The sequence below is a fragment of the Maylandia zebra genome, linkage group LG7, assembly GCF_041146795.1.
Source record: "Maylandia zebra isolate NMK-2024a linkage group LG7, Mzebra_GT3a, whole genome shotgun sequence".
NCBI lineage: Eukaryota > Metazoa > Chordata > Actinopteri > Cichliformes > Cichlidae > Maylandia > Maylandia zebra.
In genome coordinates this window covers 33,605,055-33,662,290 of record NC_135173.1, presented here as the reverse complement: position 1 = coordinate 33,662,290, position 57,236 = coordinate 33,605,055, and the positions used below count along the sequence as shown (strand labels likewise).

General features: G+C 40.0%; 1 protein-coding gene and 1 long non-coding RNA gene across 6 annotated transcripts in view; one reads left to right on the top strand and one right to left on the bottom strand.

Annotated features, from left to right (window-relative positions):
* Positions 1–7,175: 7,175 nt before the first annotated feature.
* st8sia3 (ST8 alpha-N-acetyl-neuraminide alpha-2,8-sialyltransferase 3) lies at positions 7,176–30,176 on the bottom strand. 2 transcript variants are annotated; one of them, XM_004538530.5, is made up of 5 exons: positions 29,230–30,176; positions 19,728–19,757; positions 15,717–15,836; positions 13,862–14,419; positions 7,176–11,629 (listed from the first exon to the last, which is right to left on the bottom strand). In XM_004538530.5, exons 1-5 carry the CDS (start codon positions 29,481–29,483, stop codon positions 11,347–11,349), a joined length of 1,245 nt encoding a protein of 414 aa, XP_004538587.1. In that variant the 5' UTR covers positions 29,484–30,176; the 3' UTR covers positions 7,176–11,346. The 2 variants fall into 2 exon arrangements, with proteins under 2 accessions (XP_004538587.1, XP_004538588.1); XM_004538531.5 differs by lacking the exon at positions 19,728–19,757.
* A 22,917-nt stretch (positions 30,177–53,093) lies between these two features.
* The window catches only part of LOC143419473 (uncharacterized), a 4,739-nt gene continuing 596 nt past the window's right edge, over positions 53,094–57,236 (top strand). The window contains exons 1-7 of one of the 4 annotated variants that reach the window (XR_013099457.1): positions 53,094–53,886; positions 53,975–54,104; positions 55,595–55,726; positions 55,844–55,943; positions 56,062–56,121; positions 56,212–56,302; positions 56,469–56,626. This is a non-coding gene — a long non-coding RNA (uncharacterized LOC143419473). Of the gene's footprint in view, positions 53,887–53,917; positions 54,105–55,594; positions 55,727–55,843; positions 55,944–56,061; positions 56,122–56,211; positions 56,303–56,468; positions 56,627–57,236 lie in introns of those variants that run through there. The other 3 variants (XR_013099459.1, XR_013099458.1, XR_013099456.1) reach the window with 3 other exon arrangements.

Sequence of the window (57,236 nt, the reverse complement as noted above, 5' to 3'; positions counted from 1 at the left end):
TTTTAACCTGCACATGGAAAAGGAAGAAATATAGTATTTTTCATAATTATTAATGCACTTATCATTTCTACTCATTAACTAGGTTTTATACACACACACACACACACACACACACACACATATTTGTGTGTGTTTAGGCAAACATCAGAGGGAACATGGCCACAGGCCGCGACAGCTCATGCTAATTCAGATCAATATTGGTGATGAACTTCCATGTGAGCTCAGTTTCCTCTCGGTGATCTGAGGGCAGCTTTACTTCTCAACTCTGCACTTTGGTTCACACTGCATGACCTGGTGTGTGTGTGTGTGTGTGTGTGTGTGTGTGTGTGTGTGTGTGTGTGTGTGTGTGTGTGTGTGTGTGTGTGTGTGTAGTATAATGCAGTACACAATGTATAAACAGTCTTGCAATCAAGGTTGTTTTTGTTGAGTAAAGTGTTGTTTACATTTTATAATTTACACGTTTCTTTTTTCACTCTGAAGAGAAGATGAACTTGATTTTAACCTAAAGTTAAACAAAATGTTTTGCAGTGCGTTTCATCTGTGCTTTCTCTGGTTTTGCTGACAGTGCACAGTTTGACAAACAACACGTTACTGTGTTGGCCTAATGGGGGGAAAATTATTTGTTTTATTAGTTCAATTATTTGAAATAATAAAATTAAAAAAGATTTTGGCAGGCACAGTAAGTATTTTCTGTTTGAGATTTGCTTTTGTTTAAAAGGTTTTAAACAAATTTCTGTGATAAAGACTGTGATGTTTTGATTACCAGCTTTAATAAATCTTTAGTTTAAAAACAGAAAATGTGACCTTTTTTTATGTGCAGTGTTTTAGAAGACCCTGTTTTTGAATACCCCCACATGTGTATTAATTTCAAAGCCAGACCAAGTTTTTAAAGTTTGGTATTTGGAGCCTTGTGCCATTGCGATGCAGCGTCTGAATGTTCCTGCAGCAGGGCTCGTTTCACAGAAATGTTGTCATTTTTGATTCTGGACTGATATGTTCTTTTTGTCCATATTGTACTTACTGTAGAAGTCAAAACCAAGAAATATATTCTGAAAAAATTGGAACCTTAATTTTTCAATTTCTTCCATTTACGTCTTTTTCCTTTTATCTTTATCCAGCATTTTATTTCATTTTATTTTATTTTATTTTATCGTTATTTGTGTCTGTGTCATTACAGTTACATCAAAAACAATAAATCAGAACTGGACACCAGATTAGATCCTAGGACTAAAAGCTTAATTGTTCCTGGATTCTGGGTTTATGTTGTGTTTGATTCTTCTTTCATATTATTGAGTTTTGGTTTCAGAGGTCTGCACTATGAGGCAGGAATTGGGCTTATCCTGGTAAAGGGTAAGGGATTCACTGGGTACATCGCTACGTTAAATTATGCTGCAAACCTAACCTGCTTCAGCAGAGACCGACGCTGTCACTGCCTACTGACAAATCAGTTCTCTGGAAAACAGCATCACCATTCCAGGAAAATCCTTCAGACCTCTGTGTGTGGACAGTAGGAGGGTCTAAAGTCTTTGTGTTTCCTTCATAAGCATCGATCATGAATAGAAATTCTTAGATAAAACTTGATTCCTTAGTATTTTTTTTCTGAAAACTGCAATTTTATAACAGTTTCATTGTGCTATATGCACTAGCACCATTGTTGCTAGTGTCAGTATTGTCTGTTGTCTATTCTGTTAAACTGAGAGCAAAGAAATAGCCCAATTCCTTGTATGTGACATATACCTGGTCAATAAAGCTGATTCTGATTCTGATGTCTGTCTAAATCTATTTGTACTTGTTGACCTTATAGCAAATTTGCATATAGACTAAGCCTAAGACTAAAGTCTGATATAGACTTGTGCCGATGATGTATCCTATGTAAGTGTCCCCATGTTTCTAATGCATTGCCAGCCGAGATTAAAATTAAAATCCATCCATTCATAAAATCCTGGGATTTTTTCCTCCTGCTCTTTATAATGGTTAGTTTTTTGATGTCGTTGTTTTTCATACATTCTCATCCATTTCGCCAGTTTCTGAAATCTCCCTCCAGAAATCTGCTGACATTTTTTAGGCCTTCTATTTACACTACAATCATCGTACTTTATACTGAGGTGATGATTGTTATTCTCTCACTGATTACTGCAAAAACTACAGTGAAAAGGTAGCCGGAAATGCAGGAGGAATCGACGATGCTGAACTGGCCATTGTGGGAGGGTCACGTGTATTTACATGACACACAGGACACCAAAATAAATAGACATAAACACATAATTTTACACAAAATACATGCTAACTAAGAAGTGCAACATTACAAAAGTAAGTAAAAAATTGGACTTCCAAGCAATAACCTGCCTTATAAACCAGCTGTAACACCATTATAAAGACAGAGGGCACACACACACATTTTAAATGCCAAAAATAATTTTAAATAATTCACAAAGATTTTCCCCCTTCTTATCTTTTTTGTCAATAAAATGGCTCATTTTCCAAAATCTGAGCATCTGAAGCTGATTTCTGCAGAGTATCAGGTTTAGTTAGAGACTCGCCCATTAACTACAGGACTGAAATAGGGGGAGGGCTCTTCCTCCTCCTCCTCCTCTCCTTCCTGCATGATTATTTAATGTCCTCTGGCATGTTGCTCTTTTAATCATAGCATTTGATTTATTGATTTCCACTCGTCAAGAAGACGGTTGAGCATCTCTGAGTATTCACAACACTGATCAAAGAGAGGAGAAATAAGGGAAAGAAGAGTCGAGTTTAATATTTCACGAATCGACACGTTTGAATTGGAGACGACAGCTGAAAAAAAAAATCATCTGAGGATTTCAAGACTAATATTTACAATATATATATATATATATATATATATATATATATATATATATATATATATATATATATATATATATATATCTTTGGCTTTTTATTCTTATTTTTCTCATCTGCGCAATATTGACTTTCGTTCTTCTACACATGATGTCATTTTTTATCTGTCACTTTGAATTTTATGGGTTTATTTTGGTTGGGCAAATAAAAAGATCTATATATCTCACTTTACTTCAATGAGACAGACCTGGTTAATCATTTTAGCCACTTTTACTTCTTTAGGAAGGAAGGTGATTGGTGCCAAATTTATCCTGATGAAGACGTCCTGAATCGGACTCAGTGAGAGATTAAAAGAATAGAGGGAGGACATTAAAACAGCCCTACTCTGTGGTAATAGAACATTAAAATACACCAGCATGAAAATCCAACTTATAATATACACAAAGTGCTTTAATTACTGAAACTGAGATCAACTTTTTATTTTACAGTATGTAAAAATATGAGTTCATGTTTCTCAGTTGCTTCTTCGTTTTATTATGAAAATTTAAATTTGGGCCTCTGAAGCCATCAAACGTCAGCAACTAGTGTTTATTAAATATGCCTTCAAATTTTCTTTTATTCTTTTTCCAAACTGCATGAAAATGCAGACATTCAAATAAAGCAAATTCCAATAAATTTCAGTTTATTAAAAAAAAAGTTTTGATTCTAAAATAATTTTATTTCCTTCAAATCTTTCAGGAGTTTTAAAGACAAAAACTAGCGCCATCTGAAAGTAGGTCAGTTTGTATGTAAATGAGACGGGTCAGATGGCGTGCGCCGGTGGTGGCTGACCTCTGACCTCTGACACTTTCAGTCCTCCCTGCCCCGTGTGAGCAAAGCTTAACAAAAGAAATTCTGCAGAAGTCAACAGCTGGATTTAACACACCATTGTGTAGATCGTTAATCAGTGTGAAAAAGGGATTATTAATTTAGTCATAAAATAATCAAATGGTGCTTTAAATAAAATTTAAAAAAACAACTGTTTGTGTGATTAATGTTTAATTTGGTATGAAATCTTATCTTTTTTTTTCACATCTACTCTCGAGCTTTAAAAGTCATCTGGGAGCACAGATATTTTAGATGATCCAACTTTACTGACCTGCTTCTGAAGATGCGTCAACAGTCAAAGACAACTTAAAAAGAAAAAGGTCTTAGGGGAAAAACCTTTATTGATTCCTGCAGAGAGTTTATATAAATAGATACTCAACAAACAAATACAAAATTAGATAAACCAAAAATCAATAGATATGCAAATAGCTAACTGAGTTAATGAATGAATACCGACATAACAAAATGAATAAAATAACTTAATGTTTTTTAAAACATTACAAAAATAAAGAAAACAATAAGTGGGTTAGTGTTATAAATAAAGACCAAACATTGATCAACCACAACATTAAATACATTCACTTCCACCTAATTCTGATTTAGTTACAATATAATAACAACAATTAATAACTGCTAAAGTAGTGGTTAATTAAGTATTACTTAACATCTATTTTCTGCCTTATTTTGTGGAATCAAAATGTATTTATTTTTTTGTCTATTTGAGTGAGTGGACTGTTTTTGTTTCATACAGAAATACATTTTCTTATTGGACCTGTTATTGTTCATCATACCTAAACTTTGTCTATGGCAGATATTCGAAAAAGCTCTAGTGCAATTAATCACAGTTTTATTAGTTTCCTGAATCCTGATTCATCTCAGATGAAAATGTGTCCTAAACATCTTCACAAGTATTTGTGGCATATCTGTAAATGTGCAGAAATCTTTCCTGAAGCAGAGCTTTTAAAATCCAGCTGTTTTCTGAGCGTCCTCTCAGCAGCTTTGCAGTCGTTCTGAAGACCCTCGACAACCTTTGACCTCTGCTGTTCACAGAGTATCGGCCTGCAGGGCGTCGCAGCCTCGTATCACTTCTGTTTGCATTGTGTGTTTGCCTTTGAACTGCTGTGTGCATTTTAGACAAATAAAATGACACCACTTTGAAAACATCAGATCCTGCAAATGTGATGATATTTTAAGTGACTTTCATCAAATGTATATCTTTATAAATGAGGACACTCGTGAAGTACAGGATATGTTGGAAGAAGACATTTCACTTGGACTTTCTAGGGACAGAGGGATACGCTGTACTGCAGTTCTCTGCTCCTACTGTGGACTCTTGCTTTTGGAGACTGATTCATTCACACAGCACTTTATTTTTCAATGTCTTTAAACACTTTTAAACACACCAATCAATGATCAAGCCAATTTAGGGTTTAGGATGTTGCTCAAGGACACTTCAAAATGGGGATTGCAGGAATTAAACTACTTCCCTTCTGTTTAGTAGATGAAAGAGGCCTGTTTAGCCTTCACAAGAAACTGTGCGCCTGACTTCAGGTTGGGCTTTGTAACTCACATGTTACACACAAATAAAGGAATTATGTGATGATGGTTGAAAGAGAGTAGGGTCCCAAACATCTGGATCTGAAACAATTTTTTAAGAATTCAGTTGGAAATTTTATGCTGAAGGAAGAGAGAACGAGGCTTCAGTTTAGAAAACTCTGGACTCAGAAGTGTGCTGCAAATCACTGATGTCATGACTTTACTTGGTCCGAACAGGTTGAATCATTGTCACTTTTACATTATCCTTATGGTCCATGCCAGACTGAATTCAGTGATTAAGCAGTTGTGCTGAAAGTTGAGTTTCTTTGTGGGGCCTGCACTTACTTTTCTCAGGCTTCTTCGAGAGGAAACCCCAGAGCCGAAAATCCAGTGATCAAAAAGTGAGTGAATCTCCACACACCTCCAGATTAAAATGTCCAAATTTACATCATCTAAAAGCGTATTTACAGCCTAGTACCAAACGGTTTGGCCTAAATAGTTTCATAGTTTTCCATAGTTTTAACAAGGTTGTTGTTGTTTTGGGTTTTTTTACTATTTTTTATAAACATGCCATTATAACCCGCAGTAATTGTAATTGTGTTTATGTTTATGTTTGTCATGTTTTATGGTAATCCCTATGTTATAATTTGATCCATCCTTTAAGTACACCTAACCTCATTTTGAGTATGAATCTCATGTCTTTTGCCTGAGTGAAATGATTGCACAGCATACATCTTCAATGATTTTAAAAAACAAGATTTGGATGCACAATTTGGAATTTATTTGGGTTTTTCTGTAATCCACACAGGGTCACAAGTAAACATACAGCCTCAAATATATACATACATTCACTTAAATATGAGGCTTTTGCATCTTTTGTTTTCTTGTACTGTTTATGCATTTTGTGGGACAGACTGTCAAAGGAGGCTTTTTAGTTATTCCAGACCTGGGCTGATGTATGAGATACCGGCAGGCTTCAAAACTATTCAGGTACCCATGAACAAGGCGAGGATTTGTGCACAGTTCAGTCACCATCGCAGTGCACTTTGAAAACAGTCCAGAAACAAAGAGTATTGTCTAATTAAGCTTTAATCAGTGATTTGATTGCACTTTGACAGGTAGTGCACTCACAGTGGCCGAGTGAAGTGGACTTTCTCAATGTCTCAATGAGTGACTGAATACGCTTTTTTATCATTAATATTCAAATATTCAAATATTCATTATATCAGATATTTCTATTTGGCTTCTATGTTAAACATAAAGCATGTGACACATAAACTCTGTGTAGATACACAGCGACAACAACAAAAAAAAACAATTTCAAAAACAAAATGATAAAATTGTAAAAACTCTGGATCAGAGACACGGGCTGCTGGAATGAGTTGCAGTTTTGCTGTTTAAGCAGAGGTAAGTTGGTGCAGGGTTTTGTATCCATCCACTCATTCACTTTCTTCCACTCATCTGATTCAAAGTAGTAGTGAGACTGAAGCCTATCAAAGCTGTCATAAGGCAAACGATGGACCCTGGACACGTCGCCGGTCTGGCGAATGAAGAACTTCCAAAGTCCCAGGCCCAGGATATTCCTGCTGGGAGGCAACAAAGCTATCCACTGCATCGCCATTTGTTGCCCTGTTTTGCATAACAGTTATAAAAATTTCACTGGAAGGCAATGATGTGCAGTCACATCAGCGTTAGACGTGTCGACGTGTGATGGCACACGGACCTCCGTGTCCTCCCTCGTGTAGATTAAAGGTCACTGAGCGGGTTTTACTCTGTGCGACGTGGACAAATCAGTGTTTACTGCTGATAACGTTGAGCATTTTCTGAACCGAGATTATTTTTCCCACCACAGTCAGCAGCTTCCAGCTTTAGAATTATTTCAGTTTGTGCTGACTAAGGAAGGAAAAAGATGTTTTCATCTTTTTAACAAACAAAGGAGAAGAAGACACCACTCACATTGTCAAACTGATCATTTAATTCATTTAATGACTAAATAATGAAATAAATACAGAGTAGATATAGTTTCTTTCAAGTACTGGATGACTTAAACTTATTATTAAATCTACAGCATATTGTTTATGATATCTAAAAGTGGTTCTAGTTTATGTTATTCCTGCACGAATCTTCCTCCATTGGTCTCTGAAGACATGGACGTGAATGGAGCCGGCATCAGTTTCATTCACAATGCGAAAAAATACATTCTGTAAAAGCTGTTACCTGATATTTTACTATTATTTTACACTACAAAAATAAAAGATGACAAAAGAAAGAAGAAAAAAGACAAAAATAAAACATGAGAACATCTTGTAAAACTCAGCTCAAGTCAGAAAATAGCATAACCTTCACAACGACAATCTCTATGTCTTTAATTCCCTAAAACATCATATTTAATCTTTCTGGAATAAAATTTTAGGACACTAAAAGGAAAAATAAGTGAAATCCAGCAAAAATTAAGCTGCAGATTACAAAATTAGTCCCAGTTTCCCTCATTTTTGCAAAACTCAAAAAATGTTAAAAATTAAAAATCCACAAAGACACAACTCTCCCTTGGAGATAAAAAGCATGTAAAAAAAATTATAATTCATATTTGATGTGCCTAAAAACAAAACATGCTTATGATGGAATTTCTCTCATGTAGCATGTGGTGTCTTAAATCATCTCTAATTAACTACAAATGAAAAAGTATTTGATGGATTTGTAAACACACATACACAGAAGCAACAGCAAAAAAAGAGAAAAAGATTAACATACCACAAAACACTCAAGGAAGTAATGATAAAAGAAGTTTGTCCAACTGTACCTGTTCACAAAAACCTGAGTATGTGGATGCAAATATGTATGGAAAGCCAAGAGTGCCAAAACTTTTACATCGATGGTGGATTTTTCCCATGAAATGAAAAGTGCCTCCTGGGATATATTGTGAAAAATGTGCACATTTCTGTAACAACTACAAACAGGGATTAATGACAGTAAGAAAATTTATATTTTAATTGTCTTATCTTTGTGCTTGTTATACTTTATAAAACCAATGAACAAGCCGACAAACAAAGACTTTGTTGTGTAAGCACAAAAAACCCCTTTATAATAACTTTATCTTATTTCAATGTTAAAGTCTCAACTCTCCACAATTACATCAACAGATAAGCAACAGAGTCTCGTGCCAGTGACGACCTTTAATCTACCGATTCTTGATCATAAGTTGAGGTTAAAACCACTTCAGGCTCTCTCCATTGTCTTACTAGTATTTTCTAACAGTAAAGGTTCAAAATAACAGCGTCTCAATGGACCCACCAGTGGTCAGTCAAATATCTGGACTTGCATCATCGTCATTCTTTAAAAAAAAAAAACAGTATGGAAGAGGGAACACATGTCTTCCTGCTAAAATGAACAACCTGTACATTTACCAGTGTTGTCCCTTTACACAAAATAAAATTTAGACATGATTTAAAAAAACTAATAAATAAACACAAATATAAACACATCTTATTCTTATACTATATTTTTAAACTCTTTCCATTCACTTGTGGCAGGTTCACTGTTTTACTGAGTAACAAGGTAAATCTAAACACCACACAGCCCATTTTACAAAACAGCAAACAAGAATTTTAACATTGTGTCGATGGCGCTGACAATGCTAATTCCCTCTTGAATGTCTTCGTGGCTCAATCTGATTGTCTGTAAAAAGTCTCGTTGTTGCTGGCATAAAGTGGTGAATTGTACGCGGCCCAAAACACGATGCTAAAGACAAGCAGCTAAAAGGTTTAAGTGATGTAAATTTCATCATCAAAGGGAGAAGGCGAGGCCCCGTGTGGTCATCCAGGAGGCACTACACTACAATGCCACAACTTCTATCAAAGAGGACTTGAATAAAATATAATAGGAACTATTTTCCATGTAAAAGCAGAAGAAGAAGCTTTGCTGATGCATCTTAAATTAACTTTTTATTAGTCACCTTAAATTAATGTCTTTTTATTTCTTTCTAGCTGGGCTGGACTCTTAAACTGCATTTAAAAAAGCTGGATGTAGCTTCTGGGTCCATACAGAAGTACCTTAAATCTACATTATTTCTAAAAGCCAGTCGGGGGCAACTTCAGCAGTTCGGCTTTCTTGCCATGTGAAGTGAACACTTTTCTTATGACTTGGCTCAGTTGGTAGTTTCAGGTTATACTGAATTTATGTTGTTTTTTTTAAAAAATAAGTTAATATGGTAAATTAGCTTCCTTGCCGCACTAATCAACTGTGACGTCACAATTTCCATCATTTAAATACAGTCTGTGATTGAACTTTACAGATCAGCTGGGATTTGGGATTGTTTGTAATTGTGATTATTTAATGTGATTATTGATTCAAGAATCATGCATTTATTTAATTTAATAAATAAATAAATAATTTTAAATATTTTAAATAGTTGTAGAGAATTGAATTGCTTTTGACTGCAAAGCAAACTCTGCTTTGTACCAACCTGCCTTTCAGAGCTTCTAGCCTTTCCTAAACCTTGTCATAATTTACTTCTACAGAAATTGTATTGACCAAAGTAGCTCTTTTCATCGTCTTGGCTCCATCTCCAACACTTAATCCAATTATCTTGTTTTTCCTAAATGATATTCAAAAGAATCACTCAGCCCTACTATCCCTATGAAACGTATAGTTATTTGTTTTAAAAGTAGATCTTTTAAAGTGACGTTAACTCCACGGTTTACTCTGTTTATAGCTCTAACATTAGCAGTAGGTTCACTTTAGAAATCAAAGGTTATCAAACCACTCATACGCAACAAACAAATAAAAACAGCAGGGTAGAAACGGGAATAAGGAATGAGCTAATGAGACTAAAAGGAGAAAGAAAAATTGATTTGTATTCATCAGATGGACACAAACTCAGATAGAGTTAAGTGAATATATGTAAAATACTACTTCGTTTTTGGAGAGTGAAGTGCAAATGCAATAAGTTTTTTCATACTTTAGTGCTTGTAGCACAGGGCGTTTATACTATATCATGCCTGCTGCTTAAATAAACAAAAAAGAGACTTCTCCAGGCACCGATTGCACTACTGTAGGATCTACTATATCCTTTCACTGTGCTAAATATAGAGACTGAGCGTTCTTATATATATATATATAGCACAACAGCAGACATGGCAAAAGGAAAGACTGATAATGATGTTGGAGCTGTCAGGTGGAGCAAAGAAAGCCAAACCTGGTCCCTCCTTTTGTTCTCCTTTGTATGTGGCACTGTAGAAGTTTTGAAAACAGAAAGATATGTAGACTGATAATGTATCTTGGTCAAAGGCAAAATACTGTGTATTCTGATCTCATCATCATCTTCATCAAGCTTCATCTTCTTTTCTTAATATGACTCTAATGTGCAAAAATAAAATCTAGGATATTGTCAGGACCCTGCATACATCCAACCTCCAGACTTTGTCAGTGTGGTCCCTGACATGCGGATGATCCCAGCATTGTTGTTTTCAGACCAAAAACAGCAAAGAAACCAAAGAAAAAAAAAACCCAAAATGTCAGAGCTCTGAGTTTGAGGGTTTACCAAACCCCAGCGCCACACGGCTGTTTATTATAATATATAACGAACGTAAGACAGCACTTTGCAATTTTTGAAAACAGCCACAAAATCATGTTTTTTGCCATGCCTGGATCTATGTGCTTGAATCTGATTGGCCTACATGCTGTCATTTCTGGATGGAGCAGTTTTATGTTGCATGTGTCTGCATTAGCTCTGTGAAAGACCACGACTGCAATTAAAAAGCTATTAAATGATTCAGCACTGTGACACTCGTCTGAAGACCAGCTTTTGTATGACAGTCCACCTTTTTGTGGTAAAATGAAACTAAACGCAGTGCTGTTCAGCTGTAGATTTATGAGCAGTAGAAAATTAACACACTGCTTGTTTATTGAGCTGTCACAGTTCATCTTGAGCACACGATTACGAGCCTTTGCTCTGATATCTCAGACTGATCTCCACTGCACCAACTCAGCCTTACAGTCAAGCTGTTGCCTTTGACTAAACGGCAGGAGTCCCAACTTTGCTTGTCTCACCCTTTCTGTAATTCCGGCCAGTGGAAGTGCTGGATCGGAGCCTGAAGGAGCACAGTACCTGCCACAGTTTTATCCCTAAGCACAGTGGGAGAGGGAGAGCTTCAGCAGTCCTTCTGTGTGCATCTTGTAGAGGAGTTTAAACTCGGCTGGCAGCTGGTGGGACTCCTGCCACTTGGTGGTGAATTTGGTGCCCTTCTTGTCGTAGTAGTGGTAGGGGAGCTCTTTGCCTGTGTTCGGGTCCCAGCCAAAGGGCCAGAAACCGTACAGGTGGATCTGGTCACACATGGAAGAAGCCAGCGTGTACATCAGAATGCCTGTGCTCAGGCGCTTCGGCGACAGCTGCTTGGTTTTCCAGTAGCTGTGGAGTATGAATGACAAGAGACTGGTCACAGATTAAATTAATAATTCAGGCACTCACAACTTTATTTATTCACTCTTAAAGTGAATTATATCACTTTTACTATTAAACACTTGAAAAATGCTATGACCTAATAACTAAGTGGCAAATAAATGCAAAGCGATTATTAGAATTAAAGAATATTAGAATCAAGGATTTGCAACAAACCACTGAGTTTATCTGTGACATGTTCCTTGTACTTTTTTTGCAATGTTTTTGCTGTGTTTTGATCCTTTTTAGCATCGACTTCCTGCTTTTGTTCCTAGTTATTTCCCCCTTGTTTTGAACAGTTTAGGCAAAAACCTGAATTTTGGTAAACGGAGATAAAGGAATATCATCCTGTCCACTTTTGTCTGCTTTTTTCTAGAAATCATTCCCAAAAATTCTGAAAATAGGACTCTATTGATAGGACATAATCTGCTGAAGCTTTAATGTGGCAGTTTTGCTCTGAAGAATCACAAAGGGGGAAACTCTCCAAACTGGCCTAAACAAAAGCGGCTTCAAGAGTCCTTACAGCGCTGAAAGCCGTCTGAGCTGCTTAAAAGTGGTAATTCTTCCAGAGCAGGTAGACTTAATGGGATTGGTAAAGATTAGACTACTGTACGGGCAGCCCTATTCTGCCACTACAACACTAAGAACCCAACTTAAATCCCCCTCTCTCCACACACACTGTTACAGCTGTGTGCCATACCTTTCACTAAATAGCTGTTTCCTTATAATCCGGCTTTGGAGCCTAAATCTCCTCTTTTGACATATAGAATACAGCTCAATACAAAACAGCCACGTGTCAGCCAGTTTCTACTAGTTTCTTTAAACAGGATTGAGGTGGATGAGGGACATTTAAAAACACAGACAGAGAGAAAGCACAAATAGCTACAGCCTTTAAATGCTAAGAGACAGGGACGACCAAGCTAACCGGGCGGAAATGAAATCCAGTTGTGAGCATGTCCATTTTTAACAAGCAGAAAGCACCGAATTTGATCAGCTGTTAATCTTAATGAGCTATGCAATAAACTCAGAGATTAATTCAAGTAGTGGGTTGGACCCCATTTTACCTTCAGAACTGCCTTAATCCTTCATGGCATAGATTCAAAAACATACTGGAACCATTCCTTTAGATTTTAGTCTATATTGATCTACTAACATTATCGATAATGTGAAACCCTAGAGATGGTTGTTTGGAAAAAAAAAATCACAAATCAGCAGTTTCCAAAATCTCAGAGCCCGTCTGGTACCAACAGCCATGCCACGTTCAGCATCAGATAAATCACCTTTCTTCCACATTCTGGTGCTCAGTTTGAACTTCAACAGGTCACTTTGACAACCTTATGAAATGTGAGTATCATCATAGGTAAAAGGTAAATAATTACCAATGACAATGACAAGACATATTTAGAAAAAAGTTATCTAGTAAACCTAATGTTCACGTTGATGATGGAGATTTCCTTGTCAAACAAATCAATTAAAGACCAAAATCCAGAAATTAATCTATCAGCCAACAACCCTACTGTTGTCCAAAAACTATTAAAGTCATCAATAAATTGCGTTGTTGGACTGAAGAACATGTTTCCTCATTACTGTGAACACAAATATGTACCCTAGAACAAAATTTGTAAAAACTCAGCTACAACCTCAGAAAATAAAAGGCCAAAACTGCAGTTCATCTAACGGCCACTGGGGGGTTATATTCAAAAACAAATCTGTCCACACAGACTCCTGACTTAAAACCATCCCCCTATCTTCTTAACCATTTATTCCCTTCAGGATACTCCACACAGAAATGATGGCCAGTCCTAATTTGGCCAGTCTTGGCCATCAGGGTTGCCTCCTTATGCAGCTCTGTTCCTCTTCCGGCTTGGCTTTTTGAAGTCTTCATTAATGTGAAACTAAAGTTGTAGAGTTTTTGTTTGTATATAACACAATGAAGACAATACAGTGTACGTCACAGACATACAAATATAAGTGCAAATTCCTCATCTGGAAGAGGTCCAGAGGTGCACATGGAGAAGACACTGAAGAGGAGATCAGCCAAATTTATATTAAGTATACATCTTTATTTTTAATGAGTAGAGTTATAAAATGTTTTACTGCTACTAATGACATAGTGATCACATGTGGAGATGTGGACTGATGACGTACTAGATATTAATGATTTAACACCTGAATGTACTTTAATAGTCTGCTTTTTCTTACTTGTTGACATATTTCATGATGTTTCCAGGCCAGGCGAGCTGGACCTTGAGCTGACCTTTATGCTCCACAAAAAAGTCCACCAACGTTCTCGTCACTGTGGCCGACGTGTGGAAGAAAAACGCCGGGATCCACAGAATGGCGCCATCTAGCTTCTTCAGGCTAAGGAAGAAGTTATTTCTGTCCTGCACAGTTAGTAAGTTGTTATAGTATTTCTCCAGGATACTGGGGTTAAAGGTCGTCATGTTGGTGCGACGCCCAACATCTTTTTTAAAGATCTCAGTCGGCGCAAAATTGCAGCGGAAGACAAAGTCGTATTTCTCAATCTGGGGACCACAGCGTGAGCCAGTGAGGATGCCGCTGTTGCCAATCACAGCACATACGTTATAGTGCTTGTTGAGGATTGGTGAGACCTCCGGGAGGAGAGAGCGAAAGTTGTCGCTGATGGAGAAGACGTATTTGTGGCTGGAGTAGTCATAATGCATCAGCTGACCGATTCGGACTGAGTCTCGAGTCAGCGTGAAGTTGTGGGGTATGTCGATGTACTGAGAGATCTCCTTCCTGCAAGATGGAAATATATTGCCTTGTTGAGATTTTTTTTAGCTACAACAGACAACACAGAGAAAGTCAGTCAGGTAGAACACTACAAAAGCATGTGCAGCGAAAGTGTGCTGGGAGTTGTTCCAGGTGGACAAAAATAAATAAACAAGACAAGGTGATGGCAGTAGGACTGGAAGCTGATATGTAGTCGATCTTCAGGAAGAAAGGCTCTCCTCCCTCCACTTTGCTGGCACCAGAGTTCTTACCCTGTATCTTGTATTTGTGTGGGCACATTGAACTCTATTTTGACACAAATAGATTTGGGTCTGATAATTGGTGGTAACCATAGATAGTATAAAAAATGGATGTAGCTACATGATGTCAACCACAGTTCCAAAGTCCTGCTTTGATGGCTCTGAGTGTTTTCATAATGACCATCTTTGTCTTTTGAAGCCAAATGTGAGAAGCAAGAGGCAGATATGATTGTAGGATTGCCTTGAGTAACCTAAATCTGAGACTATTATTTGACTAAGCCCATAAACTCATCAAGAAACTATTTACTGAGGTCAGGTCAGAAGGCCAATTTCCCGGAGACTTCTTATCAAAAATCTTTCTTGCAACCACAGGTATTGCCCCCTGGTGGCCATTAAAAAGAATCTTAAGAGGTTTAAGGTATCTTCATTGGCTGATAGCGAACTCTACTAAACAGTTAGGAGTCTGTTGAGAAAAGTGCCTTCAGTTTTAGAGCAGGAGGATGTATTTTAAAATGTGACTAAACACTTAACTGACTTAAGTGATGCTCTAACTTCAGACTTGAAACTTCTTTAGATTAGCATCAAACTTCTGGACTTTAATGTGACTCGCTATGACTACACATAGCTTGGACTTGTATGTTTTTGTATTGTAGAATATAGGTCAGTAGCAGCCCTATCCACAAAGAAAAATCTACTAGATGAATTTTAAGTTCATGCTTTCATTTAGCAAAAAATATCTTGCACTAATCCAGAAGAGTTTCAAAATGGTCCACAATCAGTAAACAGAAGTGTTACTGGGCTCGGATTCAGTGAAGTGTTTCTGAACAGCTACCCAAAGCTTTCACTAACACAAAAAATGTGGCAAACTTTTTCACAACTAACACTTGCTGTTGGGAGTGCTAAAAGCATGTTAAGCTTTCAAGACCATCAGAAACCAATGCAGGAGACAGTTTGTGTGTGTGTGTGTGTGTGTGTGTGTGTGTGTGTGTGTGTGCGTGCGTGCGCGCGTGCGTGCGTGCGTGCGTGCGTGTGTGTGTGTGTGCGTGTGTGTGTGTGTGTTCTACCTCTGCTGGTTAAAAGCAGTGCTGTTGTGCCTCCATTTAGATGAGTTCTGCAGGTCCTCGCTGAGAGCGTTGGTCAGAGAAGTAAAAGCTGGATCCAAATACTTCATCGCCAACTGGGAGCTGCACAGAGGAGGCAGAGACATGTCAATTAACTTGGTCCTCTTTTTAATAAAAGTAAATCATGCAGTTGCACTTAGAAATATTTTATGAAGCATTTTAGCTTTTTGGTAAACCATTAAGCAGCTTTGAATATCATCAAATGGACATAATAACAAAAAGTCAGGCAATCAGGCAGGTTTTGACCAAGCCAGGATATAAACACATTTTTATTTGGTAGTAAAAACTGTGGCTTAGTGGCTTCTGAATAAAACTAGAAACTGTACAATAGTACAGCAACAGTCTGAGAATAAATATACTAAATACACTTTTAGTGTGTCAGAAATATTCATCCTGTGCATATCTTTACATGAAGTCAACAGGCGTGTTTTTTAAGAATAAGCTAATTATTAAAGAAATCTTTTTTTTTTTTTCAAACATGCATATTATACTGGTATGAGTGCCCAAGTGTTTTGAGTTTTGTTTTTTTTTCATATAGCATTTAACACTTGCATGCTGGTCAGCTTTGTGCTCTGGTGGGTCCTCAGCACCATTCAGACACCGACAAGTGCCTTGAACTGCAGCTGGCGACTGTAAATGTTGTTCTGTTCTGGAGAGAGAGTGTCCAATACCACCAACTACAGAGTGTTGCCCAGTGATCCATAAAAGGTAAGGAGCTGATGCCACTACACTGAGCTCACCAAAGCTGCAGAGCAGAACATGGATTACAGTCACTAGCAGCAGTCCAAAGCGGTGGAGTTGGAGCCCATCCAGAGAAGCAGCTTCTTGCACTGTTATGTCGTTATGTCTTCTTGCACAAAGTATGTGAGGTGTGATCAGAAAGTTCTAAGGTAGTCAATAAAAATCAAATTTGAACAATCTTTCCATCAAGGTCAGCATGACTCCTTCTACAATAAGCACTTGATTTCTTCCACTGTGTCAAAACTTTAGTCATTCCACTTTTATTTGCATTTTTAAGAAAGTTTAAGAAAGATGAAGTTGCAGGGATGCAAATCTGGCCAGTAGTCCAGTTAATGAGTAGGGACTGCACTGATATGGCCAAGCATCTTTTGATCGCACCTCGTGCATGCAGCATGCATGCCAGCCTTTCTTGCTACAGCCACAAATACTCAATGATATTTAGTTGGGCAAATACCTGGAACCAAAAATGCTGAATTGTTTAAAAACCTGTCTGATTGTCAGCTGGTGTTTTTTCACAACTTCTTTACAGTGATGTTTTAATAAAAGTAACAAAAACAATATGGCTAAAACTATTACATGAAAATATAAATAAGACAGGAACTGTAGATGGGAACTCTCCATTCATAAATCAGATTTTGTCTTTTTCTCCACAAAGCTAAAATGCTTCCAAAAGAAACTTACTGAAATGTGCAAGACTTTAAAGAGCCATTTTGCAAATATCTATCATTCTGTTCATTTGGAAATCAGCTGCAGTGAAAAACAGCTCATTCATTTACACTCAGCTCAATGTAAATGCAGACTTTCAGTCTCTTTCCTGCATGCGAATCTGGTTTAGTCAAAGAATAGACTCTTCGGGATTCTGTGGAAAAATGAGCAATAAGGCCAAACAGTTGCATCAACTCTGTCCATCTTAACAAGTTATTCATAGTGACATTGAGGAAATATTGACTGTTCAGCCTAATACAGTTTCATTCACTGTGTCTGTGTTTGGGATGCTTTTAAAACACTGATTCACATCAATGACAAAACAAACGTGTTAAGATGAACATTTTTATTTGCAGTGCAAGAAGGCCCAACTTTAATTTCTCGGTAATGATAATCGTCCTGAACATTTGTAATAAAACCTAGACTCAACAAAGAGATTCATCAGGTAAGTATTTTAAAAGAATTTCTATACACCGGGTTTTTGCAATGAAAACTCGACATTTTGTATATAGTGAATTAAGCCTAGACTAAAACAAAAATTCAATGAAGGTCTCCACTGGAAAGTTTTATTCCAAGGCTTAATCCCTGTCTGGGAAAACTGAGTCATTAAGACTAGTTTCCTGCCACAGACTAAACTTCAAAATGTCAAGATTTTAGGTCTCTAGTATGACATAGGCAAATAATAGTTGATCAAATACTGTTTGAAGTCCTTGATGTTTATCCTCCATGAAGAACCAGGTTCGTGCAGGTGACTTCATTAGGACAGTCCAGAAAGCAACAGAGGTAACTTGGACTGTCCTACCAGGCAAGCCAGTAATGACTGGTTGCTAGGGAAAAATATGCACTCCCTGACCAGTTGGCATGGAGTTTGCTTGAGATTTTTGAAAGTCTATAGCTGTGTCACAAAACGTAGGCCGCATCCTTCGGAGGACCCAGCCTGGGCCGGGTCCTTCGAAGACCGAGAAGGCCGGAAGTGCGAGGCTGTGAAATGGGACGGTCTAGCCTTCAAAAAAAATTACATTTTTAAGTTATCCGAGTGACTTATATATCATGTTTAACCTGAGTAGTGAAAGACAGCAGGGTCTGAAAACGATGAAGCTGGGAGTCCGCTGCTCTTGCCGGCTCGAGTGACCATTGAACCCCCCGGCTAGCTATCAAGCGGGTGGGTAAAAGACGTCTCCGAAAATGTCGGAGCACTTTTGCAAATATGCGATGTCTTGATAAACCAAGCAGATATTTGAAGTTTACATGGCTACTTTGTCGTCTGAAAATATGTTAAAAGTTTATTTTGTGACCCAGAAAGAGCAATAAGAGTAATATTAAAACTTAGTAGCGGCCGCCATTGTTGGAAACTGAAATTGGCTGAGCCGTGCTATTTATTCTGGGATATGGTGGGCCACGAAGGACACACCCGACCCATCCTTCAAATTTGGGGAAATGAAGGACGCATTTGTGAGCCGTATTTGAAGCAGTCGACGAATTGGGACAGCCTTCGTCGCCTGGCTGTCACGTAATTGGCCTTCAAATGTGCCCTCCGAAGGATGCAGCCTACGTTTTGGGACACAGCTTATGACTGCTTTCTTCACTAGCAGATGGTTGCCTGTAGTTTGAATGGAAGACACCAACCTGTCTGCAAACACTTGCCAACTACTCTCTGAGCAGCAGTGAAGCTAGACAGTGCAACACAAGATTAGCACAAGGTAGCTCTGCATATTTGTTTTGTTAGACTTTAAAACCAGATACCCTTTCTGACATAACCCCAAAGGTTATAAAAGTTATAAAAGTTGGCATCTTTCATGCAAACTACAGGCAACAATCTGCTAGCAACTAAAGCAATCATAACGAAGTTCTTTGCCGCCACCTAGTCACTTGCCACCAATTAGAGAATGCACATTTTCCCCTAATGAACTGGTGGCTCGGCCTCTATTATGTCTGTGCAACTCAGGCGTTGCTGTAGCATCTGACATTTTTGCAGACATTTTTTGCAGTTTAGGAGTTGAATCTGAATCAGCATGAAATACAATTTTTACCATTAAAGCTCTACAAACTGGAGGTTGGAAAGGATCTAAGCTTGTATGTAAGACTTCTTATTTTTGAATGTATTTAGCTGTGTATGCTCAAATTATAATGCTCACAGATTACAATGAAATGCTGAATCATTTTGCAACCTCTGCTTAAACTGAGTAAGGTTACAATATACAAATATACATCTAATTTATATATATATATATATATATATATATATATACATATATATATATGGTACATTTCTTCATGCCATGTCAAATTCAGCACCACAACATTAACAGGGCTCAAGTGAGCATTCGTGATCTTAATTTTGATTTGACTTGAAAGATGGTAAGTAGGCTGGCAGGTCAAGCTTTAACAGCAGTCGACTGACATACATATACCCATTTGATACATATGTGATTGACATAAACCCGGATATAAAAAAAGAAAGGCTTGCACTGCATCCTTCCGTTTTTAGCATCAGCACTCTTTATTCACCTCAGGTCGGGTTTGCGAGGTGGCCTCTCACTGCAGGAGGGGCGTGAAACAAAAAGAAAAGATAAATAACTCACTCGTTCTTCATTGACATTTCAAATGACACCCACCACTTTGGAGCTGGAGACCAGGCATGCAGAGGCTATAGTGCGTTTCAAATACTCACCGCAAATCATCTAAATGGCTCAACAGCACATTTATAACTGTGACAGCAGTATCAAAAATAAGAAGACCTCCAATCATCACACACAACAAAGCACAGATTTAAACAAAATACTTTCACTGTAATGGGAAAGTGAAAACAGGCATTTTCAATCAAGAACAGCGGTACATTTTTTTTTCTAAGAAACTTCCACATTGGCAAAATGGATCGGTTACAAGAGTCTGAAAGATGTTTTTAACCCTCTGATGTTTCAGCGAGTACAACTAAGAGGCTGGTGGTACATGTGGTTTTGAGTGAGATAGCTCTTGGTTGAGATTACATCACATGTAGAGACTATGCAAAAAAAGAAAAGCTCCATAACTATAGCTCCCTGCATCTAGCTATGTTTGTTACTGTATACAAAGCAGGTGATTTGAGAGATAGCTTGAAACCTTGAGATTATTTATATCTTAACAAAACAGCTCATCGGCATGATTTACTTTCAGAAGCTGTGGCATTGCTTTCATTCCTCTTCAGAAAGAAAGCAATGAGAAACTAGTGACATTTTCTTCCTGATTAAGATATAACAGCAAAGATAACTAATATCATTTGAATTGTAATATTGATTGGCAGGCAGAAAGTCCATGACATGGACTAAAACCTTCTCCATCCAATATGGCTGCACAGTGATCAGAGCAATCACCAAGTTCCTGATGATAAATTAGGGCTCACGCTGCAACAACATGACAAGAAACTTGTCCACTAACAAACTGCTTTCTTTTAAAAATGCTGCTCTGCTCCACATCTAACTCACTCTGAGCGTAACCTTGGCCTGCGATGGTAGCAAGCGAGGGGGAAAATTATTACAGGCGGGAGGAAAATGAATGCGGCACTCGTGTTGTAAATCAAATCAGCCAAGGACGGCCGGCCGGCCTACAGAGCCCTCATCAGACCTGCGCTGTTTGAACATCGCACATGACCCAACATGTCGGACAGCAAAGATTTACAGATTTCTGTGGAGCTCAGCTGCACTGTCCCTACTAAAACCTGCTTCTTCTTCCTTTTTTTTTTTTTTTTTTAGCACAGGTGATTTCTGCCATCAGTCTTTGTGAAAAGCAGCTCCTGATGTTTTCTGTTCATATTCTAAGATAAATGACTGTCTGCTGCGTGACTGGACAGAAAAATGTCAACACCTTTTTAAGTGCATTAGACTGTGGTTCATTGTTTCACACACACTTGTATATTTGGTGACTTTTTTATCATTCTTTCTTAGTTATATTTTTATCCATCAGGTCTGTCAATCAGTAGCTGCTGACCAGCCATCCCCGGTCCACACCAACTGCTGGCCAGGCCACTGTTGTGGTAGTCCTCGATATCATCCAGGTTTTTGTTTGCTACTTGTATGGGCTCTAGTTCTCCAGCATTGGTGTGAAATCTCACAAGGGGGATGCACACAAATGCCAATTAAACTATTTCAAATTTAGGAAACAAGGAAAGAACTTGAACTGGTGTGTGTAATCAATGCAATCAGTGGTATAAATGATTGCTTGAGTAAAGAAATGGTGTATGGTGTAGTGTAGAAAATCAAATAAAAGACCAAACAACATCCAAAAGGTGGCTGAGGGAGGAGAACCACACTGAGGGCTTATAGCACTGTTAGACTGGGCCCAGGTGGTGCCAGTGTGACTGATTGGAAGCAAACCACACCACATTCCCTTGCTGGGAATCCAGTTTAGAAAACTGAGCACACCTGGCCACCTCCAAGGTCTGGGCTGTGTGGACCACTTTGTGTTCATGGGGTCGGAGGTAGAGTTTTAGCTCTAATCATCAAATCTAAGACGAGTGAATGGTGAAAAATGGAAAGGAGCTATGCAGGAAGCTGTGCAAAGCTGCACAAAGAGATGACCTGGAAGGGGACATCCCCCAAGTTAATCTCAGGTTTTTTCACTTCACTTTTTTATGAGCAAAGTTTCTGTACTTTTGCATCACAACTAATGCTAAAAGGAAATTGTGCTTTCAAATGCAGTTTTCAAACAGAACACTATAAATATTTGGACAAAGCGTGTGTGTGTGTGTGTGTGTGTGTGTGTGTGTGTGTGTGTGTGTGTGTGTGTGTGTGTGTGTGTGTGTGTGTGTGTGTGATATTTCAAAAACTTGTTTAAAACTAAAAAAAATTATTTGAATTTTTTTTTTTATGGCCGATCTCTCTGAAAAATTCCAAATTAATCACAAATAACATTCAACCACTAAAACATTTTTTTCTTTTCAGGAAGTAAGTAATCAAGTAAAACTGTAATCTTGATAAAATAATAATAATGTGCTTTACTATTTTTAGGTGTACATTTGAAATTTCAGGGATAGCAATAATAATATTTTAGAATTAAAAATATAATTTTGATTAACAGCTTGTGCACACAGGTGTATTGATGGTATCAGAAATATAAAAATGATTTTTGGTAATTACCACTACTGACAATTTAGGGCAGCTGTGGTATAAACTTTACATTTGTTGGTGGTTTAATGAATGTGTTAAGCACTGTATACAGGAGACCCTACGGTGGCCCCTAGAGACAAAGCATGTACAAACTCCAAAACACTTACAAACTCCAAAACACATGCAAGCTCCAAAACACTTACAAAATACAAAAAACATGCAAAATCCAAAACACGTACAAAATACAAAACACTTACAAACTCCAAAACACGTGCAAACCCCCGAAACACGCGCAAACTCCAAAACACATGCAAACCCCAAAACACAACGGAAGTGCTCCAGGACGCTAGGAGCAGTGTTGAGCTTTTGCTACCTAGTAACTACACAAGCCAGGAAGTACCAATGACCGGATTTGGGGTCTGCAGCCTTAAAGGTCGCATTTTAAGGCCGATTACGTCACAGCAACACGACGAAGGCTGTCCCAATTCAAAGGCTGCTCGAAATGCGGCCCTCAAATGTATCCTTAATTCCCCTGAATTTTAAGGATGGGTCGGTGTAGCCTTCATGGCCCAACATATCCCAGACTTCATAGCGCGGCGGTGGTGTGGATAATTTTGCCGGAAAAAAAACGGCGGAAGCGGAGCGGACGAAGAGTAAACTTTCAGAAGTAAGTACTGAATATTATGTCACTTATTTAAGCGCAAATGTTTTTATAATGATGAACATTAAAACATTACTGTTGGCAACATGTCGGGAAAGTTATGTGACATTAGCGATGTTTGTACTAACTTGGTTTTAAAGCCTTCACTTCAAAATATTCGCCGTTCAATAGCTGACTTTAATCTTACAGAGAATCTGATGATTTTATGCGTAATTAAAGTCAGTCATGTCAGTCAGCTGACGGTTCACTCGTTAAGCTGAAAGAAAGATGCTTTAATCACAGGAGTCACACATGTGTCCACTGTACCATCTGGGCACTGTTCTTGTTTAGCACTCGTAATAACACAAACACTAAATCCTCCTTCTTTTGTGCTGTATTGTAGCAGTGTATACACCTGAGACTTTAACCTGTCTGTCTGTCCTGCACTCTCTCTCTTTTTCTTTCTCTCTGATTGTGGAATAAAAGTATGAACATGTGTTTATAAGTTACACTTGTGTTTGAATCCTGCAGCTTATCACACATTTGATTTCTATGTGTGACAACTGCAAGTGTCCAGAGTGAGGACAGACTGAGGGACCCACTGCTGCACATCATCTGTGAGGCTTTGCACCCCTGATGATCCACCAGGACAAACTCAACAGTGTGTGAGGAAGAGGAGGAGGAAGAGCCAGCAGCAGCTGACAGATGGAGAGAATAGACAGACTGTTCCCTGTTTTTGAAGGACTGCTAGAAAAGTTTAAAATAACTAATTGTCTGTCCTGAATCAGTCTTATTAGGTAATGTTCAAATAATTGTATCCTCCCAGTGTTTTCAGTGTGGGAGAAAGTACTCAGGGCCTTCAGGTTACACACTATGAAAGGCAGCAACAAGTTTAATGTTCAGAAACCTAAAGTATGTATCAGCAGCAGAATGGACCTAAAAATAAATGTTTGTTTCAGTTCTATGAAGCTTTGAGTATTTTGGATCAGTAGCACTGCTGTGTTTGTTGCATCATATTGCTGTAATTGTTTATATGCTTTATATATTCTGAGGTAAGTTGATCTATAGTGTTACATCATATTCTATAAGGATGTTATGTGTTTGTAGACTTTCTGCCCAGTTTGACCCATTTAGCAGAAGCCAGCCTGTTTAAGGCTCTGATATCTATTCTGTATGACTTAAAGCAGTTATGACATGATCTGATTTTCTCAAAGGAATATTTCATATATCAGTCTACTCTTCATTCTATCAGAAACAGTTATCACAGCTTTTACATTTTCTTTTTACACATGTATGTAAGCATTGAGCCAAATTTAGTAATGCCAACATACTGAAGGAACAACATTTGTCTCTTATATATGATACACCTATATATGCACTGTCAATATACATTTTGAACCAGCTGCAGATGTCAGAGTAACAACTGACTGACCCCCACATAAAGTGCATTACAGTAGTCCACAGGGGAAGAAATAAAAGCATGGATCACGGTTTCAAAGTGCTGCCTAGGAAGAAAAGATTTCACTCTTGCCAGTCGCCTTAAATGATAAAAATGGACTGGTCCAACTTAAAACCAAGGGCAGTAACAACAGGTTTAAAATAAACTTCGAGGGGTTCTAAATCAATAGAAGAGGACTCACAGGGGCCACTGGGTCCAAACACCAACAAATCTGTTTTGTTTTCATTCAAATTTAAAAAGTTTAGAGCCAACCAAGCTTTAATGTCATCTAGGCATGTCAAGAGAGGTTTTATTCAGATGCCATCCTTCTGCTTCAGTGGCAAATAAATTTGGCAGTGAACATTTAAGGTGATAAGACATGTAAATAACTGCAACTTGAATCTGTACTGAGGCTCAGTATTTGACACAGAGTTCATGTTCACTGCTGTAATACCTAATAATGACTAATATAATAACCATAATATTGTCCATATTATATTTACATTACCAAAGTGATATGACTTTAGTCTCATGAACAACATTAGCTAATTGTTATTTACTATCTAATCTTAAATGACTGTTCAGTACAGAAATGAAGCCCAAAAATCATGTTTTACTGTCCTGTGGTCTCAGCCTCAGATACTTATCAAATCACACAAAGCTCTTGTAGAAACAAACAAACAAATGAAAAAAATGTTCTCCTTCATTTCTGTCAAACAAAGTTGTATGACACGTTTCCAGCTGTTAGTATCATGGTTGCTAGGCAACCTGGGAAGCGCGAGGGAGACTAGAGCCTATGTGTTTGCAACAAACTTGCCGTTTATTTTGCAAATCGAGTTCAACACTGCCCCTAGCGTCCTGGATTTGAAGTTTGCACATGTTTTGGATTTTGCATGTGTTTTGGATTTTGTACGTGTTTTGGAGTTTGTGTGTGCTATTTGGAATTTGTAAGTGTTTTGGAGTTTGTACATGCTTTGTCTCTAGGGGCCACCGTAGGGAGACAGCTTATTTATTAGGATGTTTTACTTTCTGCACAGATGTTTCACTTTAAAACCTTTCCAGCGGCTCACAAAATACTCCCCACCCCCCTTACTGAATGTGAAACATCTGTAGGAAGATCAGCCTAACACTGAGGAGGAGAGATAATTTGGAAGCTACAGAGCAGCGAGTGTGACATGACTGATGACATGTTGTTGTACTGATGGAATTAATGTTGTGGAAATGCACTTTACATTGTATTTAGACTGTAAGTTCCTGCAGTAAATGTAACTCAAGCTAATCCTTAATGTTTATAATCAGTCTTTATGAGGAATAATGTTTTAAAGACAAACCTGACAGTAGCTGTAATACTGGCTTGTATGAGGATTTACATCAATTTTGCCACTTTTATACAATGAACACATTACTGGTGTAGAATTAGTATAAAACCTGGAATTTGGAGACAGATGAGGTCAAATCTGAGAGAACTTTGTAATCTGAGTGTGTCTAAATGACTGATGACTAAATAAACCACTTATGATGAACCCGCTGATGTCTTTGGTTCATATATTAGCCAGAAGTCCTGCGTAAACACTGGGAATATACACTCCTTATTAGGTACACCTTGATATTGTAGTTTGGACACCCCTTTACCTTCCGAACTGCTTTAATTCTTTGCGGCACAAATGAGCTTTGTGACATTTTGCGTTATCCTGCTGGAAGCAGCCATCAGAAGATGGTACATTGTACTTATAAAGGGATGGTCATGATAAACAACAATACTCAGGTGGCCTGTGGCGTTTACATAATGATCAGTACATACTGAGGGGCTCTAAGTGTGGCAAGAAAATATCCACAACACTATTCCACCACTACTATCACCACCATCAGTCTGAACCATTGATCAGAGACAGGTCGGATCCATATTTTCACGTTGTTTACACTAAATTCTGACCGTTTCATCCAGACACCACAACAGAATCCAGACTAATCAGACAAGTCAATGTTTTTCTAACATTCTGTGCAAATTGTAGCCTCAGATTCTTCTTATTATTTGAGAGGAGTGACACCCTGTCTTCTGCTGCTGGCATTAACAAGGTATTTTCACCCAGAGAACTGCCACTCTCTGGATATTTTCTCTTTTTCAAACCATTCTCTGCAGACCCTAGAGATGGTTGTGCAGTTAAATCCCAGCAGATCAGAACTTTCTAAAATACTCAGACCAGCCTGTCTGACAACACAAAAACCATGCCACATTCAAATTCACTTTATGACCTTTCTTCACCATTCTGATGCTTGGTTTGGATTTCAGCAGGTCATCTTGATTATGTCTACATGCCTAAATGCACTGGATTGCTGACATGTAGCTGGCTGATTTAGATATTTGCATTAACATGTAGTTTGTTGGGTGTAATAAAGCGGCTGATGAATGCAAATGGGTTTTTTTTATAAGAGCAAAACGTACGTCTTCCTTCATTAGAATAAAACTTATAAAATTAAATGAGAGTGAGAAGTGCTGATCTAGTTCACAGCTGTGGGATTAAGTGACAGATGCCCTGTTTTTCTTCAGGCTGACACACACTCACACTGACTGGAAAACACACTGACGTGTACCACATTTAGATCGGTTTATTAGGACAAAGCTGTCTCCTTATTCAGTGGGGGAAAAAACGCCTTCCACCAGTGATGAGTTAGGAAGCAGTCAGTGTCATTCTACGGTGTATTAACTGCAAATTGATCAATAACAAACGGACACTTTGATAGAAAATGTTAAGCTGAACCAACTCTGCAGTGTTTTGATCAAATTGCCACCATCATCTGTTTTCACCTAATCAGGGGGTGATACAGAAGTCCCACCTGCACTTGCAAGTACAGGCGTAGCATTAGCAGTAAACAGGATGTACCACGCTGTGTGGGCCTGTGGACCCCGTTTCGACTTTTCTTAGTTTAGTTGACCTTAGAATGAAGACGGGGAAACGGGAGGCTATAAATTTAATCTGTAGCAACATCTGTAGTGAAAATAATTTTAGATTTTGGAGGAAGAGCATGCTGCTATTTTTGTTAAACAGGTGCTAGAAACTGTAGCCTTGACTTCCTGGAAATTTAACAGAAGAGAGAGGAAGTCATGCTCCTGTTCTTTCACATAGAGATAGATGTTCTCTTTTCAGTTATATAAATATATTCGTTATGGATCTCATGTGGGTTTTGTTTTTGTTTGTTTTTTTCAACTTTAGGGAGATATGTCAGCTGTTTCCTGTGCTGACTGTCAGACATAAGTGGCATTAATCTTATCACATAAGAGACAAAACAGAAAAGGTGAGAGCAGTTTATAAAACCCAAAACTGAGAAGTTGCCTCAAGCAAGGGAGTTGCAAGGAAGTTCAAGTATCTTGGGATATTATAGTCAGGTGACGGAAAGGTAAGAGGTTCAGACTTCCAGAAGAATCTTAAGTACAGCGGCTGCTCCATGTCAGAAGGTACTGGCTAAGGTGGGTATGGCATCTCAATAGGATGCCTCCTGGGCACTGGGGTGAAAACCCAGGGTAGTCCTAAAACCTTCTGGAGAGATTATATTTTGCGTCTGGCCGGGGAGCACCCCAGGATCCACAGGAGAAACTGTGGCTGGAGAAAAATATGTCTGGAATACTGTCACCTGATGGATGGACGGATGGATGGATGGATGGATGGATGGATGGATGGATGGATGGATGGATGGATGGATGGATGGATGGATGGATGTTTTAACATTGGTCTGTAACTGTCTGGGAACTGACAGTTCCCAGACAGTTACAGACCAATGTTAAAAGTAGTGGGGATGCTACAGAGTTAAGCATGACCATGAGACATGTTCCTTCCATCAAATTCAAAATGAGCTAATATGTTTCTTATCCAGTCTTGGATCAGTTTAAACATTAGATTAGATTTGTGTTTATGAGATTTGTAAATCATGTTATTATTTTTTTATTTACACTTTACACAGATTCACAACTTTTGAGGAATTGGGGTTGTATAACTGTATGCTTTAACACTGTGGTTTTCCGTCACTGTAAATCAGGATCTCAAGTCTAAACCAGAAAAAAGTGCAAGACAAGCTAGACTTAAGAAGTACAACATGTTTCAAAAACTAAGTAAAGGTCACCCGGGTGAGTTAGAGTATCTTCTTTAATTTGAATTCCTTACATTAATACACACAGCTACAGTTTTGAACAACAACATGGACACTCTCTGAGACTGCTGAGTCATTATAAGAGTTTTGTTTCTCGTGTCTTTAACAATGTCCTTACTGGAGTTATTACTTTAGCAAAACCGAAAAGACTGGAGTCTTTCCTTAAGCAGACTGACTCCAAAGTCAGCAGTTACTTAAGTAGGAGGAACAGCAGATTTTAGCACTTCCTCCTTGGTTACACTGTTTTAAATGCTTCCCCTCTGACTAAGACCCACTGCACAGATTTACTAAATTACTGAACCCAAAGAGGAAGTCATAAAAACTGCAGTTATTCATTACTCAGAAAAAAATGAAATGAAACATTTAAAGCTCAAGTGTGTGGACACAAAAATGAGTGAGAAGGTTAAGGTTCAAAGATGTTTAAGTGTATTAATTCAACTTTAAATTCGTGGACATTGTTTACATTTACAATGTAGGCTATTTACGGGAATGTGGTGTCCACATACTTCTGGACATTCTTGAGTGTAAATTATGGAAATGAGCTTGAGTAAAAATGAAAAAGCAGGCAGGCCTCACCCAGCAGAGAGGCCTTCGCCTGAGTGTGACCAACGCCAAAAAACGGTTTCTTACTGATGCAAAAATAAAAAGCAAACACTCAGCTGCTGCGATCCAAACAACCTGCAGGTCCACAGCCTGGCCTGGACTCACCGAAACCCCGCGTGGAACATGTACATCCTGGGTCCGCCGTTGTGTCCATATCTCGGGGTGCTGAACAGGAAGTCCTTCTTGATGGAGACATAGCTGATGAGAGACAGGATGAGCAGCGCCACGCTGAATATGACGAGCCCCAGCGCGCTCACAAACCGTACCATCCTGCCCCGATGGAGGAGGCTGGCCCTCCGGCCCAGAGGATCAGGAACCGGCCAGGACGAGGAGAAAGCGAGCACCCAGGCGCACCGCATCAGCGGCACGGCGACGGCGGGGGCGCGGAGAGGACGAGGCGCGCTTGACGCAGGTCTCAGAGCCCACGCGGGGAGGAAGCGCAGAGGCAGGGAGTCGGGGTTTCATCTGCTGCGTGCGAGCGGAAAAGTACCAGCGGCGAAACAGGAGTGCAGAAACACAGGAAGGCCGCCAGCACAGCAGAGAGGACGCTCACACGCGGACCTAAAAACGCCTTCCATAGATGCCGTGCAGGCTGTAGGGACGCGCGTTTGCTGCCAGTTTCATCAGCTGAGCGTGATGCAGAGAGAAAGCGGAAGAAAAACCCGCGTGACACACTGATCGTGGATGTATCCCAGGATGGAGAGGAGGGGGGAGGAGGAGGAAGAGGAGGGGGTCTTCCTGCTGGCGTGCAGGGTCAGATTACAGTTCATAACCTCGAGGCAGGAGATGAAGCGGCGGCTCGCGGCATCCTGCAGGGAGGAGGTGGGCACTGCATCCTCGGCGTCTCTCTCTCCTCTTCTCCTTCTTTCTCTTTCTCTCTGGCAGTGTAATTAATTAAGGCCAGGGTGTCGCTTTAAGGAAGCGCAGCTCGTGTATCTGGTAATCAGATAAACAGTTCCAGCAGCATCCGAGGCGGAGCTCCGTGTCCTGATGGAGGCAGAGATGCGGAGAGAGAGCGAGCAGGAGAGAGGAGGCAGCTGAGGCGTCATGTGTCGCTCTGTCTATAGACGCAGATCTGCAGACACGTGACAACATTTCACTGTTTTCAGCTCGTGACAAAGCAGCCGTCAGTTTAGACTGAGTGTTAGTCTGCTGCTGCGTAGACTTTCAGTATTTGTTAAATAACAGAATATGTGACTCATGAGTTTCTGCGAGGGTGTTGCTTCTCTCCTCTGCTGCAGTGCAAAGGGTCACTTGAACTCGCTGTCCACTCAATGTGTCCTAAGTTTCTAAATGCATCACTGGGAGTTTTAATTTCCTTTTCTGACACATGGTCATATGCAGGACCGCATGATGCATGGCTACTTTAGAAACCTTATGACATGAATCCCAAAAGGCTCATTCTCTTCATCTGGACGTTTTCAGTGGGAGAAACGTTTCGTGATAATCCAAGTGACTTCTTCAGTCTCAGCTGACTGCAGGTTTCCCCAATCTTATAAACAGTACATTTCCACAATATCTAAAACCAGCCCACTGAAGGAACAATGGGCTGTGAGGTCAGTTCCTTGATCATAAATATGCAAGTTGTCATGACCATTGATCAAAGACCATGAGTACCGTTCACAGAGAGTTGAGGGATGGCTGCAATCACAGCATTATAAGATGGTGACAGATGTACCCTTAGGCCCCCTCCTCGATTCAGAGATGGTCTTTCCCTTTTCATGTAAATGGCCTCCTTGACTCCGCGCTTAAACCAGCGTTCCTCCCTGTCCAGGATGTGCACATCCTCATCATTGAAAGAGTGTCCACTGGCCTGAAGGTGTGAATAGACTGCAGAGTCCTGGCCTGACGAGGTAGCTTTTCTGTGTTGTGTCATCCGCTTTGCCAGAGGTTGTTTGGTTTCCTTGATATATAATTCCTGGCAATCCTCCTGGCACTTCACAGCGTACACTATGTTACTCTGTTTGTGTCGGGGACCCGATCCTTGGGGTGGACCAATTTTTGGCGCAGCGTGTTTTGGGGTTTAAAAGCTACAGAGACGCATAAAAACACACAGCTGCAGTTTTAGAAAAAATGCGTCTCAGCTGTTCTGATACTCCTGACACATATGGGATCACTACAGGTTTTCACTTAGGCAGCGGTTGTCCTTCTCTCCTGGATTGGTTGGAGCTTTCTTTAGGCACCTTCCCAGCTTTGACAAAAGTCCAGCTGGGATAACCACATTTACTCAGGGCCTTCTTGATGTGCTGTTCTTCTGCTTCCCTGGCCGCTGTCTCTCTGTCAGTGGGGATGGTGTTCGCTCTGTGTTGTAGCGTCCTGATGACACTCAGTTTATGCTCCAGTGGATGATTAGAGTCAAACCTTAAATACTGATCCGTATGTGTAGGTTTATGGTACACATCAGCTTTTAAATGTAATAAATGTAATAATTCAGTGGGCTAGTTTCAGGCATTGTGCAAATATACTGTTTATAAGGTTGGAGAAACCTGCAGTCAGCTGAGATTGAGGAAGCCTTTACACAAAACATTTTACATTTTGCATATTTTGAAATTCTGTTTCAGAGCACTATAGTGAGTACTATTCAAACTGTAATATGTTAGGATGTTACACTACTACTACTACTACTACTGATAATAATAATAATAATAATAATAATAGTTATCCTTAAGCTACAAAGTGCTTTCCAGAACCCAAAAGAAGGTATGACAATCAAAAATCAACCAAAACAACTAAATTACTTTGGCATCTCCGGATGTGCAAGGCATAAAAAAAATAGTGCAAATGCAAACATTTAATATGCACATAAAGAACAAAGAATGTGCGCACAGATAAAAAAAAAATAGTGCAAAGACTACAGAAGTACTATACTCCACTGTATTACACGTTCTATACAAGAACTATATTACCAGTTGATGTGAGAGAAGGAAGACAGGATAGAAGACCTATTGTGGAAGAGAGACAAAGATTAATAAGTATGAGTGTGATTGTGAAACCTTTTTATTGAGGATGACTGTATGAGCTTGGTCACTTGTACTGGTATGTATCTGCACAAAATTTGATCTTAATGTAGGTATTGTTATTTTAATTTAACACATTTTCAGAGGAAAATGGTCTTAAGAATGTTCAGAACAAAAAAGCTGGGGTGCAACTGAAATATTTTTTTTTAAGGTTTCGAGCTGAGTGAAGTGAGTCAGAATAATCTGCATGGTAGCCAGAGTAGGAGCTGGTCGGTGCTAGCTGTTTATATTACTGTCAGAGGGTCTTGTCATTGCTGTTGACGGAATTGAGATTAAGTCAGCACAAATGTTTCCATTCCTCCATGATGCAGAAGTCATCCAAACCACTGTGTTGAACAAACGTGGGTTTTTAATGCAGGCAGAGTGTAATAATTAGCAAAGAAAGGTGCTCCAGAGCTTCCTTTGTTGCTTCTTTTTTGCAGAAGATAAACTTCTTTGATGAAAGAAACACAGGAAACCCTCCCATAGCAACGCAACATCTGATGGTTCAAGAAAACAATCAACAGAACTGATACAAATCTTTATATTACACTGCGGTGATAAAAAATATTCTACTGAGGTGTTGTTTTTCAGTAAGAACACATTCATATAAGCTCTGTAAATCAAGATTGTGAGGTTTTTTTTAACTGATTTAAAAGGTATTTACAGTTCACTAAAGAAAAAGCTGTGACTGTGTCACAAAAAAGATGAAGCAATGTGTTGACTAACAAAAGGCAAGTTTTAATCACTGTTCCAAGAAAAAGGAAGTCACAATCAAGCTGGTGAATAAATAAAAACACAGATATGCACAAAGGCAACTTGACAATGACAAAAAAGAAAAACAGGTCTAGAAAGGAAGCAAAACTCAAAGCGAGGCACGTGCGATACTGTCAAAGTCAGAGAAAACAGGAAATGATCAAACACCCAATGCTGAAATATAGTCAGTAATGTGTGCGTAATAGTCGAATCACTGAATAACTTTGAGGTTGTTAAAGCAGGCCTGTTAATTTAATATTTTCTTTCCGATAGATAGGTGGTGCATGATCACATTAAACGTGGTAGGTTCAGATAATGTGTTTATGTAAGGCCCAGTTTAAGCTAAATAAGGAATTTTTTTTTAACTGAATCATGCAGTTAATAGCAGATCATGCTATCTCTTTATCCACATTTCAGCGCAGCCTTATAGGATTACAGACATAGTGTAAAGACTGGTTTAAGATCACCTCCTCTAGACAGAAGTAAAGAAACAAAGATTAGGGATTCCTCCATGTCAATTATTTTCCACCGAAACAAAGAAAGATTAGATGAGGCTCCACAAAGCCATCACACAGAGAGAAAGACTGGCTGACATGGCTGCTGGCATTTCAGCAGTGACCTTTATACTGCTATTGAAGCCTGATAGGACATAAAGCAGAGAGGGAGACACAGAGAGATCCAGGCAGTGTTAAAAAGGAGGTCATCCATCTGATTGGGGGAAAAAAGACCAAGTACAATTCCACTGAAATACTTTAATTAATAATTTTAAATATTTAATTTCCTATTAAAAAGATACAGAAAAACTAAATATTAGAAGTATACTATAAATGGTGTATTCATGTTCCACACCTAAACTACCCACTGCCAGTTTTTTGGTTTTTTTATTTTTGCTGACAAAAAAATAATGATTACAACGTGCCAACAGACACATCACATTAGTAAAGAAGAAATGACATATTTTATACAGACTAATGAAGTGATATTACCTGTAGGGTAAGGCACTTTGAATCTATCAGCAGCCCCAAACTGAACTTTAAGCTTCACCAGCATCAAACTTCTTTAAAAAAAAAAAGATTTTAAGAAGGGATAAACAATCCATAGAAACGAAGATTTTTTTTTTGGCAACCAATCAATGTGTTTATTTCTGCTGTACATTTCAACATGGGGGTCTGTGGAGACCAACTCCCTTTTGGAACCAGCGTCAAGTGGCTGTTAGAGGAACTGCTGTATTCGCCACTCAAATTTTCAGCATCAGAGGTTGCCGCTTGCTATATTAGTGAGCCCTTAACATCACTTTATTTCACTGCACAGCACTGTATTATGCTTTTCCATTGATATCTTTTTACTTCCCTGCACCTTACCGCAACCCCCCCCCCCCCCAAATCCTCTAAATATAAAAATCTAAAGTAAACAAAAAGCCAACAATATTTTTTAATAGAAATTAAAGGGGGGAATTAAAAAATACTTTGATCAATGGGCTTTGATCAGTGGTTGTTGATCAATGGTCATGAGAATTTGCATATTAATGATCAAGGAACTGACCTCACAGCCCATTATTCAGTCAGTGGGCTAGTTTCCACTGATGTGCAAATGTACTCTAAGGTTGGGGAAACCTGCAGTCAGCTGAGACTGAAGAAGTCACTTGGATTATGACGAAATGTTTCTCGCACTGAAAACGCTACGTCCAGATGAACAGAATCAACCTTTTTGATTTTACTTACCTGGATGATTTGAGCATCCATGAAGACAAATTAAAAAGAAGAGGTTATGAGTTCAGCTAAGACAATAAGATGACAGAAGAAAAGTGTTGAGGGTGGGAGACGCGAATGTAACAGACAAGAAGTAAAGTGACACTGAAAGAGAGGAGAGGAAGAGCAATCCAGCATCAAGATATTGGTGTATCAGCTTCCAGATAAAGCAGGCCATCGGGGGGTTTTTTCTCTTCACTGATTCGCTGATTCTGTCATGGTCCTCCTCCGTCCATTTAAGCCTCAAACAGACACCAGCTGCTACTACTTTATACTTCGTCAGCAGGACATAATGTAAAAGATGTCATGGATGTCACGTTCCTGGGTCTTCTGGCCTAGTGTTTTAAGTTTTAGTTTATTTGGGTGTTGATGTTTATGTTTAAGTTCTTTAGGTTAGCTAAGTTCATTTGTTTATTAGATTCCCTCTGTGTTTTAGTCCCCGTCCTATGCACAGTGTGTCTAGTTTTGCTTCCCTTTGTCTCGTTAGGTCTGATTTTTCCCAGCTGTGTTCCCACCTGTTCCCCATCCCATCATTATCTCTGTGTAGTTAAGTCCTCTGTCCTCCTTTGTTCAGTGTCAGGTTGTCTGTTGTGCCATGTTTCCATGCGCTATATTTTAGGTAGCTTTGTATCCATGCCAAGTGTCATGGTTTGCGGGGCAAGCCGTGTGGATTTGTAGTAAGGACCAAAAGGGCGGCAGTTCTGGTGCAGGTGAGTGTTTATTTATAATAGTGGGTCAATACAAACAGCAAGGGTGGCAAAACATGAAACTAGAAACCTAAACTGGGTAAACTAATAAGACAAACCAGAAACGAAGATGCAGGGAGGTCCGGGGAAATACATACGGAGAGACGCAGGGAGACCGAGGGGAAACAACACAGACGAACCAGCAATTACTATGACAGAAGACACAACTTAAATACACTCAGAGAACACAGGGAGATTACATACAGGTGGGAACACAGCTGGGAGTGATTAACAAGACGAGACTAGGGAGGCAAACTGAAAACACTCACATAAGACACAGACCTTCACAATAAAACAGGAACTTACACAAGAAAAGACACAAACTAAGAAACGCGGACTAGATACAGGAACACACGGGCAGAACAGAGTAAACACTAACCAGAGAAATAACAGAACCACAATCACGAAGAGAAAACACAAAACGCTGGGTCAAAAGGACCCAGGATCATGACAGTACCCCCCCCCCCGTCAAGGGCTGGCCCCAGACAGCCCAACACAAGAACACCAAAACAAAAAAAAACGAAAACCGCCCAAAGCAGAAAACAACCCGACCAGGGCGGGCGGCGGGGGACCCAGGAAGGAGGGCTCGAGGCAAAACAAAACAGGAGCACCAGAAGGCCAAAAGACAAAAAGAAAAACAAAACACGAGGCCAAAGACCAAAAGAAAAGAAGCACACCAAAGCACAGGAAAACAGAGACCAAAACCAAAAAAAGACCAATAAAACAAAACACACCATAGCCCAAGGAAAATGGAGTCCAAAACAGAAAGGTCCAGGGGGCCGGCCAGGGGGCCGACAGCACAGGAGTCCAAAACAGAAAGGTCCAGGGGGCCGGCCAGGGGGCCGACAGCACAGGAGTCCAAAACAGAAAGGTCCAGGGGGCCGACAGCACAGGAGTCCAAAACAGAAAGGTCCAGGGGGCCGACAGCACAGGAGTCCAAGACAAAAGAGTTCAGGGGGCCGACCGTGCGGACGGCAACGGCGGCGACGTGGATACAGTTCGGGAGGCCGGCCGTGCGGACGGCAACGGCGGTGACGACAGCGCTGGTCCGGGGGCCGGCCGTGTGGAAGGCAACGGCGGCCACTCAGGCGATGGCGGTCCGGGGCCTGGCCGTGCGGAAGGCAGCGGCGGCCACTCAGGCGATGGTGGTCCGGGGGCCGGCCGTGCGGAAGGCAGCGGCGGCCACTCAGGCGAAGGCGGTCCGGGGGCCGCCCACGACGGCGATGGCGCTCGGCCAGCGGTCTAGAAAACGGCCGTTTAGCTCCAGACCCAGACGAGGCTGGGCCAGGCGAGGCTGAAGGCACGGAGGCTGGGCCAGGCGAGGCGGAAGGCTCTAAGGCTGGACCAGACGAGACTGAAGATGAAGCTGCAGCAGGCGAGGATGATGAGGCTGCAGCTGATGATGAAGCTGCAGCAGGCGAGGATGATGAGGCTGCAGCTGGCTGGACAGGCTCCTCGGGCCCTCCAGATGGTCTTTCCCTTTTCACGTAAATGGCCTCCTTGACTCTGCGCTCAAACCAGCGTTCCTCCCTGTCCAGGATGTGCACATCCTCATCACTGAAAGACTCTGCAGTCTATTCACACCTCACTGGCCTGTAGGTGTGAATAGACTGCAGAGTCCTGGCATGATGAGGTGGCTCTTCTGTGTTGTGTCATCCGCTTCGCCAGAGGTTGTTTGGTTTCCCCGATGTATAAATCCTGGCAATCCTCCTGGCACTTCACAGCGTACACTATGTTACTCTGTTTGTGTCGGGGGACCCGATCCTTGGGGTGGACCAATTTTTGGCGCAGCGTGTTTTGGGGTTTAAAAGCTACAGAGACCCGGTGTTTAGAAAAAGTGTGTCTCAGCTGTTCTGATACTCCTGACACATATGGGATCACTACAGGTTTTCGCTTAGGCTGTGGTCTCTCCTGGATCGGCTGGAGCTTTCTTTAGGCGCCTTCCCAGCTTTGACAAAAGTCCAGCTGGGATAACCACATTTAGGGCCTTCTTGATGTGATGTTCTTCTGCTTCCCTGGCCGCTGTGTCAGTGGAGATGGTGTTCGCTCTATGTTTTAGCGTCCAGACGACACCCAATTGATGCTCCAGTGGATGATGAGAGTCAAACCTTAAATACTGATCCGTGTGTGTAGATTTATGGTACACATTAGCTTTTATATGTCCCCCATTACTGATGTTGGTCAACCAAGTTAATGTGATCCGTGAATTGTGGTACGTTCTGAGATTTGATTTTCACCCAGGTGTCATCCACATACCTGAACAATGGCTTGGTGGTGTTCCAGGGTAGGATAGCAAAGCCCTCTTTTCCACTTCTTCCATGTACAAATTGGCCACGATGGGTGAAACTGGGGAACCCATGGCACACCCATGTTTCTGCCTATAGAACTGACCCTTGTATGTGAAGTAGGTGGAATGACGACTCCGTTCCAAAAGCAAACATCCTGTAATCTCTTACGAACTACCTCCAACGCTTCCGTGACTGGGATGCAAGTGAAGCAAGCAAGCAAGCAAGTGAAGAGAGATGTAACATCGTACGAGACAGTGGTTTCATCTGCCTCCATAATGACATCTCTCACCTTCTCAACATAATCCAAAATGTTCTGGATGTGGTGTTCAGAGCCAGTAGTTTGAGGATCGAAGCCAGAAACTTGGAGATGTTATAGGTGACCGAGTTGATCATACAGACAATCGGTCTTAAAGGTGCACCCTGTTTATGTATCTTCAGTAAACCATACAGACTTGGTGTAGATTCACCTGGGTATAGCCAGTGGTATGAGATCCGGTCAATAGCCTTGTCTTGTTCTAACTGCTTCAGACAGACCAGATGAACAGAATCAACTTTTGGAGATCTACTTACCTGGATGATTGAGCATGCATCAAGATGTACATTGTTACCTGTATATACCTGTATATACGAACTTTGGTTGCTTATGTTTATAGGAGCACCCTGTGTCTTCCTTTTATATTTTATTTTCTCTTGCTGTAAGAGCTCTGTAACACCACAATTTCTCATCTGTGGGATAATAAAGGTTTATTCTATTCTATTTCATTCTATTCTATTCTTAGCACAGCTGTGACATCGGTTTTTGTCGTTTCATGGGGACAGAAATAATTTTCAAAAGTACAAAATCCCCATTAAGAAAAAAATACCCATGGACTGTATATGCAGATGTAGCCTAACGTAAAAAGTGAGAACTGTGGACTGATTTCTATGTACTTGGGTTGAATTTTCAATGAAAATCCAAAGGGTGTGATGCTTATGCTCTTTTTCAAGTGCCTCTCTTCCACCCCCAGCGTCCATAAGCTGCTAATGTCACTACACGACCAGTTCTCAGCATGACACACACTCTACATATAGTCATCTGAAAAACATACTACACACCAGGATTCAGCATCAATAATTTAAAATAATGATTTTCTGTATGACTTTATCAGTATTTCACATCATGGTGGAGAAATTTTGTTCCATTCATTTTTACAACGTTGCTTCAGTTCATTGAGATTTGCAGGAATTTGTTTATGCATAGCTCTCTTTGACTGACCACTGCAACACCTTGATCCTTGATTCAGTTTGGGGTTTTTTCAGCCATTCTGTTATCGATTTGCTGCATGACCGACTTTCAGGCAAGTCAGACAGATGACCTCACATTTAACTCTAGAATACTTTGTATTCTTTATATAGTCCAACCAGTTCATTAGTAGAATCATGAAAACTGCCATGAAAATAATGACCTAATGCTGACCGTGCCCGACTATCTGCTCACAGCAAGGTATGAGGCTCAGGTTGATTTTAGCACAATTTAACTGACTCCAAATGTGATTTATTCAGAAAAAAGATGGTATAATAAAAAAGAACTTAATTATTATGATCATTACAGCAGAACCACTTACTTAGATATTAAAAAACACCATGACTGCACTGAGAAATTAAAAATTTATGCAGTAATACTGGCAGTGAAACAAGCAAAAATATAAGCTTTTACTTTGAAAGGATGAGATATGCTGTTTTCCTTTGTTCTCGCAGCAGTTCACTGAGCACCTCAATAAAACCAGAATGAACTCATAAATCAGACTGATCAGATTTTCATGTGAACCCCGCGATATGAAACCAATCAGAGGAGCTCGCATCTCATGAAAGAGTCAATTAATAATCAATAGTCATTAGAGCAGAGAGGTTGGTGGACGATCAGAGTCTGCAGCACCGCCTGAGCCGGGGGAGCATGAAATGAATGCACTGTACGCGCACGCACGTGCACACATCAACACACACAGACAAACACACACAGAGTCATAATCAAACCACAATACTTACCCCAGACTTACCAAAAGATAAAATGAAGTTTCAAGGCATACCAGTATTCAAATCTGTGGAGATTAGCCTCCATATAACCGAAATGGTGTGTTGTTGTTGTTTTGTTTTGTTTTATATTTCAAGGCATGTTTGATAGAACATTTAAGCAAATGGACACAACAAGCTATCTGGTTTTAAAGTCCTGATTTAGCTTGCTTAGCACCATGTTAGAACTGGGCAAGCCATAAAACAGATACTAATAGGGTACATTTATTTTTTAATATGAATAAATATAAAAATAATAATACCTTCTTTTCTTTTTTATTTTTTTTAGCATTTTAGCCTTTATTGGAACGTGTAGACAGACAGGAAAGCAAGGAGAGAGGAGAAGACACATAGCAAAGAGCTGCTACTTTCCAGTCATGCAGCACAGGGTCGCCTGCTGAGCAAAACCGCTGCCCTAACAGGGTACATTTAGCTTTCATTAGTTATTATTTATGTGGTTACAGTGATAATTAAAGATTTTCCCTTATACATGATAAAGTATTCCTTTGTTGTTGTTATTACTAATGAGTTGACACAAAATCCCAAGACAAGCTTGGACTTACCATTTGAGAACCTCTGTCCTACCCTAAGCTCAACCTAAACTTAAACCCTTAAACCAGATCTTTTTCATGAATTCAGATTTAATCCTAGAATACACCCACCATGGCCACTGAATTGCACCAACTTAAGACAACACTTGCATTTCCACAAAATGCATCGTTCATATAATTCTCCCAGAAGCCAGAAGCTGTCCTAAGTTGCTTAGAGTGGCTGAAGAAGGCATGAAGTCACTCCCAGTGTGAATGAAGCACTCAGAAAAACTTAACCGGACACATGACTTCAGACACATACTCCTGGGTTAAACCAAACCAAGTAGTATCAGTGCTTAATTTAGTTTTATGAAGTTTTTGATCCCTTTGTTTTATTCTTGTGATTTTTTTTAGTTTGTTGATTGTTAGATTTTGGTTGGAGTTGATTAGTATTATTACAGCCCACCCAGTGTCCCAGTGTTAAGTAGTGTCTGTAGAGGTATTTACTGTTTCACTTTGGTATGTATATTTTTCCTGGCGCTGTATTTTAATTTTGACTTCCTGTTTGTCTGATTGTTTTCACCTATTGTTAATTACTTTCACCTAACGCCGCCTCCTCATCTAAATTGGTACCGGGCCGCGAGAGTTGAGGCTCAGGTGTGAAATGTATGGTTGTCAGGGTTTTTATCGGTTTTCAGCTTTATTTTGTTATCGTTTTTATCATTAACTCGGTTTTCCTTGGTCTTTTCACTTGTGTTATGAATAAATCTTCTTTTTTTCGGTACCAGTACTAGTTTTATTTTGTTGTATTTATCCATGACACCTTAAAGGCCGGTCCGTGAAAATATTGTCGGGCATAAACCGGTCCGTGGCGCAAAAAAGGTTGGAGACCGCTGTTCTAGGATACAAAGCATACATGGCTGCGGGATGTTTTTTAGCTCACACTTTTAATGTACACCTGGAAGTTAATAATAATAATCCTTCATTTAAAAAGGGACAGTTTAACATAGTTCAAATACAAAACAAGTTTATTATTATTTTTATTTACATGAAACCAAAATACACCACGAATACAACTACAGTTAATAAACAATGTAAAAAGAAAGATTAATTGAAAGTTGCTTCGGATTGGGGTCGGATCATGTTCACGCCAAAACTGGAGTTCTGGATTTGGGTCTTCTAGTCTTCAGAACTCTAAACAACCTATTTCTCATGTTTTCTCATATTGGAAATTGATGCTGGAGGGGTATCTCTGTGCCTTAGAAAATCACCCTGTATGTTAAATTATGACATAAACAATAGTAAGACAGATAGTTCGGTGCTCAAAGTTAACAATCCACCATTTGCTTTAATATATATTTCACTTTAATAGTGAAAATTGTCACTAAACATGAAAATGGTACGGGGCCTGGTTGGTGATCCAGCCTTGGTCTGCACTTTTTCACCTAATTTTTAAAATCTGCCATCTATGTATGTGAAAAGTGACTAATGTGCTCTGTTGTCAGTTTATTTATGTTCCACTGAGTGTCGGGTGAGATGGAGCTCATCAGGTAAAGAACAGAGAGCGACTGTAAATGAAGCCTCGGCCGAATGTCCAAGGTCACATTGAAGAATCCAGTTTCCACATTTCATAAATCATCATCCCCACCTGGAAATTGAACCTGTTCCTCTCTGAAGATGGAGTGTGTGTGTGTAAATGGAGTAGGAAGCAGTGCTTTGTTACGTCCACTGTATCGATGGAGGACAGCAGATAGACTGTATATCACTCATAGTTCAGACAGCGATGGCCTGAGCCCTCTGTTTCTGTGTGTGTGTGTGTGTGTGTGTGTGTGTGTGTCTAGACAGTACTATAGGACTGTGCCACAAAGCCAAATAGACCAAACTGGCCTTAGCGCTGCACAGACAGAGGTGGATTACGTTGTGACTTGAATAATGTTCAAGTCAGCACAGTCACTCTTTTTTTTCTTTTTGAGGTCACTGTGGCAAAAAGCTGGATGTAGAGCAAACTGAATCTCTTCTGTTGATCTCCATCTCCATCTTTGACTCTCAGACTCTGATGGATTAGCTTTGCAAGATGTAAAGTTAAAAATAATCCTTGTTTATTTTATCCAGCAGCTCTTCTGCTCATCCTGTCTGAAACTAATTAACATCTTTATGACATCATAGAGAGCCGACAGTAGAAATGTAGAGGATGTACTTTGTTAAAAATAAACTACAAACAGGACACAACTGTTTTTGTTTAAGAGCTGAACATAATGGCTATCATGAAACACATTTTTTTTTTAATTAATGACATTCTTCCAGATCAAGTATAGGAAACAAAATATGGAATCACCTTGAAAGTTGCTTTTCTAAAACAAATACCTGTACAAATCAAAATGTGCAAAAGTGCTGTCTACCGTTGCATCATGCCACCCCAACCGTAGATGGGAAAACCATGGTGTGACCATGATGTAAACTCAGAAAGAGCTTTATTGTTTTATTGGCTCTACGGGAATCAAAACACAAAACCAAGAAAATAGGCTAGACAATAACACGGGGCGCACAATTAGATCAAATGAGGGTTGACACTAACTGTTTGTGAAGGTTCTCAGTCATCCAGGTCATCGTAGTCAAAGGAGCTTGCAAAGAAAAGCGTCTGGACTTCTTTAAGTTGCTTGAAGACGTTTCACCTCTCATCCGAGAAGCTTCTTCAGTTCTAAGGTCAAATGGTGGAGAGTCCCAGATATAAACCTAGTGGGAGAAACCCCCCACAGAGGGACAAAAGTTAGTTGACAAAAGGGACAAAAGTTAGTTGACACTAACTAAGAACTAGAAACACAGATGACAAAACTCAGAAGCACTGGCAGATAATACTACACTCAAAAGACTAAATAATGTTAAACAATGTATAAATCACTTCATAAACCCAAAGAACCATGACCACAACAAGCTGGAGTTAGCTGGTCCTCCTGGAAACATCCTGTGTTGAAATAGATACATCGAGTGGTGGTGACACTAACATCATGCATCCATTGTGTAGTCTTTCATAGCCTGATGTTGCTCTTTAAGTATTGTAAACTCGAATTAAATTTTTAGTATTGTTTTACATGGTACTTATACTTTGTAGTGTATGTGGAAAAATCCCCTTAGCTTTTTATTAAAGGATATCCAACATCCAGGTTTACCTACAAACAACACCACCCTCTCACTTCTAATTCACATTTAAAGAAATAACTTAACACCAGCGGCTGGCGGGTTACTCCTGTGCTGAACTCTCTCTGTTCAAGGCTCTAGTTTGAACTCACTCAGCTGTAGAGCGAGTACAGCAGCTGTCATGTCCAGAAGCTGAAAGGTCAATTTCTTTCCATTTGAGAGCAGGTACGAAAGATAAATGGGAGAATTAGGAGAGCGGAGATGGTCGCTGTGCTGCAGAACATACACTCCCTACTTCCACGCATCCCCCCAATGACGCCTTCCTTTCCCCCTGCAAGCATCCCCATATTTTACTTATCCTTTTGTCTCCCTTTTCTTCACATCCCTCCATCCCTTATTATATCTCTTCCTATTTCCAATCATTCATCTTTTTGTCACCCACCTTTCTCACCTCACACATCCACAGTACCATAGGCGAGAGCGAGGAGGGGAGAGAACAGCTGTTGCCAAGCAACTCGCCTGACCAACGAGGTGTGGAGAGGCAAATAAGGAGGAGGAGGGGCATGATGATGGGGGAGGAGATAAAGGGACTAGGAAGGAGAGGAGAGGTGAGGAGAGAAGAGGAGATGGAGGACGGATGATGAGAAGGAGGAAGAGGAGGGGGCAGGGTGAGGCGATGGTCACCGCTCACTGATTGCAGGAGTCGCTCCGGCCAATCAATTGCAGCAGGTGCGTGACCACAGCTGACCAGCATCAATCAGACACACGAAGGAAAAGTCATTCATTACAGAGCAATTTGAGAAAGTAACAAGAAGAGGAGGAAAAATAGTGTTCGTGTAAAGAAGAACCAGAGAGAGCAGCGGAGGAATAAGAAATGAAAATTAAAGAAGAGTTTGAGTTGAGGCCTCCGGCTGCAGTCTGTGTCTTAAAATTTCACTGCTGTGAAACTGAACACCATAAACTAATTCAGTTAATGTTCAAACAACCAATCCCGTTACAATAATATGCATTAATAATCAGGATGGAGACAAATAGCAATAAAAATAATAGCATGCAGCAGTAAATGTGCATATGTAGAGTGTGCCTCCATTCATGTACTATGGTTAGTCCACTTTAATGGATAACACTTTATAATAACAATCATTCATAAATGGTACTTTGATAGTTAATCAAACTCAAGAAAGCGGTTTTTCACCTTCTTGGATCTCTCAGGTGTCTCTGTGATGTTATTTCAGATTTTGGGCCCAAGAAACAGAACAAGAAAAGGAATGAAAGGTGAACACAGTCGAGGTGATAAAGAGAAATACACGAGTCTCTTGTATTTCTCATTTATCTGATTGTGAAAAGGAACATGGATGGGAGCAATCAAAAACCATGAAAAAAGACTTTAGATGTTCTAAAAAAAAAACTCATACTCTTCACATATGGAGGTCAGAGGAATCCTTTGGAATCGTTATGCTATTTTCCAGAAAATGGGTTCGTCGGTAGCCTCGCTTTTGTCTTCCAGAACCTTACCATTGAATCATTTATGAATTAGCAAGCTGAATTAACTTTGGGCCTTCTGCCTTAGAAAGTTGGTTTACTTCTTATAGATGATTTGGCCTTCTGCACTGAATCTTGTAGAGCTTGTTGCTACATGATGTTGCCTACATAAGTGGGTGACATAAGCGATATTAATGCTATATAGAGCTTTTAAAATGATTTCTTGTTTGTATTTACAACAAATAAGCTTATAAGGAATGATATATGGGGAGTCTAAATATCACATTATGCTGGACGTCTGACCACTTCTTCAAGGTCAAATGTTCAGGTTGACCCAAAAATGTATTGTATCTGCAAAGAATATTTTGTCAAGAGAAACAGAATGAACTGCCTAGTTAGTTAGAAATATATTGTAGTATAATATTATATAATAAGCTCAAGTTGTGTACACTACCGGTCAAAGTTTTTTAACTCTTTTTTATTGAAAATTATGCAGTTGAATGTGTCGTTGCACTCTGAAATGAAATCATAGTACAAATAAACAATTGGAGTTAAAAAAGAAATCATGGAATCGATTTAGAGACCAAAATGTATTCTAAACCTTTGACTCAAAGTAGTCACCTTTGGCAGATATAACAGCTGAACACACCCGTGGCATTCTTTCAACAAAAGAAATCAAATATCCTTCAGAAAGTTCTTCCCATATCTGTTGCAGAAGTTCCCATAAATGTGTGGCACTTGTAGGCTGCTTTACTTTCACGCTTCTGTCCAGGTTCTCGCAAACCAGCTCGATGGAGTTTAAGTCTGGAAACTGTGCTGCCCACTCCATGTTTTCAAGCTTACGATCTTGTTCTTTTTTCCTGAGGTAGTTCTGGCATAGCTTGGACTTATGTTTTGGGTCATTATCTCGCTGTAGGCTGAACCCCTGAACAACTAGGCGCATACCAGAGGGTATTGCATGGTGCTGCAGAATGCTGTGGTAGTTGTTTTGGTTCAGGGTGCCTCTCACTCTGTACAAGTCACCAACCCTGGATCCAGCAAAACAGCCTCAGACCATCACACTTCCTCCACCCTGTTTGACAGTTGATGCCACACACTGTGGAACATGCCTTTCGCCTGCTTGAAAACAGTGGCTTTCTTGCTGCAGCTCGTCCTGTCAAACCTGCAGCTCTTCTCTTCATAGTTCAAACTGAGACTTGGTTACTATGACCACACAACTTCAACTGTGCTTTAAGTTGTTGTCCTGTGAGCTGCCTATCACACAAGCAGTTAATTCTCAGAAACTTGTTTCTCTAATTCAGTTGTGGCTTTGGGTCTGCCAGACCTCTTCCTGTCAGAGTTTGCCCTACTTTCTGAGAGCCTTTTGATGGTGAAGAGGAAACTGTACTCACTGACACCTTGACTTTCTTTGCAATTTTTCTGTATGCCTTACATTTTTAAGTGTTATGATGGTCTGTCTCTCTTCCATTGTTAATTGCCTTTTTCTCACCATTTTTGTAGCAACACGCTACTTTCTGCAGTACAGTACTGTTCAACTGATGCTCACAAGGGTAAAGTACCACAGTGTGTTCCAACACTGGTTTTATGCAGACAGAGGGGGTTGTAAGCAATCCAGAAAAGTTGGAACACCTGTAGGAATTAGTAGCACCAGCTTTCAAGGCTTGATCAGCCTCTATTGCTGCAGAACAGCTTTAAATTGTTAACCCATTTTGTGCTCACTGAAAAAGGCCTTTTTGTATAATTCTGAAATGTACACTATTTTTCAGTTTTGGGTAACCTTACCTTTTTTTTAACCTCTGGCAGTTCACCACTTACCTTTGTATCATTTCAAGCTATTCAATGGATTTGAACGACTTGAATTGCAATAAATAACCAGGAAAAATTGTTGTTCTAAAACCTTTGACTGATAGTGTATGTCCATGGAGGAGAGAGTGAAAGAGGATGGTCAATGGTCAATGGTAACTTTATTGTCCCTGATGGGAAATTGATTCGCAGTATGTCAAAACAAACAACAACCATACAACCAACACATCACGTACACTCATTTAAAAAAATACTATAATATAATATAAGCAACATTATGCACTCCACACTGTATATAAATGCCACTTGTTTTGCACATATTCAACTCTGTATATTTTATATATTTTATTATTATTATTATTATTTTATTTTATTTTTTTACTATTTAATTTGTAAAAATGTGTATACACACACACACACACACACACACACACACACACACACACACACACACACACGTAGGAAAATATTTAGTATACACATCCAGAAATGCATACACTATTATATATTGTACATATATTTATTAGTTTCAGGTTGGCCATTCTTGTATTTTGCTCGTTTGTGTTGTTGTGTTTGCACATCTCTGTTGCTTGTGGGGCTCGCACACAAGAATTTCACTCGCATGTGCTGTGCCAGTGTGCCTGCACATGTGATGTGACAATAAAAAGTGATTTGATTTGATTTGTGATTTGATTTGAAGCCTGATAAAACAACCTAGATATTCCATCGAAAAAAGTGCAATGTGCAGTCATGTGTGAAGATTATTTCAGCTAAGAGCCAATTAGTGATGAGGAAATGAAGCAAGTTGAAAAAAGGAAAGAAAGCTGGTAACTGCAGTTTATCTGATCTATTTCAGATTTAGCTCATAAGTCTTTTCTGTTGCTTTCACACCTTCCATACTTTGCGTGTATGTGAAGCATTTAGGGAATATGTTGACTGTAAAATAATGTCAGTTACTTAGTCCCCAAATAGTTACAGGACTACAAACTGTTACAAACTAAAGAAAAGTACCTGGAGATGTACAAGAGTTGTAGATAAAACTCCGGCCTTCCTCTTTTTCTCTGCCTGTCTCTTTCATTACACTCGAGGCTCCCAGACATCAGAACTCGCCGGTTTTACTGATCAGTCTGTCTCTAAACATTATTGATCTGTCCTTATACGAGCTGACATTGATCTGATCTCTTAGGATGATTTTAGCCCATGAGATGAACACTGTAAAATATGACAGGCCTCACAAATCATCTCCCTGCACCGAACCCTGGAGTCAGAACAGAAGTGACTGTCAGTGACGCGTAATCACTGCAAAAGCTTCCAGCCTGGTGTCAGCTGTCCTCACAGTACCTCAACTTCAAGCTTACTTCACCAGCCTGAGTTCTACAAATGTGTTTGAGGTTCTTTAGTGGTCTACAGGGTTCTCAAAGACAATTCCTTGATCATTTTGCCACATCTGTTGGTGTAGTTAAAGCTCTGGCAACACCAGTTGAGGTTGTTTGGACTTTATCCTCTTCTCTGCTATGAAGAGGAAATTCTGCCAGAGAGATTTAGTGTTTGGTGACTAAGTTTTAGCTTCTCAACACCTAGATGGAGACGAGTGTCCTTGTTGAGGCTTCAGAAAATAAAGTGAATATTTTTGGAGTGATATGATGAAAGGAAAAATGTGCAAACCTGTGAAGATTACAAAATAAACATCCATCAGACAGATTAAACTGGGTACAGCTGTAGTTCTAACCTTGATTCAACCCAACAAGAGGTTGATGGATGAGTCAATGATCCAGTTTCTTTTTTACAGCGTCTGCAAGCAGTGAAAGCAGCGTGGTTCTAGATAGAAAAGGTCGAATTAAAAATAAAGTACGGTTGCAAGATTTACTCTACTCTTCTTTAGAAGCTCAAAACCAGAAAAAAAAAACATCCTAATGAGAGTTGTTTGTGCAAGACATCTACTGTGAAAACCATTGTAGGTTCATATGAAAACTGCTGCAGAGAGACACCGAGGTAGACGTGCTGTCAAGCTGCAAGATGACAGACTGTGGCAGGAGGTGAGGTAGAGCTCAATCAGGTCCTTCACACTGACGGTAAGAGAAGAACCCACTGATGTTAAGTGAAGAGATCTCGGCCAGCATTTCAACTCCTATCATAACTACGCCATGATATTGTTTAGAATCAGGAGAGAGGTACATCAGTGAGTGTCTGCAGCCATCTGTAAAACACGGTGCAGGCTGTGTCATGGTCTGTACTCTATAGAAAATATAGACAAGTACCATCAGATTCTGGAGAGCATCTTATTCATTTTTCAGCGTGACAGTGATTCCAAACATATTGTCAACTGGGCACGGCTATACTTTCAGGCAATACCAACTGACCTGAGAAATGCTTACACCCTACTTGAATCTTTAAGATATGAAATTTCAGTTGAACCTAAACTCTTTACAGTAAAATTGCCTTAAGAGATTTTTTTTTCTGCAGATAGTGTCATGGTCCCTGTGCCTCACCAGCTGATCCTGTATTAGGCAACATGTGTTTTGGTGGTTTTTTTGCTCTCTCTCTTTCTCTCTCTCTTTCACCTGCCGAGGCGGTGCTCATTATGGGATCCCGCCCCTGGCCCACGCACCTGCTGCCTATCTGGGTGATCGCAAGGCCTATTTAAGACGGCGGCACGGTGTTACTCGTTGCTGGATCGTTGAGCTATCAGCGTCAGTCACTCTACCATTAGTGAGTTAAACTCTGTAAAGTGGTTTCCGTCTGTTCGCCGTTAACACTAGTTTCTGTGTACAGATCTACCCCGGACCTTTCCCTGCCTGCCTGTTACCGTGTGGACGAGTGAGTGGATTTGTGTTACCCCGTTGTGGAGAAAGAAGAGAGAGCCTTTGGAGTGTTTAACATTAGCTTAAAAAACCTCACAGTGCCCAGGGAACAAAGGTCCTCCTCTTTCGTGTTGTTTTTGTGATGGAGTTTTTACAGTGAACTGACTTCACATCCAATCAGGAAGAATAAACAGGCACAGTCCAACAAATGAGGCAGTGACACTGACTCGGTTCATTTCAGAAAATGTAATCTGGGATGTGATTATGAAATGATGAAGGTGAAAATGGAAGTAAATATGATTGAGAGGAAGGAGAATGATTCATATACAGAGAGAGAAATGGAAAGTGGCAGACATACAATAACGAGGCCGTGAGGTGCTTAAGCAAATTTTTAAATTTGCTTCATTTCTATTGGGTATAACAGCGAAAACCCCACAGAAGTCCACTCCTATTAAAAGATCAAATAAATTTCAGTTTGACTAGAATAGAGAAAAAATGAGCTACTTTGAATTATAGAGAAAGTCGTCCATTTTCCCCTTAGCTTTCATATTTTTATAGATGTTCATTCTGCATTCAAAAGGAATGTTTTCTGCTGCTTATTTATTTCTGTTTAAATGAAAGTGTTTTAGGGCCAGTGGGCAAACCAACTAGTTTAGAGTGGAAGTTATATTTTTACAAGATAAATTATTTGGAAAGTTAACACCCAATGTGGCCTAAACCGAACTTTTCTAGGGTCTACCTGTCATTTACTGGACATTTTAGCAATCCCTTTATTACACACACCTACGCTAGTACTGGGTTGGAAACTCGTTTTCCTTCAGAGCTGCTTTCATTTTATTAATGGCACAGATCCAACAAGGTGCGGAAGCATTCCTCTGAGATTTTGGTCCATATTTACATGGCAGCATCACACAGTTGCTCTAGGTTTGTTGTACATTCATGATTTGAATCACCTCTTCCACCACATCCCAAAGGTGCCCTACAGGATTGACATCTTGTAGCTGTGGAGGCTACACTGGGTACACGGTGGCCAAAAAGGGATGAGCATAGCCAAAAACAATATTCTGTGGTAGGCTGTGGTGTTTAGATAATGCTCAGTCTAAGTGGTCCAAAATCATGCCAAGAAGATATCGCCCACTCCATTACACCACTAACATGAGCCTGCCTTGTTGGAGCCATGCTTTCATGCTGTTTTTGCTAAATTCTGACACTACTATCCAAATCTTGCAGCCAAAATCACGACTAATCAGACCATGCAATGTTTTCCCAATCTTCCATTCTCCAATTGTACTGAGCCTGTGTGAACTGTACACTCAGTTTCCTGTTCTGGGCTGACAAGAGTGGCACCTCGTGTGGTCTTCTGCTACTGTCGTTCTCTGCTTCAGGGATGGGCATGTGTATTTAGGGATGCAGTTCTGCATACCTTGATTGTAACAAGTGAATTACTATTGCCTTTTGTTGAAAGATTTTATTATGTTTATGTATAGAAGTACATTTCATTTAAAGTTCTCTAGATGTGTTTGCTCTTTTTACTAGAGAAGTTACACTGTGCAAAGCTCAGCATAAAGTCTCTACTGTTGTATGTCATCTCTTCCACTCATGTATCTGTGATGAAGTCTCTACCTTTGTATGTTATCTCTTCCTGCATGTGATGAAGTCTCTACCTTTGTATGTTATCTCTTCCACTCATGTGTCTGTGACGCAAACATGCTTGAGTATAAATAAAGGGTGGCAACTGCTGCGGAGTGTGAGTCTCCGTTTGAGCTCTCACCCGTGTGCACGTTAAACCTGCAAACCTGTCTGAGTGTCATTTATTCTGACCTGAGTTGCATTACAGGAAAACTCCTGACACCTTTCTTTTAGCACAAAGCAGTATGGCCATTCTCCCCTGACATCAACAATTTTGGGCCTTGACAACTGCCGCTCACCTCACCCCTGACGTCGTTGCCCACCTCTCAATTTTAAATACACTTAGTCATTGAGGGTTAGCAGGAGGGACTATGCGCTTACCTGCTGCTCCTTGGCAGGTAGCTCCATGCCCTCCTGGGTTTTAATTGCACCTTAGAACACATATGCATCAACACTACAATGAGCGGGTGGAGGGAGGTTTGGAGTCTTCTCCCACCCCCATTCTCTGCGGCCTGCTGGAGCGGGAGGGCTAGTAGGAGGAGTTGGCCGTCCGACTGCGGTCTGGGGTGTGGGGCCTCCCTGCTGCTGCGGAGTCGGGGTGGTCTGCCTCTCCCCACCGCAGGGAAAAGGGTAACACCACCTGGGTCTGGGTGCAATTCCCCCCTCCAGGGGCAAGGGTACCTAGACCCGGTTTGTAGAGTACGCTTGGGGAGTGTGATCGTGTGTACAGCGTCTCTTTATGTCTGTCTCCACGTTGGTTGAGTGTGGAGTGAGTGCATATGAGAGCATGAGGGTGGGAATGGATGTTTGTGTCTGTGTGTGCCTGTATGTCTGTGTCTATATGTCAGGTTGGGTATCAGACGCCACCTCTCTGGGACACCTCAGGCCCTCCAAGGTTTGGAGGCCTATCTCCACCCACCACCACTTCCCCTGCCGGTGGCGGACTCCCTCAGGTGTCGGTGTGTTGGTGGTTCTTTGTGTCTGGGGGTGGGCGTCCGGGTGCACACCGGCTCACTCCTTGGCGGCCGCTTGTCGGGGCCTGGGGCCTGGGGCTCGCTCGGGCCCCTTTGGAGGTGGGGTGCCCCCGGCCTCTCGGCCTAGGGCTCGGTCACTCAGGCGCAGCTGGGGGCCGGCGGAGCTCACGGGCGCGTCACTGCAACTCCCCCTGACTTCTGCTCCGCGGCTGCTGGGCGAGCCCTCATCTGGGACTCTCCTCAGCTCTTACTGGGACAGTGGCGCGGCTGCCCCTCTGTTGGTCTTCCATGGTCTCTTGTGTTCTGGGGGCCTCTGGATGTCTGGAGTTTTGATCTCCTCCATACCCGCTTCACACCCTGGAGGACGGGGCTGTGGCCCCCCCACACTCCCTAGCAGATCATTACATGGAGAAACCTTTGGAATGCAAGCATGCTGATCCACACAGGTATGCACACATGGGTATTCACAGACGCGGACTAAAGCTTTCTTGGCTGCTGCCTCAAAGCACACTGTGCGCTGTCTATCTTGCGTGCTGCACAATATCGTTTATTACTTAGTAAATACTGATATCTATGACTAGCTAGTTTATTGTGATGGTATGGTGCTTAGTTTTCTCTATTATTATGTTGCTCTTTGTTGTTTGCTGTCTCCTCTGTTTGTTTTTGTTTGTTTGTTTGTTTGTTTTTTTCTCCATACAGGTGACCCAGGAGTTTTTTTTTTTTGTTTTTTTTTTTTTGTTTTTTTTTTTTTGTCTCTCTTCCCCCCCCTTCTCACCGTCTCTTCTCCCCTTTGGTTTTCTTTCTTTCTCTCCCCCTCTCTCTCTCATTCATTCCCCCTGTCCTATTTATTAAAAAAAAAAAAAAAAAAAAAAAAAAAATGACAAAGGATGAACTGAAGCTCTGCCATCACGTAATGTCGCATACTGCTGTTTCTGATGTCATTTAGAAAAAAAAAAAAAAAAAAAAAAAAGACAACTGCACTGTAAAAAAAGTCAGTAAAATATACAGCAAAACACCGTCAAATTCCAACGGTAATGGAGCGTAAAACCAAAAACTTCCTTTTACTGTATTAAATAGATTGAATAACCGTTAATTGTGAGACTGGATAAAACTTTGTTTTTTACTGTAATAAAATGTTGAAATTATAAATATTTTCTGTGAAAACAAATAAATATGCATACATTTTACAATTACATATTGTAATGTTGAAAATGTCTGAAAAACTTAGATTTTACGGTATTATTTGAGTAAAACTACATCTTTTGGGGTTGTGCACATTGGAATTCACAGTATAAAGCTGTAGATTTTTAAGCAAACAAAAACATTCATTTTTACAGAAACAAGATGTTAAAAAATAGGGTCCACCGTAATAATACAACCAGTACATACCATTTAAAAAAAAGCAAATATCAGCAGTGAAAGACAATAAAACTGATAGTATTTTTTTATTTTAAAATTCAGATACTGATATACAGATTAAAAGTTAGGCCTGCAGTATATCATTGTTAACCTTCTGATAAAAAAATCAACAGCAAAAGAAGATGTTAAAAATAAAGTTCATGGTTGTGAATAAAATTGATTTCAATAATCTTTTTTAATTATTATTTTAAAACAACTTTATGTTGTTGTGTTTCACGCCATATTATCAGACCACCTTAAGTGGGTCGGCCTTAAATTTTGAATTTGTGTGATCGCTGTTGATTGGTAGCTAAACTGCTGGTAAACTGTGTACAGACGTTTTACGTTCGAATTGCAGAGAAAAAAAATCTGGTAGCAACATTGTGCAGTATGAGCGAACCATTTCACCAAAAAAAGGGGAAGCAAGGTAAGACGTGGCTGCGACGTCACCTGAAAATGACCAATAGCGCGGCGCGCTGCTGAGCTGTGTGCCAACCGCTCTTTTTTTCATGCAGGAGACTCAAGTTGGCTTCGCTAACGGACACAGTTTTGAACTCGTATATTAGCGCCATTTATTGCTGCTTGGACCACAGCATCTTCGGAATTTGTAGACATCCTGGCAGCTTACAATTAGTTCGAGGTGAGGTGAGTACATGCAACTTCAAGTTATCTCTGTTATAAAAATCCACCAGCCCAGCGTTTATAGATAATTTTAGCAGTTCGTTTTTTATGAGTGAGGTTGTGAATTTAGTTAGCATTTGTGAGTTGAGTTAGCATTACTGTTGCGAGGGAAGCATTGCTCTGGATTAGTTTCTGTATATGGCGTGCTTAATTCGCTAGGGAGGAATTACCAAAGTACATGGAGTTATGTTAACGTGTAATTTCTGTGGTAAGGTAGTTCAGTCATCAAGGGGCTACGTGCTTCATTGTAAACTGCATCGGAATGAGCCACGTTGTTTCTTTCGGTGTATTGAAGCAGGCTGCAAGCAGACATACACCAGGTATGGCGCGTTTAAGGCTCATTTTTACCGAAGACACTGCCCCCACCCATGTCACTGGTGTGGTGGTGGTTTCTTCGTTTACATGTGCAATGGCGATGTGTGAACGTCAGTGTCAGAACTCTAAAGAGTTAATAGCTCATCTGAAGAGCCATATTGTGGAAGGACACGTGGTCACTTGTCCAGTAAGAGGATGCACAAATACCTTTAGAGTGAAATCATCTTTTACTGCTCACATGTCACGTAAACAGAGTTTTCAGACAGCAGCATTGGTGATTTATATAGAGAGTCTGCATGTCAATCATCATCTGTTCCAACCACATCAGATGACTTTGTACCCTTGATTTCCGAGCCTGCTGCACAGTCTATTACACATGAAGATAACATGGAAATGCCCCCTGAATTCTGTGATCTTTTTCTGAGAAACGTTTCACTATTCTACTTAAAATTGCAGGGTCAGTTTCTACTGCCTGCTTCAACCATACAGAACATTGTAGAGGAAATGCAGAACATGCATGAGTTGGGACAGACATACAGTTTGGGTAAACTTGCATCACTGTTAAAAGATGACACATCATTATCAGAGGAGGACATCAACAAAGTCTGTGAGTCTGTCAAAAGCTATGATCTTTTTTCTGCATGTCATACCGGGCTATTGAGGACAGTGCACTCCAGAGCTCAGATCTTTAAAAAAGCCTTCAACTATGCGGAACCAAAGAAAATATTTTTAGGGAGAGATGAAAACAGAAAAGATAGGTTTGCCTATTATGTGCCTTTAAGAGAGACTTTGAGATGTCTGCTAGAGTCTGATCTGTGGCAGAAATCAGAAGAGCCCTCTACTGAGCCTCCTGCTGATGTTCTGTGTGACATAAGTGATAGTAAGCTGTTTTAAATAAAATGATTTTTTTGGTCAAAACCCATTGACTTAATTGATTTCTATCCATTAACATCTTACATGAAGTATGGGTACCAAATGGTTCCATTGAAACACAGTGTGCTGTCACAATAATGGTGCTGTTAGTTTGGTACTTACGAAACACTGTATAAAAGTGTAGTATCAAGCAAGATCAGCTTCATATTTTAAGACCAAAGGTACCACTTGGTGTAAATTGACCTTTATTCACATTCTTTTATCAGACATCTTGGAAATGGGGGGCAGCATAAGGAGTTCCATTACTAAGGTGCTGCCGGACCTGTCTGCCTCAATCCTTGAAATTGTACTGGAGGCACTACAATCATTAGGAGTGGAGACATCTGAGAAACAAACCAGTAAGTATTATGATTTCATTGCACAATAGCCATGAAGGACTTTCTGTTTTTTCTATTATGCTTTGGCCAAGGTCCAAAAAGTACAATTAATCTATTGTTTGTGATATTGTTTTACAGCACCAAATATGGAAATTTCAAGCCAGGCCAGCATATCGTCTCCATCTGTTTTAAGGTTTAAGGGTGGTGGCACAGCTAAGACCCAAGAGTCTCTTTCAAGGTTAGTAAAGTAAACAGATTCAAGAAGATATTTTACACATTTCTTTGTCGTCTGTCTCTAAATCTTATTTTGTCTTTATTATGATTAAAAAGGTTTGTTTTGTTCCTGCCCTTTTCAGACACTGAATTTGAGCAGAAACCATAAGGATACTCAAAGGACCTGTGACTCTCAGGAAATGGTGAGATTTCAGGTCATAATCTTTTTTTTTTCCATTAAATTAATTTTCCTTTTTCCCTTTACAATATTGCTGTTTTGTTTTTGTAAACAGCATCAAATGAGAGAGACAGATGAAACAGTTTCAAGACAATGGCAGGAAAAAAATGCTGAAGATTGAAACAAACCTTGGCTGGAAATATTTGGTATGTGTTTTACCGTAAATCAAATTGTTGAAAAACATTCAGCTACACTGTAACACAGGGAAACTTGATTTGCACTTATTTTGTTACTTTAATTTCTTGTCTCATTATTTTTGTCAGTTATTATTGTTTATGGTGTATGCCCTTCTTGTTTTCCTTCTGAATGCAGAAGGTATCTAGCCAGTCCACAATGAAAGCTTCGTTGCACCCCATGAGTCTTCTGGCAGAAATGATGGCGGCTGTATTCTTTGGTTTCCCTAAACATCACACCCTGCCTGTTTATACGAGGCTCTTCAATTAAGTCTGCACCCAAAGATTCAATAAGAGGTAAGCAGTGGTATTATTCAAGTTTTGCTAAAGAAAGATGGACAGGAGACACTAATCTTAATCAGCCGAGCTCAGGTTCATGTCCAGGTGAGCAGTTTCATACGCTATAAAATGTAGATTGAATGATAGGTCTCATCACCATGCATTCAGCCATTAACTTCAAGTTCTATGATAAATCAATACGAAACTTAAATACGTTTTCCAACAAATTATGATTGTGATTAGGGCTGCGTTGTCTATGTATCACTTTTACATAAGTAGATTTAAAGTATAACTATTGCCAAAACGCAACCTGGGCTGTTTTTTTTGTTTTTTTTGTTTTTTTTACTGTATCGATTTTGATGTGCTCAAATTTATGCCCCGGCCCCCTAGTGAGGTCAATCTCAAAAACGGCTTGTTTGTCGTAATTATGCTTTTAGATATATGTTTGTCTCGTTTACAGTAAAAAAAAAAAAAAAACCTGAAAAAAACAGCCCAGGTTGCATTTTGACAATAGCTATCCTTTAAGAACTGTATATTTTACACTTAAGAAATCATTTATCATTAGATCTGGTTTTGGCAGCACGTTTTGTTCATTTCTGTGCATTTTGCTCAAGCACTGATCAAACTT

Coding starts and splice junctions, on each gene's coding strand:
- st8sia3 (XM_004538530.5), bottom strand. CDS start 29,483: ATGCGGTGCGCCTGGGTGCTCGCTTTCTCCTCGTCCTGGCCGGTTCCT. Junction 15,837..19,727: donor CCTCGCAAACCCGACCTGAG/GTGAATAAAGAG, acceptor TCCTCTGTGCAG/CTCCCAGTTGGCGATGAAGT. Junction 11,630..13,861: donor ATCATGAAATATGTCAACAA/GTAAGAAAAAGC, acceptor CATACTCCACAG/CTACTGGAAAACCAAGCAGC.